General features: G+C 36.0%; 1 protein-coding gene and 1 pseudogene across 1 annotated transcript; one reads left to right on the top strand and one right to left on the bottom strand.

Annotated features, from left to right (window-relative positions):
- Nucleotides 1–27,673: 27,673 nt before the first annotated feature.
- Nucleotides 27,674–29,719, bottom strand: LOC149172658 (aldehyde oxidase GLOX pseudogene; annotated as a pseudogene).
- A 4,291-nt stretch (nucleotides 29,720–34,010) lies between these two features.
- LOC149172657 (thylakoid lumenal 15.0 kDa protein 2, chloroplastic-like) lies at nucleotides 34,011–34,703 on the top strand. Its single transcript, XM_089426412.1, has one exon. The coding sequence runs from the start codon at nucleotides 34,011–34,013 to the stop codon at nucleotides 34,701–34,703; it is 693 nt and encodes a 230-aa protein (XP_089282538.1).
- The last annotated feature ends 37,386 nt before the right edge of the window (nucleotides 34,704–72,089 follow it).

Below are 72,089 nucleotides of genomic sequence, written 5' to 3'. Positions count from 1 at the left end.
AACCAAGTACATTTACATTCAAATTTCAAGCACACCTATGCATTCGTTACATTTCCAAATTCAACAGTTCATTATACATTTATATAACCCAAAAATAGTAGAGGGTTCTGAAACCCATGAGCATCGAAAACAACGATTTGCAAAACCAGAATAGTCAAACAACGAGGGTATGAAAACCCACAATACCATACAACCACACGGAGAACGCGAAACCCCAAAGGAAATACCCAACCAAAGACAACGCAAGTAAAGACAAGATATAGCCACGGAGAGATCCTACCCAGTTTTCCCCCAAACTTGCGAAGACTCCCAAGGATGAGTCCGTGGAGTAGCGTTCCCTAGGAACGACCTGCACACCACCACAAAACAAGGTGGCAGTTAAGAAAACAATAGGGCCAACAAAACAAAATGACAGTGAGCAGAAAAACGAAGAAAGGAGCAGGAAATTACCTAGAAAATCCCTAACTCTGCACCAGAGGACGAGAACCGAGTCTCTCACTAGAGGGTTTCTCCCAACAGGAATGCCATAGGAGAAATTTACCTTCTCACCAAGGAGCCAGAGGGTTAGAGACATAAAAATGAAATGCGGAAATGAAATTGGAACAAGAAGTTACCTGAAGTAGAGTTCCCTGAGCCATCCGCCGCAGTAGCAAGGGAAGAACTTGTGATTACACAGAACCAAATCATCACCAGAACCAACATGAAGAAAAAAATCATCACGAGCAGAGTAGAGACCAAGCATGAGCCGGGTAACAGAGATGAAAGAACTTGCAGGTTGAAAGGCGACCTGAAACCTCCGAGAACCAGCAAAATAAACCACCACAAGGACCAAGCAAAGGCACAATGTTAACAAACCACCACACAGAATAAGCGAAGGCACAATGCTAACAAACCACCACAAGAAACAAGCGAAGGAACAACGCACCCACAGAGCTGAACCAGACCACGGAAAATATGAGAATGAACTCCAACTTTCCCTCAGCAGGTGTAAAATGACCACGTTTGCGAAACCAAGGCTAGTACAAAGGGCAGGCCGAAAACATAAAGTGCATTAAAAACTCACACCAAAACCCTGTTATTGTTTATTCAAAAAATCGACAAGAATTAAACAGTCATTGCTATGTGTCCCTCCTCGGGATTGCCACCAAAGAAAAACATGAATGTGAGTTGTGACTATTAGCTCTGCTACAAACTTCAACGTTTGAAGGTCAAATTCGGGTCTGGCGGTGTTGTTTGTGCTTAAAAAGGGACTCGCATCAGCCACCTTTCTCACTCTCCTTCACTCTGCTTACACTCGCATAAGCCTCACTATCTCTATTTTTTCCTCCTAAAACCTTTTCATTCCCCACTTTCCCTGTTCTCCTACAAAACTCAGCATAAACCCTTTTCCTTAAGCCCTGGGCGCTTAACCTACGAACCCGCGCCCATATAACCCTCCGCCTTAATCGTAGTCGTTGATTTCCGCATCATGATCTAATGGTCCCCACCAAATTCAACAAACCACCCGCATGTTTATTTCCTCCACCGTCGATCGCATCCACCGTGAGATCCAACGGTGATCGCTCGTCCCGCGCCCGTAACTTAACCACATGATAACGTGTGGGAAAAGCAGTTTCCCTCCCGTCATGTCCGCCACGTGTCGCGCGTTGAATGGTATTGTGCGCCCACGTACGAATACTGCCTGATCCCGTAAGCGATGCGATGAATACCGCTTACCGCCTACTTGCTCGTTCCCTGCTCACTATTATCCGTGCACCTTTGCCATCCGATTGCCATCGGATCTGCCCGCCCGCGATCCGACAACTCACGTTTGTTTTTCCCGCTTCCTCCCGATATCCCCTATAAACCGATCTCCGCCATCCATCTGCGCGATCCGACGGCTCATAATCACTCTGCTCGTTTCTTCTCGATACCTCCCGCCAAGCTGTACCCATCATCCACCGGTTTCATCCGATGGCCAATCTCGCTCTTTTGACCATATCTTCTACCCGCCATGAAGTCCACGTTCCTTAACTACTCTGCGCATACAAGGACGAAGGTGGCCAGCTACCTGTACCTGGCATAGTCACTCTTCAACCACCGCATTCAAGGGATAATATGGCCAAAGAAGGAAAGGACAAGCCTCGAGCAGTTAAAAGCAATTATCAGTTATGGAATTTCTTCCATATTACACTCCACCTACTCAAGAAGGACAACAGAGTACTAGAGAATGTCAAATTCATTCATTGAAGCAGTAGATCGTAGCAGAGGCCCATTTTAGATAGTTAATGTGGTTGGTGGTCCATTATGACCCCTCCTCGTATAGGATAGCAGAGCATTTTGTAAACAAACTCCATATATACCCAGAACACAGATGTAATCAGGGTTGATGGTTGTTGTTTTGATGTAAGGTTCAACTTCTGGAGACTGTAACTACTGTGATACTTGCAGCGTTTGGTCTTCATTTTCAACTAATACAAGGTTCTTTTGTTGTTAATTGCTCACTTTCTATTTCTACTCTGTTCTAGGCTGTGCCTGTTATGCATTTTTCATGTGCTCTTGATGTTTAGCATTTGAGGGGCTATCATCCCACCTCTGTGTTAGAATCTAGTATGTATCATTCAATGTGCTATGCGGGTTTCTATTTACTTGGTGCTAGAGAGATATCATCCTGTCTGTGCATTAGGAAATAGATTTGCAGACCTCTTTAATGGTTGCAGCCATCACATGGTCTTGTGCATCTGCTGGCGTGGTCAGTATTCTCCATGTTCACTTAATCCTCAAATTGTGAGTAATTGGTGGTCTAAAGCCTTGTAGTCTAGGGGTGTTCACCCATGTCTGGAGTTAAGCATAGTAGAAGTGGTTATCTGGCTTGAATATGCATCATTCCTTCCATTCATCCATTTCCAACTTTTTCTTGAGTTTCTAATGTTCCCGAGCATCTCCGAGATACAACCTAGGAGAGTTTCTTGGGGTGATAACATTAATTGGCACCATTGCCAAGGAGAGGAGATTGAAGCTCAGCTTCCCTGGGAGAAAGACACAGTTCCATATTTTGATGATAGACAAGGTCTGGACACATTTCTGGTTGCAATCATCTATCTGGCGACTCCACTGGAGGAAGACCAACTTTTGGCGACTCCACATTACATTCCTGGCTCAGTTTGTGAGACATACTCGAAGAAATCCTAAGAAATCACTAGCTGAACCAGTGCCTGACCCTGAGAAGATCGTTAAGCAGAAGAAAATTTTGCAGAAAGGAGCATCAGGATCAGGCCACAGATGACAAAGACAAGTACACAGCCACCATTGTTATTCATCAGGTGTACAGAGGCTCCCATGAAGAACATCCAAGGATGAGAGCATACAGAAAGGGGACAAAGTACAGATCATCTCTACCTATTAAGCTCAAATGTCCTAAACTTTTTGAGGTAGATGATCAAATAAATCCAATTTTGCAACTCTTTGATGAACTGACCGAGAGGAGGGGAAAAAATTTTGGTGGCCCAGTAGATGGCCAGTTTTTGAGGATTTGTGTTTAAGGTTTCTGAGCCTTAACAATTATAAGCATTTTCTTTTACAGGTTTTAGTGTAGACTTAATTTGACTCCATTCCCAATGGAATATTAGGCAATGTTTTTAAGCTTGTTTTGTATGAAGGCATTGGTCTGCAGTTCTTGAGACCTCACAGGGAGGATCTCATCCCCAGAAGGAGCCAGTGTTAGCTATGCTACAAACTTCAACATTTGAAGGTCAAATTCAGGTCTGGCGGTGTTGTTTGTGCTTAAAAAGGGACTCGCATCAGCCACCTTTCTCACTCTCCTTCACTCTGCTTACGCTCGCATAAGCCCCGCTATCTCTGTTTTTTCCTCCTAAAACCTTTTCATTCCCCGCTTTCCCTTTTCTCCTACAAAACTCAACATAAACCCTTTTCCTTAAGCCTCGGGTGCTTAACCTACGAACGCGCACCCATATAACCCTCCACCTTAATCGCAGTCGTTGATTGCTGCATCGCGATCTAACGGTCCCCGCCACATTCAACGAACCACTCGCACGTTTATTTCCTCCACCGTCGATCGCATCCACCGTGAGATCCAACGGTGATCGTTCATCCCGTGCCCGTAACTTAACCACATGATAACGCGCGGGGAAAGCGGTTTCCCTCCCGTCACGTCTGCCACGTGTCGCGCGTTGAATGGTATCGCGCGCCTACGTACGAATACCACCCAACCCCGTAAGCGGTGCGGGGAATACCGCTTACTGCCTACTCACTCGTTCCCCACTCGCTATCATCCATGCACCTTTTTCGTCCGATTGCCTTCGGATTTGCCCGCCCGCGATCCGACGACTCACGTTTGTTGTTCCTGCTTCCTCCCGATATCACTTGTAAACCGATCTCCGCCGTCCATCTGTGAGATCCGACGGCTCATAATCACTCCACCTGTTTCTTCCCGATACCTCCTGCCAAGTTGTACCCATCGTCCACCGGTTTCATCCGATGGCCAATCTCGCTCTTTTGACCATATCTTCTACCCGCCATGAAGTCCACGTTCCTTAACTGCTCTGCGCATATAAGGACGAAGGTGGCCAGCTACCAGTACCCAACACAGTCATTCTTCAACCACTGCATTCAAGGGACAGTATGGCCGAAGAAGGAAAGGACAAGCCTCGAGCAGTTAAAAGCAATTATCAGTTATGGAATTTATTCTATATTACACTTCACCTACTCAAGAAGGACAACAGAGTGCCAGAGAATGTCAAATTCATTCATTGAAGCAGCAGATCGTAGCAGAGGCCCATTTTAGATAGTTAATGTGGTTGGTGTTCCATTATGACCCCTCCTTTTATAGGATAACAGAACATTTTGTAAACAAACTCCATATATACCTAGAACATAGATTTAATCAGGGTTGATGGTTGTTGTTTTGATGTAAGGTTCAACTTCTGGAGACTGTAACTACTGTGATACTTGCAGCGTCTGGTCTTCATTTTCAACTAATACAAGCTTCTTTTATTGTTAATTGCTCACTTTCCATTTCTACTCTGTTCTAGGCTGTCCCTGTTATGCATTTTCATGTGCTCTTGATGTTTAGCATTTGAGGGGCTGTCATCCCACCTCTGTGTTACAATCTAGTATGTATCATTGAATGTGCTATGGAGGTTTCTGTTTACTTAGTGCAAGAGAGTTGTCATCCTGTCTGTGCATTAGGAAATAGATTTGCAAACCTCTTTACTGGTTGCAGTCGGCCATCACATGGTCTTGTGCATCTACTGGTGTGGTCAGTATTCTCCATGTTCACTTAATCCTCAAACTGTGAGTAATTGGTGGTCTAAAGCCTTGTAGTCTGGGGGTGTTCACCCATATCTGGAGTTAAGCATAGTAGAAGTGGTTATCTGGCTTGAATATGCATCATTCCTTCCATTCATCCATTTCCAACTTTTTCTTGAGTTTCTAATGTTCCCGAGCATCTCCGAGATACAACCTAGGAGAGTTTCTTGGGGTGATAACAGTGACCAACCTGTTGTGTCAAGTTACTACAGTAGGGTCTAGTTGATAGGACGACGAGGTGCTCGAAAAATTCCCTCGAGCACCGCACTCCTGTAGTCCAATAGGCCTACAAAAACTAAAAACAAAATAAGAAAACTAGCACAAAAAAGTAAAATCTTTGATATAGCTACTTCAATGAGCGAACATACCTACATCACAACTGAGAGTGCCACAAAAACCTCCAATACAAAATAGTGCCAACAAAGTTCAATAGAAAACAGATAAAAAACTTTCTAATAGACTCACGACCCACATATATATAACCATTTTTTTTGGCCAAAATAGCCTTTTGGCCGAAAACATTTTTGAGACGAAAACGTTTTTCGGGCAAAAACATTTTTTCGGCCGAACAATTCTTTTAGCCATTTTTTTTTTCGGCCAAAAAAATTAGTGGTTGGATTTGCCCCCACCAGAAAAAACTCCATTGCACAATATTCAAGGCCCATTCAAGTCCCACTGTTAATTTTAATGTTTAATTTTTTGGCCACAAATTTTGTTTCACTTTATTGCAGAAAAAAAATTGTTCGATCGAAAAAGTGCAATTATGAATTTTTCGCGAGTGATTCTCACAAAAATGTAACCCAACTTCACGTTTGAACCCAATTTACTTTCATACAAATTTACTTTCATTGCTTCTGATATTTAGGAACTTAAATGTAAAACCTTTAAGCATCAAACCATGCATCATGCAAAATGTACCATGTTTTATAATGCAATTTTATACTATGGTTGCCTTGAATGACTTTATATTAAAAGTTAAGTATCAACCCACATCCATAGTAGTTTTTTTATACAAGATGATGATCTATTAATGAATGCAAAATGTATACCATGTTTTATAACACAATTTTAAGTTATGATTATTTTAAATATCTACACAATGATAAGATTCATGAATGCAAAATGTACCATGTTTTGTAATTTACAATTTTACTATTCATTAAACAACTTGACAAAACAAATTGACAAAAACTAAGAATTTGAATCCACTTCCCTATTATCTTCTACTAACATTATAAGAATCATAATGCAAAATATATCAAATAAAAAATTAGCATATTAAAGGTCAATTCATAATAAGGAGTTCTATTTAAAATATGTTCAAAATTCATATCATTAAAGTAAATATAATAATAATTCGTCAAATAAAAAATATGCATCAAAGAGATCAATTAATAATAAAGAGTTTTATTTTAAATATGTCCAAACTTTATTTCATGATAAAAGTAAATATAATAAAAGGACCGTCAAATAAAAATTTGAATCAAAGACAATCTTGCTGAAATATACGATCTATCAACATCCTCGTGCTATTATCAGAATCATGGGTGCCATGCACAACATGTGTTATATGCATATATACAAAATATTGTGTATTTTTAAATTAAACTTTAATGTATTAGAAAATTAAATGAGAATTTTATCATAAAAACAAAATTATAAAAAGTTTCAAATTTCATGCAATACCTTGTGATGTCCCCCCTCCATTGCGCTCTCATGGAAGCTCTATACAACACATGTGCATGTATATATTAAAATTTTGAAATTTCACATGAAGATACATGAACTCATAATATTAAAAAAAAATTGAAACAACTTTTAAAATTGTGTAGAGAATCCAATCCCTGTAGCTGACTCAAGTTTCAAATTCCATGCAATACCTCATAGTGTTCACCCTACATTGCGTCCTCATGGATTCCCTGTACAATGCATGTACACGAAGAAAATACAACACAAATTCCATATTTTATTTGACTATTAATATTATATTCTTTCAGTAATCTAGATTGAAATCAACACAAAACCCTCGAAAGTATTAAAAATTCCTTTGGGCTTTAATGTATAGTACTAAAAATATATGTATAATACTTCATAGATGAGTACTCCCAAAAAAAAAAATTAAACACGTCATTTTCAGATGATGATGATTATATTGTTAGCATTTGATCCTACAATAAACTTTTCCATGTTAAATACTCTAATACAAATACACTTGATCAACAACCTCATTATACTAAATATTATAATTCCCTTAATCACGAAAGTATGATTTAATTATGCAAAAGTTTCACATTACTAGTAACTTATAATTTAAATCTTTTCGCCCTCCTGCACTTTGGGCAATGCTTCTCTTTTCTTCTAGCTCTCGTTGATACGGTAATTGGTACCCCAAATGTAGCATAATTGAATGATCGCTTAACAACATTTATGTGGTAACTGGATGATCCTAAATTTAGGAGAACCCAAATACATCTCAAGAACGTTTACGCGATAGGTGAAATCTCCAAAATTCTGCGGAACTCAACGATCATTGAAGAATGCTTATGTAGTAATTGGAACCTCCCCTTGGTTGTTGTTGGCTGATTATTTCAGAACAAACTTTTGGGAACCTATCGCTTTGATTTCCTGGTTATATAGATAATTTTTTTGTAGCTTTGTCAATGTCAAATCTTTATGTAATTCTCTCACTTAATGCTTTCTAGCTTTGTCTATCTATGTAAATCATGTAATTTTTTTTATTATAATATGTGTGCTTAGTATATACTTTTAGTCACTGTAAATGATCTTTCCTTTCTGGAGAAAAAGTAATTTGACCTTCCATTTGGCACAACTCAAAGATCACTTAAAACACAATTGCATTGGTGGATATTTGATCTATCCAACTTTTTTGTCATGTTTAATGTGTTTTTCTAAAACATGAGGTTTTCATGGTGTGAGATAAGCTTTAATTTTGTTTTGGATTTGACAAAGAATTGAACCAATTTTATTTTATTTTTTAAACGATAACATATTATGACATCAAAAATGTGTTTTTTTAATTGTGTATTTTTAGTTAACTAATTTTTTCTTATCATATTATTTTTTGCTATTTTGAAATTAATTTCTTAATACTTTAGGTTCATATTATATTTTTTTATTAGATATGTTTTTTTTCTAATTAGTTGTGTTTTATGGTTTTAGCTTGGTTGGTTTTCAACACATTATATTTAGTTTTTAATAAATGATAATGATGATGTTGTTTAACCTTTTTTAATTTAATTTAGTTTGTAAATTTTACATTAAGAGAGTGAATAAAGAAAATTGGCATATTCAACTCTGTGTCCCACTTAAATGGTTGAACGTTAACCACACATACCCAACCACTATAGAATAGAACTCATGAAGTTCAATGGTTGAGCGCGAAGCTTAGGAAAATTCTACACTCCCCACTACAATACATGCCTCTCCTCTCCCCAACGTACAATGAACACACCCCTTTAGATTGTAAGGGGAAAGTGACTGTTATAAGAATCTCTAAATCCTCCTCCATAGATCGACCTACCAAAAAATCATAAGATGAATTGAATTACCCTCTAAGAAGCCCCTGCCCTAGGAAATGCCAAGGCCCCCCAAGTGACAAAGAAATAAGAGAAAGTCACTTTATTTTCTTGATGTGCATCCTCCCTATTGTGATTTATGCATTCTTTGAGCTAATATTTGTTTGATTTTAAGATGTATAATAATATGTGTTTGACTTCAGAAGAACACAAACTAGCTTTTAAAATCTTGTGAAACATGTAATGATGATATAATTTGGGTAAATTTGAGAACTTTGTTTTTAGTGTTCACTACCATGATTTATGAAAAATATATTTGATGTAGGCAGGTAAATTAGTGCGGAAAATATTATTAAAGCTATTGTTACTAAAATATACTAGGAATCATTTATGTGGAATCTCAACCACCTCTTTTATGTTGTAACAAGAGGGAGGGGGTGGAGGAATCAAATAATTTTTTTGGATTATAGAAAAAAGTATTATTTAACAACATGCGTGATTGTAACATGAAATATATTCAAGCTACTGATATCTGAAAAATGAGCATGATTGTAAGTTAAATATGAATTCAAAATAGAAAATTGTTAGATCTTAATCTTTCTTGGGGCCTTTATACATTTGTTAAACCATTCCAAGATTTAAACAATAAATTTTCTTTGGTTAGATATGTTTTCCTTTAATGGTTCCGACATTCACACTACACAAGCTCATTTCTCCTTGTTTTCTTTTGGTCATAACTGTCTAAGTTCGATCTTCTATGTTTGAGTTAGTGTTGCATCAAACAAATTTTTTTTCAGTGGTTGGTATTCTACTCCTACCCATCTTGATTGAACTAGTATAATCTATAATATCATGACATTTGTTTTTTCTATGTTTAATCTTGGCCCATCGATATTGATAATGACCAGTGTATAAGAAATGGGCATTTATTGTGTATTACATTTAAGATATGGTTGAATTAAATTACAATGGATTTGGCCTTGGGGTCATTTTGGGCTCTTATTTTTAATTTTTTTAAACTTAGGCTACGTCCACTAGTATTCTCGCTTCACATATTTCCTAAATTTGTGTTTTCACAACTCTTAAGAAGTAGTAGAGAATACATACCTTTTACTATTGATTTGCAACTTTTAGAAATAGAGAACTATCATTATTCAAGTAGGTTACCTTTAGTTCTTCCATGTCCATCTTGATGGTTGTTCAACACATGTTTTAGTCAATTCATGTATTTTGTCCTAGTATTGTAAACCATTGGAGCTGGAATTCTAAGTAACTGACCAATTACTTTTGAGTCTGGGGCTATGCCAATAGTGGTTTTGATCTAGGGAATAATGGGGTAGGGAAGAATAGGTTTTTCTCTTCTTTGCAAATGTGGAAGGCATGTGACAAGCATTGGGATGATCATTATCAGGGTCACTAGAGTTCTCTAATTTTACAAAATTGTTATAATCCTTTGTAGACACATGTTTAAAACTATAAAAAATTTCTTTGTACTAATAAAGGTTTTCTATACCAGGTGGAAGTGATCAAGAGGAAATATGGAGGATTGTACCAAAACAACCTCTGATTTCGAAGGTAGTGAATCACAATATATTTATTTATTTACGAGGCATTCATGTTGGCATAATTAGATAAGGTATTTAACTTCAACATAGGCCTCATAATGTATAAGGCTCAAGGAAGAAATATTGCAATAAGATTTCATTGTAGCACGATCTTGCCTTTTGTTGATATTTTTATGTTTTTCAACAATTGAAAAAGAAGAATTAATTAGTGCTATATGCTATTTCCTTACGTCATTTCCTTTGCAACATCTCGTGTAATTACTAGTTAATAATTTAATTAAAGACCAAAAATGACATCACTATTTTGGAGATAGATCTCAACCTTAGATTTTCCTAACTACTACGAATATTCTAAAATATTTTGTGGAGGTTAAATCCTTATCATCCACATGAAATAGTTATTAATAATTAAATTAAAATTCTAAAATCTTTATTCCATAATATACGTACATATCCACTTAGTTAAATTGACAAATAATGCTTCCTTTATCAACATAGTCATCTCCAATTTCAAATATGTTTTATGTGGTTTGATTGAGTCGAGATGTTCATTCTACAACCCAATATGAGGGATATTTGTAAGCTTGTCCCGTCATTCAAGTTGACACATGCCCCTTTAAAAAAAATAAAAAAAATTATGCTCTATATAGAAAAATAAGGTCGGCTATAATTAAAAAAAAAAAATCGAATATACCCTAAAGTAATTAGAAGCTAAAAAAATTATGTATATATCATGAAAAAATTAAGTTTTTATGGTATAAAACATTTATTTCATCATATATATACTCTATATAGTATTTAAAAATACAAGAAAAACAACACATTGTATTTTTCACTCTCAAGAAGTTTCCACATGAAGAAATTTGATCCATCTAGGCTCATGTTAGATTCCTACTTAAGATGGATCTATGCTGGTCTAATTACATTGATAGACATGTCTATTTTGAAATAGGGATTCCAGAATTTTAATTTAATTATTAATAATTTTTAGGTGGATGGTGGAGGATTAAACTACACCCAATATTCTAGAATATGCCTAGTAGTTACACAAATAAAAGGTTGAGATTATCTCCAAAGTAGTTATACCTTTTTTCTCCCTTAATTAATTAATTAATTGAAATAAATGTCATATGAAGTCAACCATGGTTTTTTGGGCATGTAGTATTGACAATGTATGGTATTGTAACAAAACCTATTTATAGATTAAAAATACCCATGATAAAGTGAGAGTAAATATTCATGATTAAGAATCCTGTTCCACAACAATAATAATGTAAGCATAATATATAATGTTATGTGAAATGAGTTATAGTTTTTTGAGCATGTTGCATTAATAAGCCATGGTATTCACTCATGGTTTTGTAACAAAGTCTATTTACAAGTTAAGAATCTCCGTGGTAAAGTGGGAGTGAGTCTCCATAGTTAAGAATATTTTTACATGTTTTTTTAAATGTACATTTGTTTAACTTATATATATGATATATTTTTATAATTAATAATAATAACAATAATAATTTAAAATAAAGTTATAACTTTGTTAATTTTGATAATTTTAACAATATAAGGTATATCTATTTTGATACTTATAATCCAATATCTATCTGTATTTACTAGTTATTTAATTCAAACAATCTAAATTAAATCTCTTTTATCTATATCTAATTTCTAAATTTAACGATAACTCATTCAATAATCCAACTCATTTGATTAATAATTACATCTTAAAACGTTTCCCTCTGGAATCAACTCCCCTCTTTGTCCACCTGTCATCCTTGTACGCCATATGATTTTATGTTAGACGATTGCACAAATTTCAACCGTTTGATCAAAATAGTTACAAATTAGTTGCAGAGCGATATGCATTGGTTACGTGTAACGGTTCACAAACTTCTTTTTGAAACAAGATGCTTTGTGACTACCACTCTCAAAGCCGAGCTAAACTAGAATGGCCCCTTGGAAACACAGGCCATCCGATTTCCTTGCACTCGCAAGGATTCCCAATTGATGCACGATGTTGCCTCTAACACTATCACCTGCCATGAACACCTTCCTAAAATTTGCGTGTGAAGTGAGCCACAGATCCACAGACACCCCATCTAGTGCTATTGGTTGACGGTTAAGCCATTCAAGAACGCCAAAACAATCATCATAAGCAGCAGGGAGGCGATGCTTGAGCACTTCCTATACTCCACCAATAAGCATATCACCTTAGCCTGTGTAGCGACTTCAATGACATAGTTGTGATAAAGCGGCGAGACAGCTGATCTGATACAGAAAGCCCCTCCGTGAATGTACACAAGTACCATAACTTTTTGTTTTCCATCAGTCACTTCAAACAGAGGAAGGAAGAGCCGAACGAAGATGCCTGTTTCAGGATCGATGAACACGTTTCGAACGGAGGAAGGAAGAGCCAAATGAAGATGCCTGTTTCAAGATCGATGAGCACATCTCGAATGGAGGAAGGAAGAGTCGTACGAAGACGCATGTTTTAGGACCGCTGACCATGTCTTGAATGGAGGAAGGAAGAGCCGAATGGAGACACCTATTTCAGGATCGATGACCACGTCCTTGGATGCCACTCCTCCCTTGGATTCCTTACCGAGCTGTGGAGAAGGGGGAACGGTACCCTCGTCGACCAAGCGTTCAACCATCCCGTCTTTGAATATCCTCAGTAGACCGGAAGCCTCAGCTACGATAGATAAAGAAGAAGATGATTCCTCCATAGGTATTGCGTTGGTAGTGCTGCTATCAATAACTGAGCAGAGAGGGAGGAACGCATATAAGAATATAGTTACAAACCCCAGATCTAGATGCTTGCATTTAAAGCTCCAGATACCCTGATAATTCCCAAACATACCATGATTTTGATAGCGAACCTTAATGTTCCATTAATATCGTATCATAAACCAGGAAATGATTTGGACCTTACATACATGAAATGCTTACCGGGCCCCACACTTGTGTCATGGAACATAATTTTTTGTAAACTTGTGATGAAAGAACACTAGTTTCCATTATGGCCAACCAGTCACTATCCAATGAGCTGTGGTATCACCTTAAATTACGGAAAGTTTATTTCTATCGGTTTGCAGTTATGGGGTTAAATTTGATGGTATTTATTTGTATTTTTAATTAAATAGTAATCATTTTAAAATTTGTATGACAGTTATTAAGTTTTCAAACTATCGATTTAATGAATGACTTAAAATTAGTGATTTTGATATAAACAAATAAAATAAATTAGGCATTTTGATTACTTATTGTCCGAGATAAGTATTGCACTATTTAACACTCACAATATTAACTTGACATGATTATGAAACGATTTTGATTATTGCGCTGGTTGTGATTGTTGGTGGCCTCGTCTCTTATATTAACTTGACATGATTATGAAGCAATTTTGTGTGTTTGATCGGCCTTGTCCTTCTCTTCTTAGAATTGTTGTGAAAATTATTATGATTTTATGGAAAACACATATTTTTCTTGAATGGTGACATATTTCTCAATATTAACTATTAAAATGTAAATAAATAAAACTAAAAATAAAATTGATGAAAAATATTAAAAGATTAAATAAATAATTAAAAAACAAAAACAAATTGACTGAATGCAAATAAAGTAATTGCCTAAGGACATTTTCCGAACAAAGTATATAAATAAAAAGTTAATATTACAAATGAAGCTAAATACCTTTGAATGCCTCTAACTAAATGCAAATAAAGTCATTTCCTATGGACATTTTTCCAACAAAGTATATAAATCAAAAGTTAACATTACAAATGAAAAATAATATTTGATTATATATTTTATGATATGGAATTTTTTATATATAATTAATTAATTAATTAAATGAATTTTATTTAAAATTATTTATGAATATCAAATAAAATGAAAAATAATATTTGATTATATATTTTATTATATGGAAATTATTATTTTTATATATATAAATTAATTAATTAATTATTGAATTTAATTTAAATTATTTATCAATATCAAATAAAAATCTAGAGTAATATAGAATAAAAATATAAAAACATATATATAATTAAATTTATATAAGTTATAGATTTAATTTTTTAATTTTTAAAATTATTTTTTAATACATGTAAAAAATTTATAGTATAAAATAAAAAGACTTTAAGGTAATTTTCAATATATCGATGTGTATATTATTGTGATTTATAATTCATGATATTGAGTGACTTATAACCTTTGTTTATAATATTTAAATATGAGGAAACTGTTTCTTTGTTGCTTAAAACGAAAAATAATATCTGATTATATATTTTATGATATGGAAATTAATTTTATTATATATAGTTAATTAATTAATTCAATGTGATTTAAATTTTTTTATCAATATCAAATAAAACTCTAAACTACTATAGAATAAAAATATAAAAACATATATATAATTCAAATTTATATAAGTTATAGATTAAATTTTATAATTTTTTAAATTATTTTTTAATATATGTAAAAATTTTATAGTATAAAATAAAAAGATTTTAAGGTAATTTTCAATATATCAATGAGTATATTATTGTGATTTATAATTCATGATATTGAGTGACTTATAACCTTTGTTTATAATATTTAAATATGAGGAAACTATTTCTTTGTTGCTTGGCTTTTCAGAGACTCGGTTGGGACGTTGTTGAGCTGTTTGTACTTCCAATGGGGCAAACATACCGTTCTGCTACAATGTTTGCTATTATGTACCATCGCTCCCCATACTAATTGACCCACAAAACATATTATCATTTGTTGTTGCCAGACTAATATGTGGATTTTTAGGTGGAATGGAAATTTGGATCCTTCTGGTATTGCTCTTCTCTACACCACCTCTTTGGTTTTTGGTGCAATGGTCACTTTTCTCTTATATCACCATGATATTACAGCGCATCTAATCCCGGACAATTAACCGAGTCTAAAACTCTTCATTGTTTTTTCATCCATAACATTCAAAAGTTTTAGCTCTTTGTTTTATTGTAATTAAGTTTAGGATACTTTTGATGATTTGTCACTCAAACTTCTAGCTTTTTATTATATTGCAATTGAAGTTGCTTGTGTTATTCATATTGGTAATCCAGGTTTGGCATCCTTAAAAATCATAAGGGACTTTCATATGGCTTTGCGCAAGTCAATCTATATTTCTTTATTTAACAAATTTTTGTTTTTGGTAGATATACCCACCCTAGTGTGGGTGTTGCCAAGAATTAGAACCAACATATAATAAAATTTCAAAGTTGCTTCGTACAATTGACTCCCTTGTCTTAACAACATTGGGAAATTTTTTTGAATAAACCTCCTATATGACAAACCTACCCAAATTCCAAAAATATTTTAAGAAGGACAAGCAAAGGAAAATTCAATCACGTTAGGAGAAAGTGGTATAGTTCAATATTGAAAAAGAGCATCTCTTTTATCAAATATTTCCTATTTGAACTTGAAATAGCATCTTTGAAGATTGAGAGGCAACCTATGCTGGAAAAGTAAGGTTATAGAATCAATAAATTTAACATTATGTAAGTGATTTCTCTTTATTTTCTAAATTTGAATAACATTTTATTTATTAATTTTTATATTCGATAATCTTTTATCAAAATTCTTTTCGAATTTATGCCTCAAAATATTTCTTTTACATCTAAGGCAATTACTAATAATAATTTTTTTATAACTACTTTCTCTTCATTCAAATAGAATAACACGAAAACACTATGAACAAACATTTTCATTTCATCGTTACAATTTGAGAGGTATTAGACTTAAATTATAGTTAACCGTCTTTCATCATTCAAATTTCTTATACAACTCATCATCCACATAAATCCAAAAGGCTATATTTAAAGGGAAAAAAACACCTTCTCGTGCATTTTCATTCAAAAGAAATTATTTAAAAAAAATATGAAATTATTTTATGCACACATCATAACTTCTGCATGGCTCCCACTATTCATGGCATGATTCTTTGGGTCTTTGAAATGGCGTTTTAGACCTCTTGATGGCAGATTACAGCACCGGCTACGGCTTGAGGCCTTCATTCTTTAGTCTAGCAAATGGGGCAGCTAAGGTTTTGAGAGGCGCTCAGGCTTCAAGAAATGGTTGTGTCTCTTCTTGCTTCAATAAAAGGTGCGGCTTTGCTTCACATAGATGGTGGCAATACTGAACTTGCTTCACATAGATGGTGGTGGCAATACTGAATAGTGAAAAGAGATATTTTCTTTACCTAAAACCAGCCACACAAATAATTTATACAACACATATAAGTATAAAGTTAAAAAAAAAACTTAAATAGGCCATATAATAAAATTGTAGAGAAAGGTTTGATTTTATGTCTTATCCAAAATTAAATGAATTTAGTTTATTCAACTATTATTGAAATTGAAATTTTGTATATATTTTAAAAAAGAAAATTTCTATCCACTTTATAATTACTAATAATTAAATTAAAATTATAAAAACTATTTCCTAAAATAAACATAGTATAAGCAATTATCATCACATAAGAGACAAAGAACAAAGAAAGGAAAGTTACATAATTGATGTAAGTAAAAACAAATGGCATTTTTTTTCACATCAAGGATCAAAATTGAAAAAAATAGTTACATTTCAATTTGAAGAGATAACTTCATTTTAGCTTTTCAATATTGACACATTAAATTATATTTTTCTTTTCATATAAAAATGATTTTTTTATTATTAAATATCATGTATACTTCACACATCATAGATGACAAAGAATTCATAAAGTGTCATGTATATCTTAATGTGTTATTATGTAGAATTCACACAAAGAATCTTATCTATCAAACCAAAACTCACATGAATAAGTAAACATAAATAATATTGGTTCACTAGTATTACAATCTAAATAGGAACCATATGGAGGGAATTCAATAGCACCATTTATTGTTTCATTTGTTGGATGTCATTCCTCAAATACAATGCAATTTTCTTATTTCTTATAGGGAAATTGGTCCAATTTTTTAAACAATTGTGATGAGGTTTTTAAAAGAAATCAAAATATGGTATTATTTTATGATATTAGCACAATGCATGCCTCCATTGCTCCTAAAAAAATTTAAAACCTCTATCAACATAATTTTTCAAAAAAGAAATATAAAGAATATTTTTCCATAAAAAATAAAGGCCTAATGATTGGTGCACATGTGCATTATGATGTAAAACACCATGCAAAACAACACAAAAATAACATTACCTTTTGTAAAAAAAAGAATATTTAAATTGAATATTATTTATTCAAACTTTGAATTTCTAATGATAAGGAATCAAAACTGTGGTAACTCAATTTTGATGATCCCTAGTGCCCATTGTCATGTCTTCATATTAAGTAGCCATAAAAAAACATTCATGGAATATTCATAAATCCCAGCAAGTAGACCAAATAGTAAGTGCAATCAAGCTAGGAAGTAAATAAAAACAAATGGAGTAAATATTAATAATATTTTCTAGTGGATATAGGTACCATTTGTAAACGAGAGAAACAATAGGATAGGGAGCTCATTTGAATTGGAAATGTGTCTCCTTTGTGAGTAGAAAAATAAATTCTCCACATCAATGTTCTTTATATTCAATACCCAATCCTAAGATGTTATTTCAATAAATAGATGATATAGGCATGCATGGTTTCAATAACAATAGAATTCTATTGTATAAATATGATTACATTTAACTATCATGATATATAAAATGATTTTTAATATTATTATCTTTTTTAAATTATCATGGTATATAGAAAATTAATTAATAGAAAAAATATCATAAAAATAATGATAAGTAACCTTTATTATAAAAAGTTTTTTTACACTTTAAAAAAATATAAAATGGTTTTCATTTCAAATTTAACAAATAATTTTTTAAATTTAATTTTCATGCAAAAGTAATATTTAGCCAAAAGCTTTTTATTTCAACTTAAGGTGGATGAGGATCTTTTGACTTATTTTATTTTATTTTTTTAATTAACAGCCTAGATTGATTCTCAAGGGAATATGCTCAACATATGCTTCCTCTCAGTGCTTATCAATAGTGGTAGTTTGTTAAGTTGTATTGACTTTTAATAAATTTGATGTCCAAACATCCACCAATTTCTTAGGGATTTTCAAACAATACTTAATTTTAGAAAAATTATTACAACACTCTTTAACACTCATGTTTTTAATCAAAATTTGAGATTCTTAAGGGTTAAATAAAATCAAAATTAATAATAATATTTTTGTTGTAAAAATTAATTATAATATTTTTGTTGCAATAATTTTTTTTGTTATATATTTATTAATAGTAAATACAAATGAAATCTTTAATTATATCTATCAATGAAATCTTTAATTATATCTATCAATCACATGAGTAATTTTTATGTGGTTATACTGATATACCTTTTGATGATAAGAAATAATTTTATAAATTTCTATCATGATCCAAAGAGCTTTTGAAAGACCATGCTAGCTTGCCCATGGTGTTAAAACCGTAAAATTAACCAATAAGAACGTTTCCAAATTTCAACCCTAAGTAAAGCGAAGCGAGAAGAAATTAAAGGTTGGTCTCCACAACGGCGGCTTGTCCCGCATGTTGTGGAGTCATCTCTCTAATCCAGCGGCCTTGACGACCCACCGTATTGATGCCACCCAATGACTTTTGTCGTTAATATCGATCTCTTGTAACTTAGATAACGTGTTCGATATGGCCACCGCCAAGTTGGCAGAGGATGCCACTCAACCAGGCTGGCAGAAGGTTCACGGCTGCTTTGGAGTGACGGATGGGAGCAAACGACTTTGTCAACGTCGTCGTATGTCGCCACTAGAGACAGCCTGTGGATCACCGTTCGACCCCCGGGAAGGAGATACGTATTAAAGTGAACCACTACATAACGGTGACAGCAGAGACGTCTTTGACAAGCTGGTGACAAGAAAACAAGCAGTTTCATGAAGCAGTTTTAGGAAAACAATCAGTTTCATCAATTTATTACGACTATGGTGTGGACCTCATGGTTATTGGCCGGGGAGCCGGTCTGTGGAGTATTCTTCGTGAGGCGACAAACTAATCTTGAATATTTTTTTCTATTTTTTTTTCTATTGACTCAACTGAGCATGGGGTGTTGGAACACAGTATTGAGCATCGAAGGTGGCTGTCTTATTCAAGCCTAACAAATTTTGCCTGTTGCTTTTATTTCATGTTATTGTGTCACGTTCTCAAAACTTATGTAATCATCTTACTCGCGAGCAGATGATGGTTTTGGACTGTGGCTCGCCCTGTGACTGTGGCTCGACCTGTTCGGTTCACAGTTTGTGGCTTTGTTAGTTGGTTGATAATTCAAATGGCTTGTCCATCCCTTGGAGCTAGTTCATCCGTAAATGGGGCCATGGTCGTAGTCGGGAATCAAGGTGGCAGGGGTTCATCCTCACCGCGACAACCAAGAAGAAGCGTCCACAAGAGTGATGCTCAAATCATTAGCCAGGTGGCCCGGGCTTATAATACAGGCACCCCCACCTAGGTTAAGCAAATGATCTTGACATGGGAAGCTTAATTAAATTCGCAGGGAGACGCTGGAGTTCAGATGGAAGACTGGCGCGTCTTAGTTCCTGACCCAGGACATACTCAAGGCTGAACTACTCAATATAAAAAAACTATCTATCTCTTTTGGCTGATGAAAAGTATTGTGGCCATAACTATCATGACCTTTCCTACAGGCTTTATCATGACCTTTCCTACAGCCTTTGTCAAATCTGATACAGGTTTTCAGGAAATTCAAAAAGAATTTCAACTTATTCAATTCCAAATCTAGCAGCAAAATGTTCGTCGTGGCCATATTGAGCACCACATTTTGTGTCTTCCTCAGTTTGAATTACTAGGCTCCATTGCTAAGGACCTTGCTCCTGTGGAATCCTCAAATGAGAAGTAGTTAGTTAGATATGACAACACCTAATTTAGTTTATTTTCTTGATGTATATGTCGTCTAGTAGCTATAGCTATTTAGGTGATAGATGTGTCGGGCCAAGCAGTAACTCCTCAACCAAAAGTTGATTCATGTTTATTCCTTTAGGTAGGTCTTCATTAAATACATGAGGGAGAGACTGTTCAGTTCATCTCCCGATGACTGTTCATATTATTTATTTATCTATTTACATTATATTCATCCAATCATGAGGATTAGGTGTCAACATTCCCCCCCTTAATCTAAAGGGATGTTGGTGAGTCCAAGCATCATTCTGAATCGTTCAAGCTTTTCTCTTCCAAGCGCTTTGGTGAAGATGTTTGCAATTTGCTCATTTGTGGAACAATGACGGAGATGGATTGTTTTGGCCTCAACATGATGTCGAATCAGATGATATTTAGTATTGATGCGCTTTGTTTGATCATGGAACTTTGGGTTCTTGGCCAATTTTATTGCAGAGGTATTGTCAATCATGAGTGGAGTTGATTGTACTTGTTTTACCTACAAATCTTCAAGATTTTTCCTGAGCCACACAATTTCTTTTGTTGCTTCAGCTTCTGCCACGTATTATGCTTCTGTTGTGGAATCTGCTGGAATTGATTGTTTGCATGATCTCCATGAGACAGCTCCTGATTCAAGACTCATAACATATCCTGAAGTAGATACCCAGTTTCTTTGTCTCCATCGAAGTCTGAATCAGAGTATCCAATCAAGCTGAAGTCGTCCACCTATGTATACTTGATTCCAAAGTCTTGAGTTCCCTTCAAGTACCTTAGAACTCTTTTTGCAGCAGACCAATGTCCCTCACAAGGTTTTTTCATAAACCTCGAGAGGATTCCAATAGCAAACGAAATGTCTAGTCTAGTAGTAGTTAGGTAGTTGAGACTTCCTACAAGTTGTCTATACTTTGTTGCATCTTCAAATTCTTTTCCTTCAATAGATGTGAGCTTTAAGTTTTGTTCCATTGGAGTAGTAAGAGGATTGCATTCTGTCATGCCAAACCTATTCAACAGATCTCCAATGTATTTCTTTTGAGAAAGAAATATGGACTTCGGATGTTGGGCTACTTCAATGCCAAGATAGTAATGGACATAGCCCAAATCAGTCATTTTAAAACTTTTCCCCAATTCCTTCTTTATGTATGCAATGTAGCTTTCATTGTTCCCTGTTATCAAAAGATCATCTACATATACCACAAGATATACCACTGTTTTGCCAACTTTCATGACAAATAAAGTTGGATCATCAATATCATAATGTTTGAAATTGAGTTTCAGAAGATGCTCAGTTAGTTTTTCATACCAGGCTCGCGGTGCTTGTTTGAGGCCATACAAGGACTTCACAAGTTTGCATACTTTATGTTCATGTCCTTTCACAGCAAATCCTTTAGGCTGAGAGATAAAAACATTCTCTTTTAGATCCCCATTTAAGAAAGCAATTTTTACATCCATTTGATGGACTTTCCAACTGTTCTAAGCTACTAGTGCAAATAGTGTCCGAATGGTAGCCCATTTTGCTGTGGGGGAAAAATTCTCCTCATAATCGACCCCTTCCTTCTGTGCAAAACCTTTTGCCACAAGTCTAGCTTTGTGCTTGTCAAGTGAGCCATCAACTTTATACTTGTTCTTGTAGATCCACTTGCAGCCAATTACTTTAGTTCCTAATGGAGGATCAACCAGCGTCCAAGTGTCGTTCTTTATGAGGGCATCATACTCCTTTTGCATTGCTTCTTTCCATTCATCATGAGAAGCATCTTCTTTGAAGGAAGTTGGTTCAAAATCTGTAGACAAGTTCAATTCACAATCATAAGAAACATCCATATCAACAGGTGAATTAGAGTCATCCACATGACCTCCATTTTGCCGGTTTGAATTTCTAGTTCCTGTCTTTCCAACCTCATCAGGAAGAACATTTTCAAGTGTCTTTGTCAGCCACTTTGGGGGACCTTTTTCAGATGGTCCAGGCTGCTCCGTTGATTGAGTTGGGACTGGATCAAGATTGAGTCTCCCAATTCTATCAATCACATCACTTAAAGCATCATCCATTGTTGGAGTTTCATGCGGGGGAGAGTGTTCTTCAGAAGAATATTCCACATGTTGATCTAGTATAGGAATCCCCCCTTCAAGATGTGGAATCTAATTATCAAATTCTTGAAATGATTTTGCTTTTGTGAATCTATCCAAGTGATCAAGTTGCCGCTCAACAACATTGTCAGTTTTGGATGATTCAAGAAAAATTACATCTCTAAATACATCAAACTTCTTATTTACTTCATCATAGAGGCGGTATGCTTTGGAGGTGTTTGAATACCCTAGAAAGATACACTCACGACTTCTAGCACCAAGTTTGTTTCTATGTACCTTCGGTATCAAGGCATAACAGGTGGAACCAAAGACCCTGAGATGTTTTACCGAAGGAACATGTCCATACCACATTTCATATGGAGTCTTGTGTCTTATAGCATTAGATGGACATCTATTCTTTATATATGCAGCACATAGAACATCATCAGCCCAAAACATTATCTTTACATTTTTGAAGAAGAGCATGGATCGTACCATATTTAAGATTGCCCTATTCATTCTTTCAGCTACACCATTCTGTTGGGGATTATAAGGCACAATTGTTTGATGTTTGATCCCATGTTGGCGAAGATAGTTTTCAAATTCATTTGATGTGTATTCTTTTCCATTATCAGTGAGAATAGACCCAATATGAGATTGTGCATCATTTTCAATCCATTTATGAAAATTCTTGAATGTTTGAAAAGCATCAAATTTGTTCTTCAATAAATAAACCCAACACATTCTGGTGTAGTCATCAATAAATGTCATGATATATTTATTTCCATTTGTAGAAGGAACAGGCATTGGACCACATAAATCTGAATGAATGAGTTCAAGTTTTCTATGTGCTCTTGAATGTGAATCATGAAAAGACTGTTTGCTATGCTTTCCTATAATTCAAGCATCACATTGCTTAAGTTTCCTAGGAATTGTAGGCAAACCAGCAACACCATTTTTCTGCAACGAGCAGAGATTGTCATAGTTCCAATGTCCAAATCTAGCATGCCATAATAAACTTGATGGAAGTGTACCTTCTTCATGATAAGAATTATATGAGAAATGTTGTGCACGAGCAGAGGTTCCTTGCAGCTTGAGAAGTCTTTCTTTTTCTATTCTCCTCATGACAAGTGAGTGGTCAGACGTTTTTCTTACCTCAAGCTTGCCATCAAACATATGAATGGAGTGACCTTGCTGGCGGATGTGGATCAAGGACAACAAGTTTCTCTTGAGCTATGGGAGATATAGAACATGATGTAGAAGAAAGTCTGGAAGACCAGGCAGTTTAAGCCTGATTGTGCCAAGCCTTGATGGCTTGATTTTTGATTGGTTTGCAAAGTATACTTCTCCATCAACATTGTCAGTGAAATCTTCAAAAAAATATTTTCTATGAGTCATGTGGCAGGTTGCTCCTGAATCAAGCAACCAATCATTTTTCCAAGAAGCAAGTGAAGCATTAAATAAATCTTCATTTACTCCAATGTTACGTTGTGCCACAACATAGTGAGCGGATTCAGGTGCTTTACCTTTATCTGTATCATCAGTTTTACCTTTATGTTGGTTTCTTTTCTACTCAATTTTGTCCCATGGTAGCTTGCATGTAGAGGCATCATGTGATCCATTTCTTTTGCAGCGAATGAAGTGCAAATCTGCCTTTTCTCCTTGAGAATGTCTGCCCCCCCTGCCTCTGAAATATCTTCCTCTTCCTCTTCGACCACCTCTTCCTCTTGTAGAATCTTGAGCAGAATGCTTTTCTTTATGAGCAAGGCACACAACGTCTTCAGAAGATTCAGGGGCTGTCTTTTTTCCAAAAGCTTTATCTCTTTCAACAAACTTTTTCACAAGAGAGTCAAAGGTGATATCTTTGAGATTTCCATTTGCTTGCAATGATTTAAAATAATTGGAGTAAGTAGGATAAAGTGCCTTGAGAAAAGCGATAAGAGGAATATCCAATTCAACTTTAGTAGATTTGATATCATGCATTATAGACTTTAGTTCAGATGCAAGAGCAAGAGGATCATTATTTTGCAGTTCAAGAGTGAAGAGTTTAATCATGAGTTGAAAACCTTCAAGTGCAGAATGTGAGTCATAGAGTTCTTTCAGCTTTTGTAAGGCTTCAAAGGCAGTTGAATATGACGAAATATGGTGACTCACCTCTTCATTTACAGATGCTGCGATTAATGCATAAGCTTTGCTGTTCTTTTTTTTCCAAATGACGAGCTCTTTGTCTGAGGTAGGCTGTATTGGTTCATTGTCTTTGTCTCTGACACACACTCCTTTCCACAACTCATTGAAAATGAGGGTGTGTTTTATCATCCGGGACCATTCAGGATAGTTCTCCTTGCCAGTGAGAACTATTCCCACCATGGATATGATTGAATGCATTCTGTTAAAAAACTTCTGCTAATAGAAAAATACTTCTGCCAATATACAGTAAAATTATACTTCTGATGGTAATTTTTTTTTTTTTTTTTTACATTTCAAAAGGGCATTCTCTCCATGTACTGTCTTTGTCTTTAATGAAAATATAAAACATAAATCAGCTAGGCATTCTCAAAAGATTTCAAATCTCTTCCTCATATACCAATATGGACGCCAATACCTCACGCTACATCTTTATGCAACATATTTCCCTCACCTCATTGTTTATGCGAGAACTAAATGAAAAGCTCCAACATATATCTTCCATATACCCCAATGGTAATTTTATATAATGTAACATATGCCCATTAAAAGTATCACATATAATGGAACCAAAAAGTATCATGTACGTGAAGCACGTTACCACACAATGAAGCACGCAGGTGTGCTTAAATTAAATTCGTAGGCAGTTTTTGAAGATTGAAGATGAGATGAGATGGAAGGTCACAAGTATAAGATCACGGTACTTATGGCTGAGATAAATAGTGTAAATGAGGAGAATCAGAAGCTCAAATCTATGTTGAATTGCGCGTGTTATAGATATAACTACCTGCAGGAGCATATCAGGCGTATGTTGCAACAGAGGAATGGCGTTGATGGTAGCCAATTATTCAATCGAGATCACCCAAGTGAAGTCAAACTGTGGCGAAGGTCTATTAATGTCGACTCCAGCAGCACAGTTTCGCACCAATCTGCTCCCTATAGGGGTGATCGTGAACAAAGCCGAGAAACGGTGGAGAAGAATGTCAAGTTTATGGAAGATCAGCCGCTACCCTCAAAAAAGAGAAAGAATGGGATGATCGATTCATCCATTGAACAAACGGAGCAGGTCATTTCGTGCTGATAACGGTTCAGGCTACTGCGTGGAGCAGGTCATTCAGGCTACACAAATAGCAATTGGGACAGACATTAGACAGGGAAAATGGCAGTATGGACAACGCTTTTGAATGGAGAGCAGAGGAGCAGAATAGGGAGTTACAAAGGACATAAAAGCTAAAAAAGGAGCTGGCTCTGATACCATGTCAGGCCAGGCAGTAACTCCTCAACCAAAAATTGATTCATGTTTATTCCTTCAGGTAGGTCTTCATTAAATACATGAGGGAGAGACTGTTCAGTTCATCTCTCGATGACTGTTCATATTATTTATTTATCTATTTACATTATATTCACCGAATCATGAGGATTAGGTGTCAACAAGATGCTTTCGAGACATTTAGTCATATAAGGCCTTGTTTGACAAACTCAAATTATTGAGATTTTGGATGGCATATAATGCAGTTCGGTGGCCAACAAACCAAGTTTCCCAATGGGCAGATTGCGGCTTCTGAATTTCCTTTTTTTGAAAATGAATGAATGAAAAAGTCCCGCCAAACTTACAAAATAATAATAATGATAAAAAATAAAATACAAATAATAACAAAGAAAATATAATAATAATTTATTTATTTTATTAAATATGAATAAATTAAGAGTATAATTTATATGTGATATAAATAAATTTGTTTTTAAAATTTAATTTTCATTAAATTATTATTTCAAATCTCATGAAAGAAATTAGAAATTCAATCTAATTCACATTTAATTCAAATTCACATGGTACTTAATAAATTAATTATAAATCTCATTAAAAAAATCAAAATCACCATCTACAATTCCAAAAAAAAATACAACTCATAAATTCAACCAAAATGACATTCCTCCGCCTAAAACTTCCAATTTCAATCTTTGAAATCCCATTTTACCAATTATATACATTTTTATGACATGTTATAATTTAAAAGGCTAAAGTGACACAGGAGGAATGTAGGGAAGGTTCTGTCTTTAAAGTATTCATAGATACCACTATAATATAAATTTAAAAAATTGGTTTAATAAATTCTTTTTATAAAAATTTTAGATAATTTCTTTTTATATAAAATAGTTAATTATAATTCATATATCTTAATATATATATAATTATAATTTAAGAAAATAGTTAATTATAACTTATATATCTTAATATGATATATATATAATTTAGGAAAATAATGCAAGACAATATCAATCATATTTATCAATATAATTAGTTACACATTAAAATAATTTTAAATGCATTTATTTATTATTTATTTTTTAAAACCTGGTAAATTTTAAGAACTCAAAATAAACCTTAAATCATCTTAAATAAATAATTTATAAATTTTATTATTATTATAAATCTTTTATAACTAAAATCTTTTAAAAAAGGTAAACATTTATTTATTTTGTTAGGTAAATAAAAATATAGACCTACCTTTTAAAAATTTGTTTTTTGAATTCTTATTTATTTATATAGTTTATTTAAAATACATTATTACAATGTTTTTTTAATTAATTTTTAATTTATAACAAAATACAAACAAAACCATAATAATGTACACATCGCTTCTAGAGAAAACTCCATTCTAAAGCAAAACTCGAGAAATATAATTCGATCATGAATGCGAATTTTGTGAAAGTAGAATTTTTTGCTGAAATATTATATAATTATGCTTATAAATAAATTTTATAAACAAAACATTAATTTTATAACTAAATAGTTTTTTGATTATTTAAAACAAGAAACACTGTGGATATATAAGTTGACTCGGCAATGCCATGGCCGTTGAAATATAGGGATTATAAATATTCGTGTAAAAGTTTCAACCGTCTTAACAAAGTATTCTGACTTATCTGTCAATAAAATGGACTCATCTGGCAGTCAGTTGGATTTGATCCTGGGCCTGCCCAAGATAACTCTCACCAGTTAGTTACCGATTGTCCTAGTGTTAAAAAGAAAATAAAATATAAAATGGACTCATCTGGTTTACGCTCTCTCACCAACCGATCTTCCATTTTCTATTAATTTTCAACACTCATACCAGCGATGGTGAAACAAACGATTTCTATTACTGATGGCAACAACCTATACCATTATAGACAAAGAAGAATGGTAAAAAAAATAAAGAATAAATTTTGGTGCGGTATTGTCTGTCAGGACTGACAAATTAACTTTTGGCACAGAAGATTCATTCGTTCTAACTGATAAATCGAATCCACATGGCCTCGCTCGGTACACCTCCATTCACAACGGTGAGCAGGTAGTACCCTGAAGGAGCCGCCACTGCGCTAGGTGGAGCCGTCAAACCAACTAAATATCCACCCCTTCCCCTGACAATGGGCGTGGCTGCAAGTGAGAGCATTCTCTGGTTCATGGACCAACTGTGCGTTGTGAAGGGAGGGGCGTATGCATTAAATTTTATGTTCTCGCTCGGCCTCCTCGAAAGGGAGAAACGAACGATGAATTTCGACCCGTATTTGATCTCTCTCGTAGAAATGGCAGTGATGTTCACCCTCTTCGAATCGTAATGGGGATGCAGATAGTAAGGAACATACGCTTCCACTCTCAGCTCGGTAGGAAACGGCACACCGGAGAAGCGATATCCATAGTTTGAGTTGCTCCCTGCTACTAAAACACGTCCGTCGGGCAACACATTAGCAGTGGAATGATACATCCTCGGGATTTTAGTGGGAGCCAGGACCCTGAACCTGTTGCCCAATGCTTCTGTGGGTGTGTAGAGAAACGGACTCAATGCAGGCTCCCGGGCAGATTGCCAGCCGGCCGTGCCATTTTTGGCACCGTTGATTACGAGAATCTGAGAAGTGGGGAGAATGAGCATGTCGCCCATAACTCTAGGGCCGGGCATATCCTCCATCTCCCATTGCGGATTCTGGGACGTGATCTCCATTCTCCCGCAGCTCCTCAACGCCTCTACGAATGTCTGGTTCATTGTAGCCTTTTTGAAAGCTCCATCCGGGGCTCCTCCACAGATTAGAATCTCCACCCTTTGGAAATTATTAGCGGACTCGAGCGGAAGCATGACGGAAGAACCAGACGAAGGATAGTTCCGGGCGCCACCTCCAGGCATGGTGGGGAAGGTTTTGAGTACCTGGTTTTTGTTGTAGTCGAACAGGATGGACTCCTTGTTGGCGAAAATGAAGAGATTGCCGTCTGACGAGAGATGGAGGAAGGGATAGAGATTGTTCTCCTCTCCCACAGTGTTGGTCTTCACCAGGAACGGAAGCTGGAAGGCCCCGTCAGAGGGGGCTTTCGGAACGAATTCGTAATTGAACGATCTGCGCCCCCCTACGACAATGACCCGACCATCGGACAAGATCTGGTTGGACGCATACCATCGGTTGGCAGTTAGGTGGACCGGCGATTCAATCCAATTGCAGGTCGCGTCGGAGCAGGGGGCGAAGTTGCGAATAACTCTTGTCCCATTGCTCCATCCTCCGGTCTGAATGAGTGTGCCGTTGCTGGCGAAGGCAGCCGAAGAACAAAAAGTGTCGGTGAGCAGGTGTAGAGGCCTCACACTGTTGGTGGCAATGTCGTACTCGATGGAATGTGCCCAGCAATCTTGCGAGGCGGCAGCGGTGGCGCTGTTGCAGGGTGGGTCGGTTCTCAGGATCTGCGAAGGACCGGCGAGCGTTTGATCGAAAATGAGGAGCTTATTGGTATGGGTGAGCGTCATATGCATTGCGGAAACTCCAGCATTTTGCAGGAGAAGCTCCCATCTGCCTTCGTGTAGCTGGTGTCCTGTAGTTAATCCGACATAAGGATTAATTATCAATAGAGCTTGAACGATCAACATAGTCCTCAGTTCTCCTAATGTCATGTATGTCCTCGACATTTCGCCTCCTCTGCAATTGAAATTTGGCAGATGAAAACCAATTCAATTCTTGTCTAGCAGAATGAATTGCCTCTGCAATATCTTCTTCAATAGCACTAGGATTCTCAGAATATATATATGGGCATTCCCAGTTATTGGCTAGAAGTATTAGTTGCCTCTGGAATGTCTTGCACGGTAGCACTAGGAGACTCGGAATGTATATATAGGCGTTCTTGCATGGAGAAAGACCGATTTCACACGGCTCATCTGAGGAGTACTGCTTGGATTTGGATTTTGAAAGAGATGCGCTTGTGAAATGCGTGACAGCCATAAACAGAACGCCAACGCTGACAGTTTTTTCTTATTTTATTTTTTTGATGATTGTGGGGATGAGTAAATAGCCGGCCATTTGTCCGTGTTTAGCTGTCGTCTGTCTGAGTCGTCTCACCGCGTTTGTGAGATGAAGTTTCTCCGCAAATACAAAGAAACTACAGACTGGAGGGCTGCCAAACCTGTGAATTGATATGTGTGGTAGGGCCCGTGAACGATACCAAACATGGGACATGATAAATGCTGTACGCCTGCCTTGCACCTGGACGCTTTCCCTGTTATATTATTTGGATTGGGAATCGGGAAAAGAGATTTAGAAAGGAAAAAAATGAACCGAAAGATGAATAATGAGGTGCATAAACGTGTCCGCTTAGTAACAATTGAACGTTGTTATTATTACTTTCTACCGGAAAACTACACGATCTGACTTTTTAAACTTTGTCATTATTAAAGATCTCGGTTAGCCAATTAAGCCAAAAGAATTTTATGTTTTTTCAGAAATTGACGTTGCTTTCTGAAGTGTTCTTCGCCATTCAAAATGTTAGTGTACATTTTCAAGGAAAATATGGTGTTATAGTATTAAATTTCAACGTGAGCGAAGTGGTCAAACACTAATTCCCTCGCACGTTGCAGATTAAACGTAAAAATGGCAGACCTGAGGGAAAAGATAAACATGAATTTGGGTCAATATTAACATCCACGCAAGAAAAAAGAAATTGTCATTTTATAATCATTAGTAACTATGGTGACCACAAGACGGACCATAAGAAGTGAAAAAAAACCGTGAGTAAATGTTGTGAAAATAAAAGCCTTGGTAATTGAATTCGACGTGCTAGGTTCCACTCTCTGCGATATTTGTATTTCAATTGTATTTTCTCATAATTCCAACACTTTTTATAACCTTATTGTTTTGTATTACGGCGTTCTTATGTGAAAACAACTCCTTTGCTGCCCTCGTGTCCTCTGTTTGCGCCGCCCTCGTGTCCTCTGTTTGCGCCGTTCGATTTCATGTTACACGATTAGATTTTGATAGGCCGTTGATTTCAATTGCAAACCCCTTTAATCAAGTGGCAACGGATCCGACTTTGGTTAGTGGGGGATGAATCCAATCGCTTTCATGCACAAAATTTCGTTATAGGTGGCGGCAGTAGTCAACAATTGTCTCATTCTACTGCGCCACTGGCAGCAGTCTTCGACAACTGTTCCATTCTGTTGCGCTGCTGTTAGCTTAAATCAAATTCTGGTGCACCCCATTAGTTTAAATCAAATTCTAGTGAGACAAATTCCATTACAAAGAGCGATGGGACAGATAAATTACACAATTTTGATAAAAGAAGCTATTTTAATTGGCTAAATTACTTAAAAACTTATGGTTATGGTTATTTATGAATTTAGTTTAGCATGGTAATTGTTTGAATTCCACAATTCGCTCAAAAGTTCATTCGACGACTTTCATATTCTCTCTCTTTACTAGCATTGTAAACTATTTTAGCCAGAAATCGTGGGCACACAAATATCCTATTTGATTTCAAAATATACACTCTATGCCGTAGGCTTCATTTTCGACAACTTTCATATTCTCTCTCCTTACCAGGCTTCATTTTCGACAACTTTCATATTCTCTCTCCTTACCAGGCTTCATTTTCGACAACTTTCATATTCTCTCTCCTTACCAGCATTGTAAACTATTTTAGCCAGGAATCATGGGCACACAAATATCCTGCTTGATTTCAAAATATACACCTATTGTTAGACTATGCCATAGACTTACGGAATATCTTGTCGGCACATGAATTTTATTAAATTTAATCAAAACATGCAACGGTGAAAGCATGTCGTTCATGTGTTTTTGGCATATATCCTGTCCGTCCAGCAATTTTATTAAATTTAATAAAAAATACAATGGTGAAAGCATGTCGTTTATGTGTTTTAGGCATTCCTTCTTAAATTTGCTGCGCATTTTCTAAACTCTATCAATACATATATTTTAATGTCAAGAAAGCATTTACAAAAGCATTCATAAAAGCATTCATTGAATTTTTCATTTGTGAAATTTATTAACATAAAACTTTATTAGATATTTATATATTCATTTATGTATATAGTTGGGTTGTTGCATCTGTTTATATGATTATTATTTTAACGAAACGAATTATTGACATTGTTATACCAAAATCAGAAAGAGAATTTCACTTTCAAATGTAAATCGGGTTCAAGGATTATATCGGGTTTAAAAATGAAGGTGAAGCAGAGAAATTAGAGACCTGAAGGTTAACGATAAATCATTTAGATCGACATTTTTTCCATATGGAAAATCTATTTTGAAACTTATTTGTTGAAGGTGATGATATACCAAAATCTCAGAAAGAGAATTTCACTTTCAAATGTAAATTGGGTTCAAGGATTATATCGGGTTTGAAGCAGAGAGATTAGAGACCTGAAGGTTAACGATAAATCATTTAGATTAACATTTTTTCCATATGGAAAATCCATTTGGAAACTTTATTGAATATTAACAATAAATCATTTAGATTGACATTTTTTCCTAATCATTTAGATTGACATTTTTTCCTAATCATTTAGATTCACATTTTTTCCTTATGGAAAATCCATTTTGAAACTTATTTGATTTCCCTAATCCATTTTGAAACCACTGACCTGAAGGTTAACAATAAATCATTTAGATTGACATTTTTTCCGTATGGAAAATCTATTTTGAAACTTATTTGATTTCCCTAACTTACTGTTGAAGGTGACAACCCATTCGTGCATTTCCTCATACCTCGGCTTTTATTAGTTTATGTTCTTGTCACATATAATCTATGCTTGAGTTTATATTTCAAATCATTCTACACTTTTCGGTGTGGGTATTGGCCACCTCAGAATTTTTACAAAGGAATTTATTTAAACCATTTTATTTGTAGTTATTTACATACATTATAACTTCTCCTGAAAAAATTCAAACATAAACACGGTTTTCAATTTCATTTTGCATCAGTGATATACAATACATGCCTTCACCTCTTAGTTGGGGCTTAAGGTTCTTTAAGTTATTATGTTTTGGATACCAATCAATATTGAAATTTTTCAAATTGTTTAATTAATAAGTTATCATGTTTGGATACCAATCAATGATTTCTTAATGCTTGGGATTTATGTACCCATGTTTTGTTTAATTAATTAAGTTATTATGTTTTGGATACCAATCAATCTTGAAATCTTTCAAATTGTTTAATTAATTATCATGTTTCAATACCAATCAATCTTGAAATCTTTCAAATGACTGTAAGACGACCTTTCTTATTATTTTTATGCTACATCGTTTTTATAGTTTTTATATGATTGCGAAATTTAGCTCAATATGGTGTACATTATTTACAAGGCATCTCTCCCAACAAAAGATGAAGAATTGCTATTTGCAGATGGGTACATTATTTACAAAGCATCTCTCCCAACAAAAGACGAAGAATTTAATTTTGATTATCAGCCTAATCACATTAAGAAAATAGTTTTCCCTTCAGAATGTCAATTTAATAGTTTTCCCTTCAGAATGTCAATTGTTTTGATCCTGGGTAACAACATGTATAAAAATTCTCTTTTCTATTAAAATTCAAACACCATTGCACTTTGTAAAATTCCACCAAAAATTTTCCTGTTTATCAAATATTCAGTGGGATGTCATAGAATATTTTCAATGAACATAACACTTTGAATCCTCGTTGATTTTGGTAGGGACATGAATTCAAATGATTTATCAGGAAGTATTCATCCATATTTGAGTAATCTTACAAAACTCTATTGGTTCCACCCCAGTTAAAATGCCACTCAGTTCCTGTTGCGTTATCTCTTTTAAGTCATTCTCTTTCCTCTCCATTTTCAATTACAAGCCCACCTTCAATCACATAAAACACTCATACTCTGTTAGTTAATGTACACCCGATTCAATAACCCACAACTTCAACCCCTTTCAGATCACCTTCAAAAACCTGGGTATTTCTCAGTTGATATATGCACAACACAAAAACAACATTCTCAAGGATGTGGGTAAGCAAACTCTGTCAATGGCATCCATGCTCTTGTTCACCTTTCTGATTCAGCAAGTGCAGTTGACACCATCTTTAGTAATTACCCAAATCCTGAACTCAGACTTTCAATACAACATGGCCTCAAAAGAGCCAGAAGCAATAAAAGTCCCAAACCTTCAGCTACCCAACAACTTCACCAATGTTATTGACATAGCCAGGGTCTTATCTCCAACCCAAGTAGTGAATATTTCACAAGAGTTGCAGGCTTTGGAAGACAAATCAGAGTGGAAAACGAGAATCCTTACAAGGTCTAGGCCATCCCCATCTCCTTCAGATAAATCCTTCATGGACCTATGGCGCCCTGATGACGGGACTGTGATTATAGTAGAGGACATCTCTTCCCAAAACATCTTGAATTTTGGCACAATATTAACAGTGGGTTCCAGGCTTCCTTGTCAATTCTTCAGTGAGCTGCAGTCTAGGTATGGGAATCAGTTTTTTGTATTGGAAGAGGGCTATCAGGCAGCTCTTTTGAATACAATTGATGCCATCAAGCAATGCATTGTTAGGGAAGAGGGATGCAATAATGTGCCTGGTTTGACAGATGACTTGTACTTTTTAACTCTTGCGACATCCATTGCTGGGGGTTGTGTGTTTGGGTTTGCTGCCCAGCTTAGCCCTCAGGGCAGAGTGGAGGGTTCATGGCAGTGGGTTGTTCTTCTTTCTCCTCTGTGGCTATTGTTATTTGCTTCGTATGGGATACTTCCAATTGTACACCCATCTTTGGAAAATCACCTATTGAGAAAAAATGATTTAACTCTGATATAAAAGTCTGGGAATTTTTTATTTTGCAGAAGTTCAGGGCTCAAATGCAACTCATGTTTATTAGTATCCTCAGGAGGGTTGCAATGGTTGCTTATAATTTTTTTCAATGTAGCCTTATGTTAAGGGTTGTCCTTGTGGCATATCTGAACCTGTCTCTCTTATATGGGACTATTAATCCACTGTTTGCATCGAAGGAAATGGGGATATAACACTGAGAGTGATCATGCAGGACTGCATCGATTAATGGGTCTCCTTCACATATCCACCATGCTTTGTAGTGAGATGGAATTGGTTCTCATTGTTGTAATTGACTCTATGTTTCTCTCGCCAAAACAATACTGTAATTAGATGTAAAGTTCCCAATTTTGACATTATCTGTGCTCAGCAGCCCTGTTATTATGTTATTCTGGTTTTAGTTCCATTCATCAGAGAATAAATTTCGTTTTGATATGTGTTAAAATAAACCTTTTATTGCAGGAATTGTTGGAATAAAGAAAATAATTATTTTTGCATGAGGTGCCAAGTGTCACTATTGAAAATTTCTATAAAAGAAGGAGAAAGTTAGTGAGAAAGGGACTTTTTGAACACCCTACTATTAGATTAATATCCTAATGACATTGTGTACTTAGAGTAACTATCAATATTTGTGGTGATTTTAGTAAAAATGGAGGTCATGTTCTTCTGTTCATCTTCTCAATGGGTATTGAATTCCATTCTTCATCATAATGTTTGTAAGATTTATTTCTTTCTTTCGTAGGCTTTGGCATCCTACTTTTGTAAGATTTATTTCTTTCTTTTGTAGGCTTTTGCTTCTAATTCCTACCTTTCTGAGCTACGGTGCTTTAAAGGAAACTAGTCTTAGCCTTTTTCTCCAGCTAGGCATACTTATATTTGTTCCTTAATGTTATTGCATCTAGGGTTAAATTAGAAAAAAACTTGCTAATCTCTAAAATTTTAAATGCATATATTCCTTAATGTTATTGCATCTAGGGTTAAATTAGAAAAGAACTTACTAATCTCTAAAATTTTAAATGCATACAATTAAGGTTGTGAAAGCATAGTAGTCAAAAAGGGCTCCAAATACAAACATTAAGACCTTAAATTATTTACAAAATGTAGGCCACCATTATACCATTTAATGGGAGAATAATGAGTACCCATCAACATCATTACCATAGGTTTCTCCCATAAAATGGTTTTGGGGTCAATGTCAATAGTGAAAATATCATCTACATAATAGTCAACATTTTTTATATCCGCTTTTCATGGGATTGAATTTGGAGAGCCACACTTGATTCTTCTTTAAATTCACTATGTCAAGACAATTTAAGTACATATAGGTTATAGTTTTAATGTTATAGTTAACGTGTTAGGTACTAAAGTTTATGTCTTGTAACATTTTAGGAGTTACAATGTGTTTATGATGAGAGTGCACTAGGGGTCATAATTGTTAGAATTCATTGTGTTAAAAATCATATTGCACTATGGTTTACTTAATAATAGAGTTAGTCCCTTAAGGATTATAAGGTAATCAATGCCATTTTTTCTTAATGGTAATAGTGGTTAGAAGTTGCATTTTGGAAGGGTTTGCAATTCTCCAAGAGTGATCAAAGTATATTATGGTTTATATGGTATATGGGACATATAAGTATTTTGACTTTCATAATGGTTTTTTGTTAAGAGACACATATTGTATTTGATATTATAGTGACCATAGTGGTCAAACGTTACATTGAAAAAGGGAAACAATTAATGGGGCTAATATATAGTGCAATATATAGGAATATCTAATAATAAATTCATTATAAGTATTTTTATTCTTTATGAAAGTATTTTTTTGTTGTTTTTGCGTTCTTCAATTTATGCCTTGCGGCGTTTCCTTTACAACATCTGGTGCAAATCCTAGTGTATATAATTTTTAAAATCGTATTGTTTGGTCATAGCAGTGTACTTATAATTTCGTTTTGATATTTAAATGAGCAATGCATATGATATTTACTTTTTGTGACATATAGCTATTTAATTTCTCGTTTTTCAAATTTAATTTTTTAACATATTATTATAGATTTGTTTTAATTTTAAATATGTGAGTATTAAATCTATTAGCATATTTCTTTTTATTGAAAAATTGGAAAAGAATTTTTAGAAAGAGATTTATCTTTTAGATTGATAAAACGGTAATTAAAATAAATTTATATTGATTTTTAATAATATTATTTATATTTATATAAATTGTACATTTTTATACATGGAAATATATTTATTTTAAATTTTATAAAAACTTTTACACACAAATATATTGTTTAATTTTCAATGTAATTTGAATAGTCATAACTTAATTTTTTTTTATATTATAAATATTAAGTTTTAAATGTTTATTAATTAAATTTAAATATAAACAATGTTACTAACTTAACAATAAATTTAACAAGTTTTTTTTAAGGTCACACTATCAATATAATGAGATCTTTATCTCACAATTTTCATGCTAATCATGCTAATTTTGAAAACCAATGATGTGGTTTTTCAATTTGCATTAAAAATCAAAAGTGATAATTACAAAAAACATGAAAAACCATACTAAAATGCAAAAGTGGAGATGTGGTATCACTTTCATTTTTTAGAGTTAAAATTCAAAAATTTTCAATCATGGAATTAAAGATGAAATATTATGACTACTAAAAAAAATGAAAAAAACATTTGAAATGCAAAAATGGTGCACTATCACCAAATTTTTTAGGGTTAAAATTCAAACATTTTTCAATCATGACATTAAAGACAAAATATCATAACTAAAAAAATATATACATATTGAAATGCAAAAGTGTTGTTGCACCATTACAGGGTAAAATTCAAACATTTTTCAATCACGACATTAAATACCAAATATCATTTATGTATTTTTTTCTTTCTTTTTTTTAATGTTTATTTTTAAGTGTTTTTTTCAAAGTTGTCCATCTTTTATTTTATTTTAATTTATTTTGGTTTAAATTACCTATTAATCGACATTATAGCCTTGACCATTGGTATTATTTGAGAAATAACAAAAACTTGATTGTAAAACTAAAAGTGAATTACATAAAATTTGTTTATTTATTATTATTTACATTTTAAAAAATTGAATTATATATATATATATATATATATATATATATATATATATATATATATATAGGAAATTAATTTAAAAATAAAAATATTAGAATTAAAAAAAATGGGGAGAGATAATTTTTTTTTGGGAAAAGGTATTAAAATAAAATAAACTTAAATTTTACTTTTGAAAATTCAAAAAACAACGTTAAGTCCCACTAGCACAACCGGTTGAGGATGGACCTCGTCAATAAGGCGACCCAGGATCAAACCTCGGGGGGTGGTTGTGCCTTATGCCAGAGGGAGGATACATGCTAAAAAATCCAATCAACTAAGGGTTGGTGTGGCCCAAGCCGGGTGCGATCCCTCGGTGACTTTGATAACTTAGATGCCCTTGGGTCATGGCTGGTGTGGCTCAGGCTGGGTGTGATCCCCGGGTGACTTTAACAAATTATATGCCTCTGGGTTGTGACTCCTCAAGCCACAGGTCAAGCCTAGAGGATCATAGAAAAAATTAAGAAAAAAAATGAAAAAAGAAGTTCTCCCCTTTATCGATGGGGGCTTCTTGGCAGTTGGTGGCACAACTCATGCCACCAACTACCTAGCGGCCCCCAAGGGTGAAAGGGCAATGTTTGGTTTCATTGTCTGCTACACAACAAGAACAATATGAGTCATTGCATGCTATGTGGGCAAGGATGAGGCTCGACATTTCCCCTCTACCGATAGGGACCACTAGAAAACTAGTGACATGGACAAGAGGACTATGGTGATTTTGGGCATTTCAAGTCCACCTCCTCAGGTTGTTAGTTCTCACCAAATGAAGAAGTTGATCCGTACCCACATTACTTGTGACTATCCACTTCCTTGACGAGATATATTTCACTATTGTTGGATTACTACCTGGTGGCCCTCGTGGGTGGACGGGTGAGGTCAGGCATCTCCCTCCCTCACACAACATGCTCAATGCACCCATAACATTTTCATTTGATTTTTCTTTCAATTTTTTTTGTTATTTTAAATAGTTTTTAGTTTTTTTTGTTATTTTAATTTTTTAATTAAACAATTTTATTTTCATTTATTATTTATTATTTTATTATTATTATTATTATGGAACTACTACTATTGGCTCTCATGCTACTGCTCTTGCCCCTAGTGATAGAAATTATTGAATATTCTTCATCTAAAGACCAAGACTTAAACTCTTCACCTCGATCACTAAAAGTGTAAACTGGTTAGTAGATATAGTTTCTATCTATGGATATTAATAGGAAAATAATTGAGTGACGAGAAGCTACAACATCTAGATATGTCTCTATATAATATTCTATGAGGTATGAGTAAAAAAGGTAAACTACTTGATTGGGATCTAGAACATCGAGCTCTTGGCCTCAATCTTTGGTGTGTTATGGGGGGTTGTGATGGATCCTTATCTTGCTAGGCATCGTTGTCGCTCTCATATGCATCAAGAATGTGAGGGATTCTAGGTCTCAATCTCAATATGGATATGGAATGGAACAATTAGATCCACAACTTGAGAATAGGGAACTAGAATAGGCTATGGAATCAGAAAGGATGGATATGGATATGTATTTGCTTCTAGGCTAGGATATGGTTTTGATTTGTCTATGTTACTCGTGTAGTTGAACCATTTAAAGGGGCTTCCATGGCTACTAGGTAAACATAATAAATATTAGAATACACGCATCCTTAATTTTTTAAATATACTAACTCACCAAAAGGTCATGGATAAGCTGGTAGTGATGGTGGTGACTAGGCTAGGGTAGTGTCTAACTCTGGCTTTGGATGAGATGGTGGTTTCCCTAGAGAAACTATTTCTACTCAGGAAACTAGATCATATGTTAGTGGTATTGAAGTTTCCTTTGGGCCCTTCAACTTCCATTGCCTCTACATGTGAGTTATTACCATTTAGGAGAGTAGGTAAGTCTCAACTACATAATCTATTTCCACCCTGGGTTCTACCCTTTACGATGTTGGGCCAACTACTACTAGGTAAACAAAAACTAGCTTCAAAATAGAAAGAAATACTATTGTACAATATGGTAGTGGATTTGATGTTGCTAGGAAATATTTTGATGACTAGGGGTCTAGAACAATAGATTATGCTTTCAAATTGAATTTGCATCTGGTGGCTAAGATAAGTCGACTCTACCATTGCTAGGTCATTTTCTATTACTTTGTTGCCCATTGCTACTCTACTTTATGAAATTGTAAGGGATGCTAGTTGTGGATATGGAACTGGTAGATCCACACCTGGCTCAGGCTATTGAACTATTGGAAGGGATGTTGCTAATTCAACTTTAACATATTACACTCGGTTGAATGAGATGGATCTACTAATGAATGATCTTAAAACGAATCTAGAACCGTGTAAGGTAAATTTAGGGCTTTGGATATAGCTACAACAAGCGATTCAACCAAAGGAAGGGATGTAGCAAAGGTCCATGCACATAATGCCACTCACCAGGCCAAACATGATCTAGAGTATGACTATAACCATCATAAGTATGTACTGGAGGATAATTAGAATATTCCATACTGGATAATTCATATTCCACATTACCTTTATCCAAAACAAAGCTGGATAGAGACAAGTAAATAATAAGGTCAATCCATAATTGCATGTTCATAATGCCTATCATCTCTTGCTACTAGCTAGGTGTATATCATAATCATCATGGCATCCATACAAGTAGTCCACCCACTATAATGGAAAGAATAAAAAGTCCTTGAATTGAGATCCATATATCCCCTATTGATTACTAGAAGAAGCACACTAAGAGCCAAAACTGGAACTAATGGAAGTGCACCGAGACCAATAACCAAAATAATAAAGGCATGGAAAAAGAGAGGAAGAAAGGATAAAAACTTTTTGGAGTTCTCGCCTTAGTCATTCTTCCCCATGTAGCTCTAACCCAACAAGGAAAAAGAGGAAATTAAAGTGAAGATACCCTAATTCCCTGCGCTTTCATAGACTTATCATCATTCTCCATCCTTGTAAGTGCCTTGTAAATCACAGTTGCTACATTGATTAAAGCATAAGTCTTATCCTTGTAGTTGACAACGGTAACATCAGTGATCTTATCCAAAATAATTGTATCCATCCCTCTGTTTTGGATACTTTGGTATCTACGAATAAATACTAATTCCCTAGATAAGTAGCCATATCTAGAACAACAGTTTAAAGCATTTTATCCTTTTCCTATAAGAAATAGATAAGACAAAGAAGATGAGAAGACCTAATTGTAGTTCTTCTTTCCTCTTGTCTCCTTTGTATTGGTCCTGTCACTCCTTCCCGTACTTAACACACTTGAGAATTACCTGCAAACACAAACAGAAGACAAAGTACCAATCAAAGCAAAATATTTATTGAATACAAGTAAATGGACTCAGATACATTTCACACATATAAGCATCATATGACAATACAAACATATGGGAGAAATGTTCAAATACTTTATTGAATAGAAGAAGGAATTACAAACATTGTGTCTGATTCAAAGTCATTCCTCGAGCTTGGATCCCATCCACATCACATCAAAAGCATGAAAAACTTGTAGCATTACAATAATTGCTTCAAAGCCAATTCTCATAGCAACATTATCTCCTTACAATTCAACATAGTCCAACCCTTGATCACTTAGATGAGTGGTCAATTTATAGGGAGATGAAGGAGGTTTTGTCATAAATGGTGGTATTGAATGGCCTTCCATACTTAGAATTAGTTCCATGGAGGAAGGGATGAGAGGATAGGATGCATCTTAACTCATTCCTCATCCATTTTTGAGCTCATAGGAGTTGATAAGTGAGGAAACCTTCTAGATGACTCCAAAAGATAAGAATATTCCCCAAACCCTATGTGAATTTCGCTCAAACTCGCCCAACGCAGGTGAAAGGAAGCCTAAGTGCTCTGCAGAGCATCCTGGCATGGACTCAATTGCTCTGCAGTGCACCCTTACATGGGCCTACCTGCGCTAGTCCCTCTAGAGGTCATTTAAGGATGTCTTCATGTCATGGAACTGTCTGGGAATGAGGCATTCAAAAGGGTGACTTGTTTATGGCACGTAGCAACTGAAATTAGGGTTTGATGAGCCCTAAAACACTAACCTGGATGATGGGAGTGATGTTCCCAAATGGATATGTAACAGCTACCCCCTAAAGCATGAAGTTAGAAAAATGCCAATGTCGAATGAAATGCTTTACGATGTGATGAGGAGGTTTCGAAGTGGAAGGTGACTTGCATCAATTACAACACATATATCATGATATTTTGATTTTTACATGAATCGCTAAGGGAAGGCATACCCATGCTTAGCTTATAAACTTTCATTACATGTACATAGACAGTCGTCTACAGATATAGATCCATGATTAGAATGACCATCAATGTAAAAACATTGTACATATGATTTAGTACTCCTGAAATCGCAGCCTGGATGGATGAAACTAGATCCGGGGTCTTCTATCTCGTTCAATCGTTCGCTCAAGTACAAGTCTAACGATGTGAATCTGTGATCTGAAGTCGAACATGGGAAGGCACCATCTCATTACCAACCGATGATGTAAGTTGTTAACAGATGCGAGAGAAATCACCGATAATGATAATGATCCTCAAGGTACTGCAGTACATTCTACATGGTGTGAATAGATGTTTTGATGTTGAACACCACACAAAGTCTTTTGGTCGAAGGCCATTGACGTCAACCTATTGTTGGAAGCGAGAAACCTGCCATTGATGTATGCAAGCTTCAAGGTACTGGAATGGTGTTTCTAAGTCAAATTCTTGGCTAATGTGCTGATGTCAACAAGAAGTGACTCGTCGCAGGAAGGCCTTGATGTATCCCACATCAACGACACGAAACGAGTGTAGTGATTTTGGAGATGGAATTTGATTGATGACACAAAGATTAGGAATGGCGGTGATGAAAATGAAGGTTTATGGTATTGCAAAGGATGAATTTTGACTGGATGACTTCTCTTGAACCTGTCGGAAACACTAAAATGAATCGATAGCATTGACCCAAAAAAAAGTGATGGATAGTATGATAGACCAATAGTATGATAACCATCTAGCTGATAACCCATCCCAAATAGTCACGGTGATGGAGTGAAAGTGTCATGTTCAAGAGCGACCTGCTACCATAAAGTGGTTTTCCCCTTTTTCCCATTTTACCCAGTCATTGCTGACCAATACCTTTTTATTTTTATCAATCTTGAGGATGATAACATATGCTTGTTGTATAATTCCACCCTTCGGGTGAATCCCTCACTATGTGATGTTTTAATGAGTCTAGCGAAGGTGAAACTCAATCTTGTCTAAACGGACAAGTTTGTCACTATTTGATGTTTTAATGAGTTTAATGACAAATATAACTCGGTCATTTTCATGAGAGTTTGAAAAGGGACAAAAGAAAACTCCACAAGTAGTTTTTCGTAAATTAATCTCTCAAGCCTGAAAAAGCGTAAAACAATACGATAAAGATGTTGTTTCCAATCCGTTAACGAGTTTAAAAGGACAAGCGCTTAGCAATCTTTTCATGTTTAGAGAGTCTGAAAAGAGCTTAAAGAGGACTCTGACGGGGTTCCCTTTTCGTTTTTAATAGAGCTCGAAAAAGAGATAAAAGTATGCTTTGTGGTCAAAGGTACAATTTACAATTGAGCACGTCGAATTCTGTAAGTCAGTTGTAAAACCTGCTCAAAACATCACCAAATGGATTAAAAATACCTGTTTCATAGGAAAAAATGGGCAAGTACTAATGTTTACTCGATTAATGAGCATGAAATAAACATAAAACAAGTTTTTACCATGACATTTTTACCATTTGGAATTTACCATTCAGTTTTGTGCTCTGGGCTAGTTTTTAACCTCGAACTTCATCAGCTGATTGCGAGAGATTCTATGGACCATTTCCAGTGCCATCTGGACCAGGTAGGAGATATACCCATGCTCTTTATTTTTAGGTCATTCTTTTTTCATTTAATGAAAGTTTTAGGGTCTTTTGGGGCCTTTGGGTTTCATTTTATTGCCTTGGGATCAGCGCAGGCTTTCACATCGAAAACTGTGCTGAAGACCACCCATATAAAAGGCTGCTTGCTCTGCAGTGCACTATCTCTACCTGGGCTATGTTGGGCGAGTTTCCTCAATTTGTTTTAGTTGTTTTCTCCAAAATTTGACCTATTTTTTGCATGGAAAGGATGCTAACTAAGCTTATGATTGTGTTTTAGGATTTCAACGGATCAGAATGTCGATTACAGGGCGAGAAAGAGAGCAGGAAGAACAAGAAATGGTTGCCCTAAACAATATGGGTACGGTTGAGGCCCTCAAGAACTATGGGTTACTCAAATACTTCAAGCTGTCCAGAATGAGGCAAAAAATAGAACTATTGTAGTTCCTTGTTCATGCATGGGATCCGATAGATCAAACATTTCACATAAAGGACAAGATGGTCCCTATTACCATTGATGATATTTACTTTCTTACCGGACTGTTGAGGTGAGGTTCCCCCATCTCAATTTTTGGATTTGCCCGTGGAAGTGAATCGGTGAGAGATTACATTTGACAATTTTGTCAACCAGGTACATAGCCTAGCAAGGATGGGAAAATAAACATTAGGGATGTAGGTGATTTTCCTTTGAGAATGATCCTCTTCACAATCGCAAAATTGGCTGGCAGTGTGACACTACATCTAGCGAATAGATTGTATATGCAATATGCACTTGAGTGTCTAGAGCCAAAGGTATTCAATTGGTGCGAGGCTATGCTTTCTTCACTGAAAGAACAACTGACCAAGGTAAAAAGTGGTAAGATGAAGAATTTATGCTATGGTTCGATCTTAATCGCTTTTACCTTAGAGAGAATCCCATTGATGCAACCACATCATGTATCACTGGGTGTAGCTGGTCCTAGAGATCCACGTATGCAGAGGTGGGTTGAATTGATGGCTCGACATGCGGGTCAATCAACAATCATTTTTCCACTGCATTCTTCAGTTGGATCGATCGGAAACATCTCGTCATCGAAGAGCATCCATACTCAGGGATGGATTTCCGTGGAGATCCAGATTTGATTCTACTAGTTGGAGCAAAGTGGGGTGCTATAGGTAAATTGTTTGACTAAAGTGTTTTTTGATTTTTCAAGTTTCTACATGTTTTTTGTGTTTTTAATGTTTCCAAGACTAAACTAAAACCATTCTCATGCATGAAGATGTGGGCACTATTAGACCCGTGGGGCACCAACAGGGTGCAGGTGGGATAGCACGGAGAAACATTGGGAGAGCAGTTCTCCAGGACTTGGATTTGGCCGAAACTTTGGCAAAGTTGCAAGATCACATAGAGGGATTAACCCTTGGTATTCCGAATTTCTGGATCAAGGAGTTGCCTATGAGGCTGCAACATGACACTATTGGCATTCCTAGCCGCTGGGTGAGGCTTTTGTGCATGATAGCACAGGCTGTGACTTGTTATCATGAGCACCACTAGATCTACTTAGGATGTTTTTGCATGCATTTTGAGTTTTTGGGTCAGATGACCAAACGTGTCTTGGACACAAATTTTGTAAAAACTTTTAAAACACCTATCTATTTTACTTTCAGAGTTTTCTATGGTTATGTGCAATCCTATTCAACTGATGATGTGAATTGAAAATATTACTTTTACATGTGTTGCAAATGTCTATTTAACACATAATTTGCTAGAGAATCAGTTAATGTGTTAAAGTTTTTGGAAATATGTTGATATTGAATGTATTCAAAATACCTTTCCAAAATACGAACTCTAAGGAACATACGAAGAATTGTTGGGTTTTAGACAGTATAAATGTTTGTTAGTTGTAGTACAACGAGTTGTGAGTCCAACCTAATGATGATTCGGCGAATGCTAAGTGAAATGGCATCAGAGAGAAGTTCAATCAACGTGCTATACTCAACGATGTTGTTTGTTGATCGACCGATACAAATCCCTTGAAAACTCACTAACTCGCCACTTGGAGTGAAAATAACCCATCCTGCAAAAGATAGGTTCTGCGTACTACGACTAGCACCATCGGCGTAACCAAAAAATGGTTCTGAAGACTCCGACATTTGCAAAAATACAAAGCGGATTACTAACCAGATAAAAAACTCTAAAATACACACACTGACACACACACATGCAATGAAAGCATATATACAATGAGTTTTACTACACTCAATTAAGCATAGTAACGTTTGAGATACAACCCGTTTTGGGGCTGCGACAATGGAATCTCATCATAATATACTAACTCGTAGGCACTTTTTGCCAAAAAACATTTGATAATATAAGGACCCATCCACATTAGTCAAATTTCCCTGCTCCAAGTTTATCAGCTTCCTGATCGTAAAGCAATACCAGTTCTCCTTCTAAGAAGATACAAGGCTTGACATTTCTATCATAATGTTCCTTGATTCATTTCTTATGTGCTTCGTTAGCCAATGTGGCATCATGATGGGTTTCATCTAGATGGATTAGTTCTAAGAAACACGCTTCTTCTCTAGAAGTGTCAGGTAACAGGTCAATCACGAGTTTGAGAGATGCAATTTTTCATTGTATCGATAAGATCACTTCTAAACTGTACACCAACTGAAAGGGTGTGAATCCAGTTGCATTTCTCACCGAGGTTCGATATGCCCACAAGGCAGAGTACAAGATTAAATGCCAGTTTCGTTTATGAACCCCTATCATTCTTTGCAACATTCGCTTCAGGACTTTGTTGATGGCCTCAACTTGTCCATTCACTTGTCGGTAATAAGGGGTAGAACTATCATGTGACAGTCCTAACTTAGAAATCAACTCAGCCATCATGTGATTGTGAAAATGCAACCCATGATATGTACCTATGGCTTGTGGTACACCAAACTGGGCAACCACATGTTTAAAAAAGAAAAGAGCAGTCGTTTCGCCTCTGTTGTTTAATGTTGGCATTGCCTCAGCCCATTTGGTAAAATAGTCAACGAAGACTATAATATACCCATGCCCCCCGGCTGAGGTGGGGTTACATGTCATGAAGTCAATGCCCATTTAGCGAATGGTCCAACAAAAACGAATGGATGCAATGTTGTAGGTGGTAATCTAGTTTTTTGGTCATCAATTTGCCATGCGTGACAACTTCTGACGACATTAATACAATCTTTGAATATAGTTGGCCAGAAGTAGCCGGCACGGAGAATTCTCTGTGCAGTAGCATATCCAGATAAGTGTCCACCACAAGCACCTGAATGGCAATAATTCAATGTTTTCTCGGTTTCCTCATGTGCGAGGCACCTCCATAAAATCCTATCAGTACCACGATGGTAAAGAGTGTCACCAATGATTAGATAATCTTTGGCTTGGTATCAAATACGTCGCTGTTGCGAGCGAGAGGTATTAGGCCGGAAAGTTTGGGTTTGGAGATAGATCAATATATCTCCATACCATGGGTCAAATGATGATATGATAAATAGAGACTCATCTAAAATCAATGGTTCAGATGTTGAATTAATGGAGGTCGAGGGAAGGTCACAGAGTAGCTTGACGAAAATGAGAGATTTCTTTGATTTGGACTTGATGAATTCCAGATCAAACTCCTGGAAAATGACTATCCATTTTGAGTATTTTTCCCCTAGCAATTGACGTGATAAAATGTATGTCATAAGGTTGCAATCCAAAATGACAGTGTTCTTCCAGAGCAGGGTGTAATGGCGAAATATCTGAACAGGTTGCATAGCTGCCAAAGCTAGTTTCTCGACATAAGAGTACTTACTTTCTGTATCATTGATATTGCGAATCAAATAATAAATTCGATGTTCAATCCCATTTTCCTCTTGGACTAAAACCATACCAATGGTTGTATCTGCAGCGACGAGATACAAGTAATAGTTGTTTTGATAATTCAAAGAATACATTAATGACGCTCTAATCAAGGTATCATTAAGAGCATCAAAGGAAGCTTGGCAAACCTGATCCTAATGGAAGGGTATCCCCTTTTTCAAAAGACATTTAAAACCTTTAGTCATGTCAACGTAATTGGGAATGAACCTCCTTAGAAAGTTAGCCTTCCGTTGGAGTCTCTGTAACTGTAAAATATTTGAAGGTGGAGGCAAGTCAAGAATTGCCTGAACCTTTAATGGATCGAGTCAAATTCCATCTTTAGACACTACAAGTCCAAGCAATTGACCAGAACCAACACAAAAAACACATTTGTGCAGATTGAGTCGTATCTTGTAGTGTCGGCACTGTAAAAATATTGCTCTCAAATGTTGCAGGTGATCAGTCCGCTTTCATGAATCAACAGGTAAATCGTCAAGGTAATGTTGAAAAATGTGCTTGATGTCATGGAAGGCATAGTTCATTGCCATCTAAAATGTAGCCCCTACATTCTTCAAACCGAATGGGAGTTTCCTATACGAAAATATGCCCCATGGACAAATAAAATCAATTTTTGATTGGTCCTATGGGTAGATATTTATTTGATGTGGCCGTAAAAACCATCCATAAATGAGAATATTTCACATCCGGCACATTCATCAATAATTTGGTTGATAAAAGGAGTAGGATAATTGTCCTTTGGACATGCCTGATTTACATCCCTATAATTGACGCACACTCGAATTTTCCCTTGTTTCTTCATGACAAGAACAATGTTGGAAACCCAGTCAGTAAGAGGTACAGGGTAAATGAAACTAGCATGCAAAAGATTTTCAACTTTGGCTTTAATTGCAACAAATTTCTTTGGATGAATAGGTCGAAGCCGCTGTCATACTGGTTTGACATCAGGGTACATTTTGATTTCGTGTTCAACAATACTAGAGTAAATGCCTGGCATCTCCTCGTATGACCATGCAAATATATCTATAAATTCATGAAAGAGATTACGATAATTATCAAGTTCTAATGGAGAACAAGATTTGTTGACATGAATGTTTTCTACAATATTAGGCTTGGTCGAAATATTAATAGAAATTGTTTCTTCAATATTTGATAGGTTTTGCTTGGAATCTACTGTGTCTGTGAAAACCAAGTTCAAAAGGAAATCAACAACTAAAGGGTGGTTTAGTTCATTTGAATAATTTTTGATGTCATTTGGAAGATGAGAACGATGATGGTAATCTTCCCAAGGTTCTTCTCCTATCATCATTGATTGGATGATTCCTTCATCCATAAAATGTATACGTGAAAAAGGATCCAAAGAAGTACCATATTCTTACGAATGATCTACCCATACAATTGGTTAAAGTGGATTTGGGTTTGCCGTACAAGCCGTTAAAATTGATTTCTATGCTAGCTCAATGGGGCTTAGCGGAAAAACCTCAGTATTACTATCAACTTCAGAATTTTTAGTAATCCTCCTTAAATCAGATGAGGTGGAGGAAATCATGTTGCAAGTATTTACTCTTGCAACTTCCACCAAATCAGATGGTGACGGTAGTGTAAAAGTACCCATTAGGGAAGGATCTTTAAAGAGACCTACACCAACACTTTGAAGTGACAGTGGGGGTTCGTGTACCAATATAATGCTTCCTGTAGCCTGTGAACTAGATGCAAAGAAGGCAAGCTGATCAATAACTGTGATTCCACCCTTATGAGGGAAAGAAATAGTATGAAAGTACGTGGAAACCACAACAATCATAGCATATACCCATGGCCTTCCCAGTAAAATGTTGTAGTCGAGGGGTCCGTCAACTACCTCAACCTCAACAGTAACTGTTTTGCCCCCTAGTTTGATTTGTAGGTTACTCAAAATCCCACAGGGTGTATATGTTCGTCCGCCAAAATCTTTTAACGTGGTTGGTGATCGTGACAACGACAATGAACCAAGTGTTTTCCAGTAGGTCATTGACATAATGCAAGTAGATGTCCCCTCGTCAATAATAGTTCGGTGAACATTCTTTGATCCAGGTGGATATTGGTGGCCACCCGCTAATTCCACTTGGAGCCCTACCAGTGCTTCTTTCAATTTTTCAGTTTCCTTAATTATAGCATAATTTACTATTTTAGCAGTTTTTCGGGTCCTAAACTTCCGGAGCCGTTTTGAGGCCCTAAACGGCGTTTTTTGGGAAATCTACTGCCAGTGATTTTTCTGTCAAAAAGTCTTCTTTTTCATCGTAGTCCTCAGAGAGATATTTCTAATGGACTATCATGCACGTCAAACGGAGATAATATGACCAATTCGTGACCCCGGGAAGTTGGCTGTCCAACTCACCCCAACGGGGCCCACAAACTCTTGGTGTTACATCTCCTTGGGTTAGGGTTTTGGTTGTTTAGGGTTTTCTCTTATTGTTCAATAATAAAAAGGCCCTTGAGCCTCATTGTAAGATAGTTCAGAGGCATGTAGCCACCACATCTCTGCTCAGAGATAAGCTACCATCGCCCTAGTTGGTTTATTTCCATTACTGTTTGTAAGCATATTTCAGTATTTTACATTAATGAAATGAAGTATTATTTCTGCTGCATATCTGTGTTTATGGTTATCTCTGTAATTTGTTGCATTCCTATTTAAGTTTGGATTAGTGGTATCAGAGCGGTCTGCTTTTTCTTTGTTTTTCTTTGCATGTCCCCAACAAGGTCGGGATATAAGGAGTTAGGGCTTGAACTGGTTGAACCTTTGCAAGACTAGCCTCGCAAATCCCGTCGACCTCCCATGGCGGATGAGAAGAAAGATGAGGGGGCAGGAGATCCTATCAAAATCTTGCTCGAAGAAGCCCTCGAGCAACAACAGAACGCGATGATGGACAACTTTGCCCAGATCCTTTAGTGGCTACCCAGAAGCGAAGCATCGACTTCTAGTAGCTACTCTAGAAACACCATGCCCTTTAAGGTACAAGTAAATTTTGAAATCCCCATATTCGAGGGTCAGATAGATGCAGATGCCGTAGATAAATGGTTAAATCTGCTAGAGGGTTATTTTTCTGTTCATGAATTTTTGAGTCGGGAAAAGATTGTTTTCGCTCTTCTCAAAGCAGCCCCCGACGTCAAGGACTGGTGGGAAACCTACTACGAGCAGAAGGATGAAAATACTGGGTCACTATTTTCAGCCGCACCCACCTGGAATTCATTCCAGGATGCCATTAAGGAGCAGTACTACCCTGTTGGAAGCTATGAGGATGAATACATAAAGTGGACCATGCTGCGGCAGGGAAGGGACCAAGATGTGCCGGAGTTCACCAATATTTTCCATACCCTTCGCATGAAGTTGGGTATCAAGGATTTGGAGCAGCATTTGATACTCAAATACCATAGCTACCTGCACAAGTACATCCTGGAAGAAATAGAATTCCTGAACATCTCCTCGCTTGGCAGAGCATATCGATATGCCGTCAAGGTCGAGCAGAAGTTTAAACAAAAGAAGCGAGACTTTGGATCTGCGAATCTGAAGCAAGGGAAAGGTGCCCCTAAACCATAGAACAAAGGACAAAGCCAAGGCGGGGCAGCCCAAGACAACCCTCCAAAGCTACAAGAAAATAATAGTGTCGCGAAGCCGAAAAAGGACACGGGAAAATGGTGTGAGTTCCATAAGAGCTCCACTCACAACACAAGTGAGTGTCGGGCCAAGCAGTCACTAGTGGCTGAGCTAAAGGTTTCAGAATCAGATGCATGTTTCGACTTTGAGTCAGAACCTGACAAGGGGAATGACAAAGGGAAGCAGATCATTGATGCGGATCCCAGCGCCACTGTTGCTACTGCCAAGATCCAGAAAAATGAACCCGAAGATCCAGAGGAGGAGGAGTGTCTCTTCCACTCCTAGATGTGGGTAAAGGGCTCCTCGCTACAATTCATTGTCGATAGTAGGAGCCAAAAGAACCTCATTTCGGCAGAGGTCATGAAGCAGTTGGGCTTACCGACCACAACACATCCACAACCATACACCATCGGGTGGCTTCACCAAGGACGGAATCTTCGCATGAGCCAGCAGTGTCGCCTTCCATACAACATCAAGCCCTTCACGGATGAGGTATTGTGTGACATTGCTCCCCTTGAAGTTTGTGATGTATTATTAGGACAACCATACTTGTCGAAGAAACATGCTGTGTATGAATCAAGGCTCTGTGCTGTTATTATTACATTGGGAAATAAGTTGTACAGGATACCAGAGGTAGCACCGCCTACCACCATCTCTTTGATTACTGCAAAACAATGTAGTAAGCTCATTTCCAAAATTGGGAAATTTGTTTTCCTGATGATATTCCCTCAAGGAAAGAAGAAGACAGTGGCCACAGTCTCCAGACAGGGCCCCTCCGCACGACAACTACAGATGTACAAGGTCATGGAGGAGTACGAGGACAACTTCACCTCCCCCGTAGGGGTTCCTCTGCACTGTCAGGTCAAGCACTCCATTAATCTGACCCTAGGTGCGCTGCTACCAAATGGACCAATTTATCGGCACTTCGTTTTAGAGAATGATGAAATCAAGAGGAAAATTCAGGAGCTGCTGCAGAAAGGTCACATCCGTCCAAGTTCATCGCCTTGTGGGAGCCCAATTGTGTCGGTACAGAAGAAGGATGGGACTTGGAGACTCTGTATTGACTATCGGGCGCTGAACAAGAACACTGTCCATAATAGATACCCAATCCCACGGATTGATGACCTCCTGGACCAACTAAATGGGGCAAAATATTTCAGCAAGATCGATCTTAATTCAGGATATCACCAGGTACCAATCGAACCCTCTGATGTGTGGAAGACTGCCTTCAAAGCCAAGGAGGGCCTTTTCAAATGGTTGGTTATGACTTTCGGATTGATGAATGCTCCTGCAACCTTCATGAGGCTAATGGATGACATCTTGCGACCATTCACCAACTCATTTGTAGTGGTATACTTGGATGACATTCTAATCTTCAGCTAGAGTTGGGAAGAGCACCTCCACCACATCCGACAGGTTCTCCAAACACTACGGAAACACAAGCTATGTGCCAATTTGGAGAAATGCACTTTTGACATGACTCAGGTTCAGTATCTGGGATACATTATTGATGAACAGGGGGTGCATGTGGATCCAGCCAAGATCTAAGTCATTCGGGATTGGCCATCTCCAACCACTCTGACAGAGCTCCGCAGCTTTCTAGGTCTTGCCAACTTCTACTGTAGGTTCGTGTTGGGGTTTTCTCATATCACTTGGCCTTTGGGTCAAGTCACCAAGGGAGGAGCGAAAGCGAAATTCTTTTGGTTTGAATCTCAACAGAAGGCATTCATAGAGTTGAAAGATCGCCTCTGCACAACACCAGTCCTCGCATTACCAGATTTACAACAACCATTTGAGGTCGAGACAGATGCCTCTGACTATGCTATTGGGGCAGTCCTTACTCAACATGGGCATCCAGTGGCATATCACAGTGAAACACTTTCAGACACAGTCCGAAAGTATCCCACTTATGATAAAGAGATGTATTCCATTATGCAGGCTTGCTGACAATGGAAGAATTACATTTTGGGGAAGGAAACGGTCAACCACATAGACCACTGACCCCTACAGTTCATATAGACCCAAGGGAAATTGCAGAATGATCACCATCAGAAGCGGTCCACATACCTGCAACAATTCCATTTGAATATCAAGTAAAAGAAGGGCAGCACCAATAATGTTGCAGATTGCCTCAGTAGACCACCGATCATGGCGTTAACCACCATGCTCAACTTTTTTGGGCACGGAACTTCTGATTGGCCATTTCTCTACAAAAGCGACCTAGAATTCGGCCACACATATCAGACCCTCTTGAAGGGTCAGCATGTTCCAGATTTTCACCTCTAGGACGGCTTATTATGCCACCTGGGTCACCTTTGTGTTCCTTCAAGCGAGCGTGCCAAGATGATTTGGAAAGCACACTACAGTCAGGCTATTGGGCATTTTGGGGTCGAAAAAACGGTGGCAGTACTGCAGAAGTATTTCTATTGGCTGAATCTTCGACAGGATGTCGGGAAGTACATCAGATCATGCACTGCCTGCACCATTGCCAAATCAACCATCAAGAAGCAAGGCCTCTATACCCCGCTGCCTACCCCTAGTCGACCTTGGGAATCCATCTCCATGGATTACATGTTAGGCCTTCCTTCCACTAATCATGGAAATGACTATGTTTTTGTGGTCGTCGACAAGTTCTCAAAGATGGCCATTATGGCGGCATGCAAGAAGAATATCACAGCAGAAGCCACTGCTAAACTCTTCTTTGAACGAGTGTGGGTACACTTTGGGATCCCACAGTCTATCATCTCAGATCGGGATAGCAGGTTCCTCAGTACATTTTGGTCTAGTCTCTAGTCGATGCTAGACACCAAACTCACTAAGTCCACAACCTTCCATCCTCAAACTGATGGCCAGATAGAGGTTGTCAACAGGATGATCATACACATTTTGCGCATGTACAACTCAAAGCATCCACGCACATGGGACGAGAGCCTCCCCTATGTTCAGCACAGCTACAACTGGGCTCTCCATAGCTCGACTGGCCACAACCCTTTTCAGGTGGGCTTGGGATTCCAACCACTGTGTCCCATCGATGTGGCCATGCCATTTGCAGCTACTCACGCAGATTCTGCTCATGTCCAGTCTGAAACAGATAAGGAAAATAGCTTCATTGAGCACATCCAACATATTTTCCAGCAGGTCCATGACATTATGGAGAAATCAAATGCTATGTATAAGCGGCGACATGATCAACTTCAGGTGCCACACAAGTTTCAGGTGGGCGACAAAGTCTAGTTGCATTTGCAAGAGGAACACCTTACTGGAGCCTATCGGAAACTCAGACCACTTCGATATGGTCCTTACACCATTACCAAGGCTGTGGGAGACAATGCATTTGAGCTTAGCATTCCCCCATTCCTTGGCCTGCACCCAGTGTTCAATGTGGACTGCCTTCGGCCATACTTTACACCATTACTAGACACGTCCGACATTGCAAAACAAATCACACCCACAGAGTTAAATCCATATTGCATGGAACAAGCTGCAATTGATCCGATCATGGATACACAGATCAAGCACACTCGCCAGCAGAATATCCAACTGTATCGAGTTGTCAAAGCAAGCCAACTCCTTCACCAGGGCAAGTGGCTCACCAGGGACCGAGTTCAGCAGAAGTTCCCTCATCTCACGGAGGAACTCAACGCAATGGGGACCATTGCTTCCTAAGCGGGGAGGAATGATCTAGGTGGATATTGGTGCCCACCCGCTAATTCCACTTGGAGCCCTACCAGTGCTTCTTTCATTTTTTTTAGTTTCCTTAATTATAGCATAGTTTACTATTTTTAGCAATTTTTCGGGTCCTAAACTTCCGAAGTCGTTTTGAGGCCCTAAACGACGTCTTTTGGGAAATCTACCGCCAATGATTTTTCTATCAAAAAATTGTCTTTTCCATCATAGTCCTTGGAGAGATATTTCCAATGGAATATCATGCATGTCAAACGGAGATAATATGACCAATTCGCGGCCCTGGGAAGTTGGCTGTCCAACTAACCCCAACAAGGCCCACAAACTCTTGGTGTTACATCTCCTCGGGTTAGGGCTTTGGTTGTTTAGGGTTTTCTCTTATTGTTCAATAATAAAAAGGCCGTTGAGCCTCATTGTAAGATAGTTCAGAGGCATGTAGACACCACATCTCTGCTCAGAGATAAGCTACCATCGCCCTAGCTGGTTTATTTCCATTACTGTTTGTAAGCATATTTCAGTATTTTACATTAATGAAATGAAGTATTATTTCCACTACATATCTGTGTTTATGGTTATCTCTGTAATTTGTTGCATTCATGTTTAAGTTCGGATCATTATTATTGAGAGCCTTTACTTGAATTAGGAAAGCTAATTGCACCGGTAACTGTGGTGTATATCCCGCATGGTTAAAAACCACAAGATTGGAATCCATAGGGTTCGTTCCACCAATTGCTGATAGTAAAGCCTGCTTCTGGGAAGGACAATCTTGTAACACCTCGAGTGTCGACATAGCAGAAGGTGATTGAGCAAGATCTTCCACTATGTTATAGTTCTGAGTTGCTCGAGCCCGAGGGTTAAATGTCGTTTTATGCACAACTCCCTTTGGTTGTTTTATTGTCAATTCTGGTGCAATAGATGGTGGAATATTTTCAGATGAAGTCAAAGTCAAAGGATTAGGTTGATTAGTGGCCTGATTATTCGATTATGACGGTGTAATTCCATAATATTTATTTCTCGTTGACACCAAAACTTTGTTGTGTGGCTTTGTGATGGATAACATAAGTACTTGGGATGTGGAAGCATGGTCTGTTGCAACCAGAGGTGTCTCCAGTTTGGAAATGGATTAGTCAACACTGAAGATGTGTTAGAAGTCTTTAGAAGTTTAGAGACTTCTGAGCGGTGTGGACAATCTCTTGTAAAATTCTTGTCATTACAGATTAGACATGGATAACGAGGTTTCCTTGCCGAAGTAGAGGAATTAGATGATTTCTCTTGAGGGGAATTATCTTGTTTCTTCTTGTTTTTCCCCTTCTTCTTACCTCCTGGTTGCTTTTGATCTTTGCCTTTGTCAGATGACATGGCATTGACTTTAGAAGCAAGAGTGTTTTCTGATGCATTGGTAGTTTGATTGGTAATGGAAAGAGTTTGACCAGATGGACTTCCTGTCGTTTGCGTGCTCGAACAACTGATCACACCGTCACCAGCATGAGAGTCCTTACTCGATTATCGAGGAGGAGGAACAGTGAAAGTTGGTTAGGGTGCATTTGGAATCTTGTTGTACAGCGTGCCAGATTATGTGTAGATCAAATCCAAATATTGGGCACAAGAAATTACTTGCTCTTTTGTGACAACTCCACCTTTTGCCACATCCTCGGTGATTGATGGCAACAAGGATTTTATGAACCACTCATCCAAAAGCTGATAAGGAACATAGGTCTTAACCATTCGATGACGACGTCGCCACTCATGAATATGATTTGATATGAGAGTAGCAGTAGTATGTTTAAAGTTGTTTAGGAGTTCCGTTCCAATCTCGTATTTGATAGGTAACTAGAAGTGGGTCAAAAAGGTGGTGGCTAAAGTCGTAAAGTTGTCAAAAGAAGCTAGTGGTAACTCAATGTACCATTTCGCAACCGAACTAGTAAATGTTCTTTGGAAAAGATGGAGTCTAGCTGAATCATCATTTAAGGAGTTTGATGAACACCAAAATGAAAGGTCATGACATAATTTTATGGGTCTTATCCAGGATTTCCATTGAATTTCAAAATGTCAGAAGGTAACTTATGCAGAATTACTGGCCACCAAGGTGCATATAAGATTGGATCATTAGTGAGCGGGTTTAAATATGTTAATTCTAGAGTTGCTACAAATGGCAACTATCGATTCAAGTCAGGTTGAGCATACCCAGGATATGATGAAATTTCCTGAGCGATAGGTATTTGCATACCAACATAGGGCATCTACATTTGGTAACCTTAGTAAGGTGGTTGTTGAAAAAATACGGCATAAGGTGGTTGTTGATAACCAAGTTGAATTTGTGGTTGTCCATAACTAGCAAAGCCTTGTTGACCAAGACCTTGGTAAGCTTGATACTGTCCAAACCCAGGTTGAGCTTGTTAGGCAGGTCCAAATTGGGGTTGGAATTTCCAGAATTGAGGTTGTTGAAATTGGGGCTGCCACGGTTGTTGAATCAACTGTTGTTGTTGTTGATACAACTACTGTTGATTTAACGGTTGTTGTTGCCCAGCAATGAAAGGTTGTCCAGGTTGTGAATAAAATATACTAGTGTAAGCCTGAGTCACTCCAGACAAAGGTATACTATCCTGAGGTTGTTGGATCCCAGACACAAGTGGTTGTTGTATAACAACTTGAGAAACTTGAACTTCTTGACCTGAAACTTGTGGTTGTGAGGTAGAAGGACCAGTTTATAGAGGTTGAGATGTAACTGTTTGAACTTATGATTGCGGTACAGTGGTAACAACAGGTGTAATAGGAATGGTTGACACAGTTTGTATTGGTTGTGTTGGATACACAAGACTTTTGTATTGGTTGTGTTGGATACACAAGACTTGGTTCAATTGGCATTGTTGGTCGCCATTGACAAACTCAAATTCCAGGTTGACCTGAATACTACGAGATACTATGATATGATGGTCCTCCAGGATATGGAGGATAAGGTGAATAAGCATATTGCTCTCCTTATGGTGGAAATCTAGTATGTAATGGATACATAGGTCGTTGTTGATTAGATTGCCTAGTTTGATATTTATATGCAGGATCAAACTGTTGAGTTCTCGTTAAAGAAGAACCAGGTATAATTCTGGTTGAGGACATGGGTGATGACCATGGTGTAGAAGCAACCCCTGAGTGGGTTCTAGATAAATATTGGTAACCAACCGAGATGGATGATTCACCATATAGGTGCGACTCATGTGTAGTAGAAAACATCGAAGAGGTTACGACAAAAGATTCTGTCGTAGCTGCATCAGATGATACAATCTGGGATGTTGATGGTTGTTCAACCATAGTTAACTGACCCAAACATTGTCCTAAAGAATCGACGGGTACTTGCAAAGAAGCAGGATCAAATGAAGAAGTAAAATGAGGAGTATAAGGATAAAGATTAAGCCCAGTTCCAAAATGGAATGTGGTTTCGGGTGTGGAATCTTCTTCCAATTCTTCCTTGACAACAATTAAACCAGGTGGAAGAACTTCACCGTCAGGTCCATAATAGACTTCTGGTGTTGATAAAGTGGAAATTTTAGTAGTTACTAATGTCTGAGGGGTAACCGGTTGATTATCTTCTGGTAAAGTAACAACTTCTAAATGTTCAAATTTAAAGTCCAGATGTTCAGTAAAAGAACAATAGTTTTAGGGAGAGGTTCCTGAACAACTTCAGGTTCAAATGTAACTTCTATTTGAACTGTGATAGGTTCTGGATTAACTTCTGGTTGAACTGATTCAAGTTCAGAAGTAATTTTTTGTTGAGAAACTTCAAGTTGAGAATCAAATTGTTGTTGAACAACTTCGATTACTGTTTCACTAGGATCAGTGATAATGTCCTTAGGTAATTGTGAAACTTATTCTTCAGAAATGGATGTACCAGAAATAGTTGGAGTAACTGGAGTCTCAGTACTTATCGAAAGGGATGATTCTAGTAATTCAGACGAATAACAAAGAGTCCTTGATGTACTTGACTCAGTTAAGCGAGACCGCTTTGACCGAATAGGTGTAGCTTCGGGCGGCAAAGGCAGTTTACTTGTTGTTCTTTGTGAATGATGGGGTAAGGGTTGATGTTCCTCCACGATTGTTGATTAATTTTATCATAAAACAGAAATAAAAAAAGGGGTAAGCTAGGCAAAAGGTTTACCAAGCAACTGTGAACTGTAGAATACCTCCTGGCGAACCAAGAAGTACTGGCAGGCAATCTCCTCGAACGATGTGTTTGGTGTATCACAGTGTACAAGGTGGCTGACTTGGTTACCTAAGGATGGATAACAACCTAGCGTTGTCCTCCCATATATACCCGAAGGTACATGGAGACCCAATCCGTATAATCGTTGTCTAATGCAAAATCGCACAGTGAGAGCATTCCCATATACTTTACATACTCTAACATCGCCCTATATACCCAAAGGTACGTGGACGAGCTACGATATACTCACGTACATGGAATGAGGTATCAAACTCGGGATGTATTGCAGACAAGTTAGCGACAACTACTTTGTTTTATGATGCTAGAACACGTCTCTAGCATAGTACCATTAAATGTTTTTCGTTAATGACAATGCTCCATTAGGTAAATTGATGTTAATTTTAAGTTGATCTTGCTTAGGAATTTTCCTTTCAAGTTCACCATGTGATGTATTTTGAAATTCCTAGGAATGCAACTATTATGATAAGCATTCTTTCCATTCAATTTAACAATGAAAATCCTAGCTACTAGGGATAGAGCAATCAGATTTCTTTCGATCAAAGAGCAAAGAGCACAATCTAATGCAATTTCCCTAAACTATTCCTATGAGCACACACAAACTTTTTCAATGCAACATGCATGTATTTCTTTTCGATTTCCTTAATGTGAATGTGAAAAAAAAGGAAACTATGCACATACAATCAATCAATCTTTAACAAGAACGAATACTTTACGACAGTTTTGTTTTGAAGGAAAAGAAGACTTTTACGACACTTCCTTTCAAACAAAGATTAATCAACTATATTATAGCTTTGACTATGGATCGATAATGACAAAGAAAACATTTAAGAAACAATAATAAATTAAGTCAAAGTAGGGCTAACAAAGGAGATAGAAACTTGTTCTTTGAGACATGACATTCATTGATCAATCAACAAACAAACAAACAGAGAAAAGTTGGCAAAAAATCATTCAAAATGTGGGAAACTAACCCTAGGAGGATCAACACAACCTTGAATGGGAGACACTGCACTTTAGGGCATTGTCCCTAAGCTAAGGGTGCTCTGCAGTGCATTGTGTCCCTCACAAGCCTGCGCTTGTGGCAGTGAGCCATTTCAAAAGGCAATTTGACATAGTTTTGACCAAAATTCAATACAAAAGGGCCGAAATACAATCAATGAACATAAGTAGGGTTTGCAAGAATGTCCTAGGAGGTGGATAAGCTACTAGGAAGGATGATCTCTCCCGAGCGAAGTCGCCAATTTGTTTTGGAGAATTTGGTATCTATAGATAAATACTAATTCCCTAGATAAGTAGCCATATCTAGAACAAGAGTTTAAGGAATTTTATCCTTTTCCTTTAAGTAATAGATAATAAAAAGAAGATGAGAAGACCTACTTGTAGTTTTTCTTTCCTCTTGTCTCCTTTGTATTGATCCTATCGCTCCTTCCTGTACTTAACACACTTGAGAAGTACCTGTAAACACAAACAAAAGACAAAGAACCGATCAAAGCAAAATATCTATTGAATACAAGTAAATGGAATTAGATACATTTCACACATATAAGCATCATATGACAATACAAACATATGGGAGAAAGGTTCAAATACTTTATTGAATAGAAGAAGGAATTACAACCATTGTGTCTGATTCAAAGTCATTCCTCCAGCTTGGATCCCATCCACATCACATCAAAAGCATGAAAAACTTGTAGCATTACAATACTTGCTTCAAAGCCAATTCTCATAGCAACATTATCTCCTTACAATTCAACATAGTCCAGCCTCTGATCACTTAGATGAGTGGTCAATTTATAGGGAGATGAAGGAGGTTTTGTCATAAATGGTGGTATTGAATTGCCTTTCATACTTAGAATTAGTTCCATGGAGGAAGGGATGAGAGGATAGGATGCATCTTAACTCATTCCTCATCCATTTTCGAGCTCATAGGAGTTGATAAGTGAGGAAACCTTTTAGATGACTCCAAAAGATAAGGATATTCTCCAAACCCTATGTGAATTTCTCTCAAACTCACCCAGCACAGGTGAAAGGAGGCCTAAGTGCCCTGAAGAGAACCTTGGCATGGACTCAACTTCTCTGCAGTGCACTCTTACATGGGCCTACTTGCGCTGGTCCCTCTAGAGGTCGTTTCAGGATGTCTTCATGTCATGAAACTGTCTAGGAAGGAGGCATTCAAAAGGGTTACTTGTTTAGGGAATGTAGCAACTGAAATTAGGGTTTGATGAGCCCTAAAACACTGATCTGGATGATGGGAGTGATGTGCCCAAATGGATCTGTAACACCCTCAGACCCAAATCTGCCATAAACAATATGTTATTAACCTGAGACCAGGATTGTGTGGTCAACTATTGGAATAGAAAGAAAAAACCAAAATTAATAGGAATACGCATTAGGGGCTAGTATAAATTGTCTTGGACACTAAATCAAGGAAGAAGCAACAAGGTGCTCACAGAACCAAACTAAGATTGAAAAAATGATGTTATCGATTGATAGGTGCATAAACACACCTAGAATTTTCACTATTATAAACTCCTACTTCCACCTTGGCCTCTATATATACTTATGCCTCTAATCCTACTACTAATTCCATTAGGGATCAAACCACTTTTTGTAGTTTGACGGGGTAGCATCAAATCACTCATAGTAGTGGAAGGAATGCGTTGGATAGATACGTGAGAAAGTATAAATAGTTGGTTTTGGGTTTGGAGAGATTAGCCATCTATGCTCATAATAATATCTACCAATATTTCATGGTTTCTCTATCTAGTTATAAGAGATAGATATTATTCTTGCTAGGTTGAGTAATTGAAGTGTATGGGAACCTTTCTATTGTACTTTATTCATGTATTCCAATGGGTTCTATATATGTATTTCCTATGATGTCTAGGTATAGTTGTAACTACATGTCTCGTAAATTAATTGATCGAATGGGTTCATTTTGGCTGAGCCATAATTCCTCTACTTTTTTTGCTAAAACAAAGCTTCTTGTTATTTCTTAACCAAACAAACCCATAGCTTCAATAAATTTTATAACTTTAGTAGCTACCTCTACCTTAAATACTACTAGTATATTTAGTATTAAATTTAGTCTAGCTAGCTAATGACCATGCTTTACTACAAGTTTTGGATTTAGATCTTGCTCATAAAGGTCAAAACCTAGACCATAAATATTTGAATTATAATCTAAAGTCTCACATGATCAATTTCTAGTTCCTATAACAATCAAGAAAATCATAATCTGACTCTCTCTAAATAATTGCTACTAGATTGACCATTTCTCTTATTCCTTTCGTACTTCTAGCTCTAATGATGGAAAGTATGCTAGACAAGATTGTGGGTAAGTTATTCTACTAGCTGACTAGTTATTCCAATACGCAACCCCATAAGACTAACTAAATCAAATTAATAGCGCCAATTTGTGTCTCACTTTCTTAATCAAATAGATCAACATCATAATCTAAATCTATAATTACTTATGGTGGATTTAGTTAATCCTGATATGGAGCTTACTCCACTCTAACTATTGGTGATTTATCTCATGTTTCTCCCACTTGGTTAATTAATTAAACTAGTCCAACTAAGGTGCCTTCACTTCTGATTTGGTTGAAAGTAGTGATTCATTAAATACTTAATTTATATTTGGTACTATTCGTGGATAAGCTTGGTTAATGGCTACAGTTGGTAGCTCTATGCTTGCTAACTAAATTTAAATACTATATTAGCGTAATGCTATTAGATATGGTTATGTCTTGATCTAAAGCTATGAATGGGATTTGATCAAAGTAAAAGAATGAGAAATATCGCACATTAGAGGAAACACTTGATGATTCTAGATGGAGATCAAATGGAAACAAGAGGTGGACCCCTTTATCCCTAGTTATTCCCATCGTTTCCATTTATGTATCAATGGGGAATGACTCACACAAGAAAATATAGTCAAGAAAATATTTATCTTCATCCTTCATCTATAGATCCTTCCTCCTCAATCTCTACCTTTGCTCACTTGTAAACTTATATATTTGGGTTGGGATTCAATAAATCCCTTAAGAATAAGGGAGAAATTAGAGGGAGGAACCCTACTATTATTATTCACCCCTATTTTATATAATAATTTACTCACCATGCACTCATCAATGGATGGACAAAACTAATATCCTCTGACCACTCCTCATCCTTAGGTATATAGAAGGTGCTAAATGAAGGGTTTAATTAAGAAAAATCGATTTAGAGAATTGAATGAGATTATAGATTATAACTACATAGATCAATGTTGAATTTATAATAAATAAGGGCACAATAGCCTTCTCATTCCCTACTATTATAATAAAGCCAAAGTTATTATTATTATTATTTATTAACCATGGAATATGAGATTACTAGATAATTAGCTTCTTTATTTTCATAATATGCACCTCTGGCCCTTTAAAGGAAAATTTATATCTTAATGTAGCCAAGTCCAAAAGAAAGGTAGATTTCTCTCCATAAGTTGTTGAATCCATCTATCAATAAGTTCACAAATAATAATAATAATAGATCAAGTAGGACGAAGTTGTTTATGTTTTCTAGGTTTCAGCAGCTAGTGACATTCTCGATATGATTTTCCTATTGCCTCTAATCACCAGAGTGCTAAACTAGAGATCCCAAGCCCCTCTCATTATTGATTAGATTAATTGAAGGAAACTTCTATCAAATGGGTAAGTTGGATATGAGGGGAATCAGATCAGTCCCAACATCATCCCCCAACGTTCACCCCTAGCTAATTAGTGCTAGGATTTCCTACCAATCCACTTCTCTTTCAACCTTATCATTATTGAAGGGTTGTCGTGATCCTTCTCCAATATTTTTATTGAAAGGCCCTTTAATCATTAAGTTTCTAACACAAATATAATAATATCTTGGCTTGACCTTAGATATGCCATATTTTTTGCTTCCTTATATATGGAAAACAAGTTTATACCAACCTAATTATTATATTCGTCCTTCACTACCACCATGAAAAACAATTATCTACCAATATTTGTATAAAATAAAAGTAAAATGGATATTAAATGGAGGGGATCCATATTCTGTATTTCTTCTTGGTTTGGGACCTAGACAAATGCCATGGATAGTTGATCTCACCTTTCTATTTGGCTTGAATGACCCTAATATGAATTAAGGGATTAAAGAAGTGTTTAGTGGGAAGTTCTAATCATACATTTGAATCAAGGAATTTTCATCATATTTAGTGATATTGAAGGTGGGAGTGGAACAAAGGGGAAGTGATTCTAATCATTAATCATTTTGCTATTTCCCTAATCATTTATGTATGCTTCATGATCAAACTGTTGCACAAACATAGGAAAGATATACAGATCTTTAGATAAAAGTCCCTTTATATACAAACATGTATGAACCATACCATCTCACCTCCTCATGATAGGTTTCCTAAGAGTTAATAATTGGTTATTTGCATAATGAAATGTTTCCTTATCTCACTCACTTCCGGTGGTAAGCCCCATTTGCAAAACACCCATTATTATGATTTAAAGGGTATTGACAAAAGTTGGGAACCATCATTGTTCGATTGTAGACTTAGAAAAAGGGTGTTAGTGTACTCTTAGCCTAGTTCCTGAAATCACTCCCAATGCTAAGGACCTTCCTATTCCCAAAAAAGGAATTCATTAAAACTAATCCTATTAAAGTCTTTCTCCCTTTTTTCATGCCAAGTGATCAACACAACAATAGACACAGGGACTTCACTCAATGAACCTCAGACACATTACGTGCATTCATGGCATACTAACCAATACCCTTAATTTGAGTACATATTGGAAAATACCTCTAAGAATCACATTATTTAACTACCTACCAATACAAACCCAATATACCTTCCCAATTTAAAAACCACTACTTTCACTAGATATTGTAGGTATCCATTTTTTCATTAACATTTTTTATGCCCCTTTATATTTTTTCATTAACTTTGAGTTGCATTTTTTATATATGCCAATATAAAAACCATTTACCCCCTATATATCCCCAAATGTATTATGTCATTTTTTTCTCAATATGTATCCCCCAACATTAACACACGTGGTATGGTTTGCTCCCCTAGTAAATCTCTCATGACATCAGAGTGGCGTTACCCTTTCTAACTTGTCTAAGATACTATACTTTCTAGGCTAGTAAGTCCTATATATAGTGATAGGAAGGAAGGAGTCACTCTTGATATCCAAATTCTAGTGAAAGGAAGTTCCCATTTAGGGCCCTCATCTATACGATATTGAACCCATATCCCTAGGGATTCTTAGATTTGTCCCATTTTGACTAGTGCTTAGGTATATGATGCTTGGATTGAAGTAAGTCAAGAGTAGGTTTCCCTTGAGCACATTCTTTAGAGCAAGATATATCTATATCCCCCATATAATTAGTACTGAATGACACATTTGTTTTAGAAGTAATATAGGAACCACTACCCTATTCTTCTACCATCCTTTTGTCGAGGTTGGATTGAACGATTAGGGAAAATTGAATTGCAAAGGAAAGGGGAGTGCACCAAATCCATGAGTGGGTTTGTTTATGAGGGGAGTTTATTTCACGTTGTTGAATGGTGATAATGAGGGGATAATGGTTTCATCGAGGGGAATCAGTTGAATCGACAAACCTAGAAATGGACTTTGTCTCCTATCTAGCCAAAACCACCGTAAAGGAAAGGATTGTGAGGTTACCTAATGCATACTAACAAGAATCAAGTCAGAATGTTATTTCTAAGATGTAAAAACTAGTAGATAGAAGCTATAGAAAGGAGAAGCCTATTCTTTAAGCTCTTGTTAGTACTATTTTCACCAAGAAGGATAGTCAGGATGATAGAACAACATATGGGAACTCTTATCAGGTTTGTAGAGGGGAATGTTGGGGCTTTACTTATAAGGGAAATGAAAACCTTAAAAAAATATGAAATGGAGAAAATGCACAGGAATAATGCATCTAAGGATAAGTATCTAGCTCATGGGTTTTAGGCCCTTTCTACCTTTTATCTAGGTTTGACCCTCCAACTCAAGTCCTAGGCCTGTACCCATTTAATGTTTACATGTTCTAATTAAACCTTAATTTTTATAGGATTTTATTCATTATATTATGGGATAGACCTTATTGAATTGATGTTGGCTATACCTTTCATTAGTCTCTTGGCCGGAAAGAAGATGGCATTAAGGAGGCCCTTTAGTATTTGATTTACTTTCTATAGCATTAACGTAATGGTCTCTATAGTATCTAATTTTGTGACTTGTGCATCTTACATTATATGATTCATGTAGATGCATGCACATGAATTTCTCAATGAAGATTGCTCACTATGATTTGTTTCAATCTCGTGGGTGAGAAATTAGGTCTGGTGGGTATGGAACTATTTTATATGCATCTCATTAACAAAGGTATTATGGAATTGGGTCACCCTAGGCCTTTGTCTATGCAACATTCACATGCCACTATTTGAGCTATTGGTGTTGCTTCTCAATCTCAATTTGTTTATAGAGAATATGGGTATAGTGGGTATAGATAGTGAAATGCTCCTTTAACTAGGCTAACTTCTAGCTCTCGATTAACTTGATCTGGGGTGGGTGAATCTATACTTGGAAATTGATATGAAACAAAAGGTTCTAAAATGGGGGGTAAATGAGGAGATCATCTTCAAGAATAAGGATAATATTAAAAATACTATTACTTCCAAATTTAAGGATAATCTATGGGATAATATGGAGTTAGAGGGGGAAAAAATGCTAATATATTTTAAGGAAGCGATCAACCCCATTCTTGAAAACCATAATTATCTTTGTATCTTGACTAGTGTTAAGAACAATATTTAATTCTCATGAGCTTCACAGTGAAATTGAACATTGGTCTGTTCTCAAAATACCTTAGGATGAAAGAGTTTGTCACCTTTGTGATACTAAGAGGGTTTCATACGAAAAAACATTTCTTTTGGATTTCCCCACTCTTACTCACCTCTATTGTAATTTCCAGAATCTTTGCCAGAGTACCAAACTTCTTGACTTGCTAAGTCAGCAAAACTATGGTGATCTAGGAAACGTTCCTCTCCCTTCTTTTCAATCATAGAAATAAAATGTTAAAGAATATGAATTAATCTCTTACTTTCTTAATATTTGATAGACCATATTGATATTAGTGGACATTAATCATCATTGTCATATTATTATTATTATTAGTGTTATTAATTTCTTTTTTTCCCTTATTTTATTTTTTTGTTATATATATATATATATATATATATATATATATATATATATATATATATATATATATAGATATATATATATATATATATATATATATATATATATACATAATTTTGATGCTTTTCATTAATTCAATATTTTTAAAATAAATATACCTTTTAATTTTATTTCTTTTATTATTAATTTTTATATAAAAAAATTAATTATTCTCTATTTTAGTAATTTAAAAAAATCTCTCCTTTTTCTTTAAATATAAAATTTATTATATTTGTTTCTAAAGTACCTTAAACTTTTGGTTTAATTATTATTTTTATTGATTTCTTTATTTTTTTATTTTTTTGGAAAATACAAATTTTTAATTATTTATTTATTTTTTTCAAAAAAATATAACTTTAAAATTTTCATATTTTTAATTGAAAAAAATGCATTATATCTTTTTACGGTGGATTTCATGATTTTATAAGAGATAGTTAAAATTATTGCAATTTTAGTGCCACATTGAAAATTTTCAAATTATCTTAGGTTAATATCTCAAAAGAGTTATAATTTTATCCTTAAAAAAAAAAAATTCTCGACATAGTTACTCTTTGATTTAGGTGTTGAATTTTAAGGATATTTTAGACATGACATTTGGTTTATAATTCCATGGTTGGAAAGTATTAAAATTTTAGGGTTTTTTGTACTCATGATATTTGGTTTATAATCACATGGCTATAAAATATAAATATTTTAATTTTTTTGTACTTATTTGGTTTTAATTATAGAGCCACACTATTTGGTATTTAACACCAAGGTTGAAGATTGTTGGAATTTTAAGGTTTTCCATTATCATGATTTTGGTTTTTAATGTCACTGCTAAGAAATGTTGGAATTGTAACACTGAAAACAATGGCGATGAAATTTTAACCCTTAAAAAAACATTGATGCAACACACCACTTTTCAATTTTAGGTGTTTTTTCATGTTTTTTTCCTCAAGAATAGGGGTTTTTCATGTTAGATTTCTTGTTTTGAGGTTGTAGTTTTTATTAAGTTGGTAACATTTTTTTATAAAGTTCTATAAAGTTTTGAAATATAATGGTTACAAATATCAACCATTTCTATTGTTTGCTAGGTATTGAGAGCCTTGAGATGACTAACACGCCTGCTTGAGTAGATACAACCCAGGGGAATCTAAGTTGTCAAAATAAATGAGAATCACACCCAACCTATGCCACACCAGCCCTTAGCATGGCTGAAATTTTACCCACAGAGTTTCAAACTAGAGACCTTTACATCATGGAGTGCCTTAATGAAACACCCTATCCCTACGAACTACAAATATCAACCATTATTTTAATTTATATGATATGATGGATCTTAATTTATAATTGCTATTCATATTTTATATATATTTCACACACACACACACATATTGTAAATTGAAGCATTTATATTACTCAACAAAGCATGGTTACATAGATTTTCTAAACTCCCATAGGAGTTCATTTATTCTTCCCCAACATCTAGGGGCTATGAATCAAACTCTAAAGCCTTCATGAGAAACCCACTACAGAGGAGACTCGACATAACCAAATTCCTAGGTCGACTACAATATCTTCCCCTCATTCCATTGCATTACCATCCAAACAAGACAAATATAATACTCATATAATAGTAATCCATCACCTTACAATTAAAAAAAATATAAATGCCTAGGACACCAACATAGGCACTGAGCCTCCATATAATGAAATTCCTTCCAAGAAATACTCATCCAAGCAAGCCTATGAACATGCTAAGAAAGGCACCAATATAAAACATAAACAAAAAAGTTTCCCCACACTAGACAGACCCACAAACATAGGCTAGAATTGACAATAACAAAAGAACGCATTTAGATCCATGAGCTAGAAACAAGCCTTGAAAAGTGATAAGAAAATAACCAAAGGTCATACCATCATGCCTTGAATCTTGAACAAAAAAACTTGTCACTAATAAACGATCTTGCTCTATCATTAGCCATTATATGAGGAGGAGATTTTTGTAGAGACCCTTACTTTGGAACTGGGATGACCCATCAAATCTACATTATCTAATTCACAAGAAATATGGCCTTCTACATGCACCAAACGAATATCAATCTTGTCTAGGTTAAATCCTGTCCAAGTTGAATCTTTGGTTCTTGAGCATCCTTTTAATGTCTTCCAAGGAGGCAAAGACATTGTATCTTTCTATTTTCTTGTCTTTCAAGACCATACCCAAGAGGGTCTTCATCTTCCAATGCATAGCCACTAATTTCAAGTATTTCTTCTTCCTACCCTTGGTCTGACCAGGGTCAAGAACCCACATCGACGTATCCTCCATGATCTCTGAGTCTGGATGAGATTGATGTTCAATTGCTACTTGAGTCTGCATCTTTCAAATTTCTTTCATAGTCTCTGGGGGAGTCACATTAAAATAGGTGGAAACCAAGTCATGAGAAAAGAATATTTCTCCTTGTTGACCCTGAGGAGTCCTACCACCTCCCCCTCATTTGCATTTCATTCTCTATCTCAACAACATAGAGAAATCCCTAGGGGAACAACTCGAACAAATATTATAAATTACTCTCCCTACGAAGAAACAAGAAAATATAACAAACCCACCTACGATAGGACCATGATTCCACCCTACACAATCATCCACATAACTTAAGACATAAATTCTAGACTCGATATAGCCTTCGTTAAGAGAAATCACAAGCTCGATAACCTCTAAGTGAGAATCAAACCTTGACACCATTAAACACAAAGAGAGACCCACGTTACTAAAATGGCGAACACAACCCCTTAACAAAAACCACTAAGCACTTTTTGGACTTGCTGCAAACTTAGCACACCAGCTTCTAGATTCCTCGAACCATATAATAGGCCATTGTCTAGGATCAGAAAAAAGTTGGAAACTTGGAGCCCGAAACCACAAGCAAGGAATTCAAACACCCTTGCCTTGCAACATGACATGTAGTTGGTATATTAGACCCCAATACAAAGACTCTAAGACCCTTAAACCAAAATAAATCCAGAAGCTCAAAACCCAAAACCACATGCAATCAAATAAAAAAACCCCCACCTTGCAACACAACCTTTCGTTAGATCTTTCAAAACCAAAAGACGATGAATTTGAGACCCCATAACCAAAATCAAAATAATCTAAAAGCAAAAAGACCAAAATAAATAGCTAATGAAAGAACTCAACCTCGTACTCCACAATGGCAAACACCATCCCACCAACCTTCAAAGCTTACCTCCACAAAAAATATAACCAATCGCCTAGTAAAAAATGCCAAATATTCCACCAACTTCGCAAACCATCAACTCTACCTCTTACCACAACGATTCTATACTTTAACCTCAGTGCTAGGAACTTCTCTAACATGAGCATAAAATAATGCATGCAATTAGAGGTCGAGGGTTTACCCTCGGCTCCATACAAAGCCTTAGAAATGAAACCAGAGACCTCCATACAAACCCACTTAATAATAAAGGCCAATTGTAAATCTTGGATGCCAATGCATGTGATATTATGTCACGTCTTCAATGTCCTAATTTCTCATCACATCCGATAGTGTGGCGGACACTGTCACCAAGGCCTCTGTGTCCTCTGCATTAACACCACCATTTGGCGTTTTGTCTCTCACACACATATTCTTATTTCTAATTATATACTTATTAATTAAATTTATTAGGTTTTTATATATTTATTAACTAAATTTCTTAAGTTTTTATATGTTTATTAATTATATGTCTAAATACCATGCTTGTGAATATGAATATATTATTTATATTTTTTTTAATGTGATATGCATATTATGATATTTAAAAAAAAAAAATTTATAATTATGTTAATAAAACAAAATTTAAATATAACAAGTTGAATAGAATATAATTATTATTTTTGTTACTTTATATTTTTTAATAGAGTTTATATTATGTTTAATTTTAATTTTTATTATTTATTCGATACTTTATTTTAGAGACCATGATACATTTCTAACATATTGTGTTGTAAAGTGCCTCTCAAAACAATAATAATAAATATATTGGTTCTTAGCATTTTATATCAATGTCACTAGAATCATAAGTGGTTTGATAAAGTTTGGTTCTTGGCATTTTTGTACTAATCTCACTAGATTTACAAGTGGTTTGAAATAATTTGGAAAAAAAATGCCTTACATTTTATTTATCTTGGTCATAAATATTAAATATTTTTATATTTCATAATTTTAACATTTAAATTTAATAAATAAACTTAGAAAAACATAAGATTTATAATAAATTATTTTTCTGACACATATAATCATCAATGTTATGTATATCACATTACAAATTAAAAATATAAAAATAAAAATTTGCAAGGGTATATATATATATATATAGATATAGATATAACATTTTTCTATGTATATAATTAATGTTATACATTGCATTAATAATTTAAATTAAAAAAAATTCTAAACTATGTAAGGAAATATGTCAAGCATATATATATGACTCAGTGTTAGCTAATCTAGGAGCTTAGTTGGTAGGTCTGTGAAAATGTAAAGTAATTGTGAATATGACATACCATTTCAATTTTTTTTTTGTTTCTTACTTGTGACTATATATGAGTGTGATTCAAAAAAAATATATTAGTTAGAGATAGAAAGCATATATATAACTAAGTAGGTTAGCCA

This window comes from Pinus tabuliformis, chromosome 4_2, assembly GCF_031772625.1.
Source record: "Pinus tabuliformis cultivar Carrire ecotype Pingquan chromosome 4_2, CPIR1, whole genome shotgun sequence".
Lineage (NCBI taxonomy): Eukaryota > Viridiplantae > Streptophyta > Pinopsida > Pinales > Pinaceae > Pinus > Pinus tabuliformis.
The sequence above is the reverse complement of the archived record's forward strand: the minus strand, read 5'-3'. Positions and strand labels throughout refer to the sequence as shown.

Excerpts from the sequence above, each read along its gene's own strand:
- LOC149172657 (XM_089426412.1), top strand. The coding sequence starts at position 34,011 with ATGGCCTCAAAAGAGCCAGAAGCAATAAAAGTCCCAAACCTTCAGCTA.